We start from the raw sequence: 72,089 nt of genomic DNA, 5'->3' as shown, positions 1-72,089 counted from the left end.
ATTTTAACTCATCTTGGGTAAACAGTATCTTTCAAACTGTGCCATTTTTCTTTGAAACTGCTTTCTTTGTTCATAAGTGAAAAATCTGTAATGGGACTTTAGTCTTCAAACAAAATTTCTCCTTTTTAATGTGACTGAATTTTTATAAAAGTAAATGGTGGATTGTTAGAAACGTATCCTATGTATGGAGTTTACTTACAGAAATGGGACCACTCTTTTCCTATACATAGCAACTTGAAATTAACTTTAGAGACATAAGGGAACTTTCTCTTTTGGTGCCTGACACAGTGACATTAATAACTGTAGGTGATTTTGTTGAGCTATGTGCTAGGCACTGTGTGTCATTTATCACACATTGTCTAATTTAATCTTCATAACTCTGCTACAGATGAGGAAACAATGGAACAGAAGGTTGTATAAATTAATGAGGATTTACAAATGTTGCAAGTGCTCTCCAAGATCCAAACCTGGGCAGTCTATCTTTTGAGTTCATATACTCTGTGCTGTGTAATGGAAAATATTAAATATGTGAATGGACTAATGGTTCAGGTCCTTAATTCCTTAACAGCTACAGATGAGTAAAAGCAGATCAGTGAATATAAACTGGCAATTTTGGTATTTATAGTGGTAACACAGAGCAAGAGGAATGCCCAGGCCTGCCTGAGAGAGGGTTAGGAAAGGTTTCTTATGGGGCACAGTTCTTCCACAGCTTGAGTATGTCATATGGATAAGAGAAAAGGACGTGCCAGGCAGAGGAAACGAGATGCAAGGGTATCAAAGTGCATATTGAAGGTGCAGGTTGAATGAAAGTATGAAGTTACTTGGCATGTTCACAGAACTGCATGAATCTTAATATTACTGGAACATGTGGCTTGTGTGACAGCTGGATAGCACAGAAAACTGCATGCTGCATATAAAATGGCAGAAAATATCACAATTTTAATTATACTCTGGCATTCTACTCTTAACTAAGACCTGGTTTTCTTCCCCTTCTGGGCATACACAAGATTGTACTTTTCAGCCTCTTTGTAATTGGTTGGGGCCACACGACCACTTCTGCCAGTAGGGTTTAGGTAAAAGTGATGTGTCACTTCTGAGCCAAAGTATGCAAGATCTGGCCCCAAACCCTCCCTGATCTTTTCCCTTGCTACAGTGACAAGGCTTCCTGTTGCAGTCAGTGCAGTTACAAGATGACTGGCTCGGTCAGCCTGGTTCTTTGAATGCTGGTTTGAAGCAGGGTTCTGCCAGTCCACATTGGACACACAGAATGAACAAGCTTATGCTTTTTTTTTGTTAAGCCACTGAGATTTTTATTGTTTGTACTATACCCAAACACTTAACCTCTCAGTCTGCTTCTGTATCTCTTCTTTCTTCAGCCTTTAAATCTTTCCTGAGCTTCGACCTGTAAAGCCAACTTCAAACTGTTCATCTCTACACAGATGTCTCAGATACTGTAACTATACATGCCCTAAATGGAACTCTCTGTTCCCTGAAATTCAGACTTCACTTATCCCATAGTTCCACAAAAGGTACCAGCATTCACACACTGGCCTAAGAAACCTGGGCTTCTAAACTTCCCTTGCTCTTAGTCCCCACATCTAATATTTCATCCTGGCAGACATTGCATTACACAAACATGGAACACTCACCCAAGATTAACTGCGTTTGCACAGGATGTCTTACCCACATTGTTTTGGTGTTTTTGAGTTTACTTGTCTGACATAAAATATCTGGTTCAGTTCTGTTTCCCATAGTGCTCAGCAAAATGCCTGGCATAATAGATTCAGTAAGTTATTCACTGAATGAATGATGCTTAGTAATTTTATAATTGTATTTGTGGGTACATATATTACCTAAAGTATTTTAGTGGAGTGTCAGCACTTGTTATATCTAATTGGTTTGCTGTAAATTGTGTATCTGGAAGGAGAAAAGTCTGAAAAGTAATTCTATACAGAGTGTGGGTTATTTAATCATCAGAGCTTAACTCATGCCTTAGGGACTTTATAAACGAAGTTTCTAGACAAAAAGGGTGAAAGACAAAATGTTAGAAAAGGAAAGGAAAGAAACGAAAAGCCCTTGAATTAAAACTGTGTGACAATTATTTACTAGGTGTAAAACATCCGAGCAAATCACAATCACTCTGGGCTTAAGTTTGCTTATTTTTGAATGTTAGGTAAATATCATCTGGGATGACAGATTTGTTGCAAAATAACATGAAAATACTTCCTAAATTGCACACTTTAAAGAGACTAATGTCATTACTATTTCTGCCTGGTGGGCAATGTGAAAGTTCCCTGTGTGCAGATCTTGAATGCAGGATTCCACACCTCCTATGTCCAGCCTCTTAATGTCTGGCCTCTGGAGTTGTTACCACATGCTCCCATGGTCACCCTCAGGCTCCTGATCTTAACTGAAGTAATGGACCATCCCATAGGACTGCTCCAATCAGCTTCCCCTCCTCTTGACTCATCACCAGATCCTCTGCCTCCAACTGTTCCTCTCTGAAAGCAGTCGTACCCCTCCTTTCTAATGCTGACCCCAATCTTATCCCTCCCTTTTCTTCTAGGTCTCTCCTCTGAGAATAATACTTTCATATCTCCCTTTTCATTGCTGCCATCCTCTCAGCCTATACACCTATGTAGCTATTCCTCACCTAAAGAAAAGTCCTTCTCAACCTTCCACCTTTCCTTATACCATTGCTTTCAAAACTGTATAACTTTGTTTACAAGACAAAATGAAAAATAAAATCATTCTCCATTTTCCCCACCTCTCATTGATTCCTTTTTTGAAGGAATTTTGGCTTCTGCCTCCCATCACTATTGAATTAAAACTCCTCTCAACATCCTTGATCAAACCCAGCAGTCTTTTTTTTTTTTTGAGACAGAGTCTCACTCTGTCGCCCAGGCTGGAGTGCAGTGGCACAATCTTGGCTTACTGCAAGCTCCGCCTCCTGGGTTCACGCCATTCTCCTGCCTCAGCCTCCCGAGTAGCTGGGAGTACAGGCACCCGCCACCACGCCTGGATAATTCTTTGTAATTTTTAGTAGAGACCGGGTTTCACCGTGTTACCCAGGATGGTCTCGATCTCCTGACCTCATGATCCGCCCACCTTGGCCTCCCAAAGTGCTGGTATTACAGGCGTGAGCCACCACACCCGGCCCCCCAGCAGCCTTTTCTTAGTCATAGAATTGTATTACATTGTAGCATGGAGAGAATTGTTACAGATCATCTCATCTAAATCGTTTCACTTATGTTGAACTCCAAATAAGAACACACATAAGGATATTGTGTATTGTGAAATGCTGACAAACTGTGACTGGTTTGGCCCTTTTGCTATCTGGGATTTGAGGGAAAAGGTGAAATTTGGAAGGCAAAGAAAGCAAACCTTAAGGACAGCTATGATATTGAGTCTAGACAGGCTATTATATTTCTTAACTGCTCAAGACTGAGCCATAATCTAGGCAAATTCAGAGAGTGCCTCCTTCATGAGCAAGATCTTAAAATGAAAAGGCCTCTACAAGTTGAGACTGCAAAGTGATGGATATATTGAGAATTTGTTATTTGTCAGGAAAGCTTCAAAGACATGGAGCTTTTAAGCTTAACCTTTTCATTTCCACTTAGGCATCTTCGTGAAAACTCCCTTTATCCTACCAAGTGGTGATACCTATTGGTAGTATACTATTCACTAGAGGCCTCCCGGGAAGTAGTTCAGAAGGCTTGATTTTATGTTACGTGCAGAGCTTAAGCATGAGTTATGGCATAGCATGTTGTTAAAGTGATTTCAAATATATTTTCTTATAGTTTCTTTCCTAACATGGGTTTTGCTCTCTAGGAAGAGAATGGAGCAAAGTGTGTAGTTGGAATTTGTTTCACTTTCCTATTGGCCTGTAGGTACCACTCAGACCAAAAGGACTCCCTAAAAACTGATATGCAAGTCACAGAATTCTCCTGCCTGAGCTCTATCAAGGGATGTCTGTAAGGAGAAATCTATCTCTAGAGTACTATGAATTTTGTCACGTTTATAGGATTTTTGCTTGTTTTTAGAGACAGGGTCTCAGCTCTGTTGCCCAGGTTGGAGTGCAGTGGCATAATCATGGCTCCCTGCAGCCTCAACCTCCTGGACTCAAGCAGTCCTTCTGCCTCATCCTCCTGAATAGCTGGGTCTACGGGCATACACCACCATGCCCGGCTTTTTTTTTAAAAGTAGAGACAGGGTCTCATTATGTTACCCAGGTTGGTCTCAAACTCTTGGCCTCAAGCGATCCTCCTGCTTCAGCCTCCCCAAGTGCTGGGATTATAGGCATGAGCCACTGCACCCAGCCGAGTTTATAGATTTTGATGCCTTTTGCCAAAAATCAAAGAAGTGGCTGAAAGTCAATTGATATCAGAAGAATCAATGAAAAGCAAGAGACTAACTCTCAGCAGCTCTCCTTTTCCTCTGGGAAACTGCTTAAGAGCACAGACTTTGGCATCAGATACACCTGGTATCAAATCCCAGCTCTACTTAGGAGCTGTATGACCTTGCAGTCTTCAGGTTCCTCGTCTGCAAAATGGGGTATCTTCCTACCATTTGGGGTTGCTGGTTTATGTGGTTAATGTAAAATGCCTTCTGTTATTTGATAAGCACCTTATCTTTCCTTCCATGTGTCTAACTGCTTTCTTAAGTATAATGATCTCATCTATGTGTTAGAAAAACGTAAGAAACCTCTTTTCAAATAGTATGGACACCTTAATAGTTATTTACTGGAGAAGAGGCACATATTAAGATCCCTCCAATAGCAATATTAATATAGAGAGAAGCAGTTAGTCTTGGACCTCTGGTGCCATCTCCTGGAAATTAGTCGTGGTACAACAGCCAAGCGGTTACCCCACAACTTGAGCTACAGAGAATGTTTGCAATAGCATCTTTATTTTCCAATCTGTCATTGTTTTGAGGATGAACCAATACACTAAGTCCAGAGTCTGGTATAGGCTAATGGATGCTTAGTAAAGTTTGCTGAATAAATGAATCCAGAGGACATTGCCCCATTGGTGTTCTTGTCTCCACAGTTCAGATTAGGAAGTTCCTATTACAGAAATGTTTACAATGACACTCTAAATATTTCTCAAACAGTAGTTCTTGAAATGTTTGCACAGAGTCACTTGAGAATCTTACAATCTAGGGGGTTGGAAATCTAAAAATCTCTCGTATGATGCTTAGGGAATTAGAATTTACGATCTACTGGCATAGAAGCTGAGGATGCAATAATTAACATCTGAATTGCATAAGCACTGCCAGTGAATGACACTATTTATGACGCTCTGAATAAGTATTGTGGGGGATAAACTTTTAAAAAGATAGCCCCTGCTTTTAATGAGCTCATACTTCATTTGGAAAAAAAACTGGCAGTAACACCAAGTGCAAGAGACTCTCCTAGGAGAAAACAGCATCAATGAAATGTTCAAGTGTTAAAGGTATTAAAAGGGCCAAATAGGGTTACTCGAGAACATTTCAGGAAGAGGTGAAACCCTAGCCATGTTTTGAAATAGACTCAGGTCAATGAGAAGGAAGAGCTCAGTGTGACTGGATTACTTTACTGTAGAATTTCCAGTACCACATTGCACAAGGAAGGAACTTGGTAAGAAAAATTCTGCCACTGCAGGTATGCTTCACAGTACAGGAAACACAAACCAGACAGGAGACTTACAAAGCAACCTGAATTAATATTCTATTTTTAATAGTGACCCAAGTTCAAAAATAGCCTAAAATTTAACCTTACTACCTGCCATTAGATCTCTTTTGTATCAGTTTCCCATCTGTAAAATAGGACCAATTTGTTTTTATTTTTAAAAAGGCCAGAGTGTCCCTTTTGTATCAGCTGTTTTTTGTTCTTTGTTTTGTTTGAGATGCAGTCCTGCTCTGTCACCCAGGCTGGAGTGCAGTGGCACAATCTCGGCTCACTGCAACCTCTGCCTCACAGGTTCAAGTAATTCTCCTGCCTCAGCCTCCCAAGAATCTGGGATTACAGGTGTGCACCACTTCACCTGGCTAATTTTTGTATTTTTAGTAGAGATGGAGTTTCATCATGTTGGACAGGCTAGTCTTGAACTCTGGACCTCAAGTGATCCATCTGTCTCAGCCTCCCAAACTGCTGTGCCGGAATTACAGGAATGAGCCACAGTGCCTGGCAAAATAGGCACCAATTATTTTCTGTAATTAAGCAGTGGATTGGGATGACTACTTCAATAAACATAATTTTGATCCTAATTCATACTTGTTCTAAAACAAGGGCAAAGATTTTGTTAGGGTGGCTACGATAAAAAAAGGTGGGCAATAATAAGTATTGGTGAGGATGTGTAGAAATTAAAAACCATATACACTGCTGATGGGAATGTAAAATGGTGCAGCTGCTTTGGAAGTTTGGCATCTCCTCAAAAACTTAAACAGAGAGTTGCCATTCTGATCCAATAATTCTGCAACCCCTATTACTGAAAGAAAGTAGAAAACATATGTTCACACAAAAGCTGGTACACAAATGTTCACAGCAGTTCTACTCATAATAGCCAAAAAATGGAAACAACCCAAATGTCCATCAACTAATGAATGGATAAACAAAAATGTGGCATATCCATACAACTGAATATTATTCAGCCATAAAAAAGAATGAGGTGGTGATACATGCTGTCCCTTGGTTGAACTTTGAAGGTAATAAGTGAAAGAAGCGGGACACAAAAGGCCACATTTTATTATTCCATTTATGTGAAATGTCCGCAATGGACAAACCCATAGAGATAGTAAATTAGTAGTTGCCAGGGACTGAGAGGAAGGGGAAGTGGGAACTGACTACTAATGGATAAAGAGTTCTTTCTGGGGTGATGAAAATGTTCTGGAGTCAGATATTAGTAACAGTTGTACAACCTTGTAAAAACACTGAATTGTACACTTTAAAATGTGAATTTTATAGTATGCAAGCTGTATCTCAATTGTGAAAAATGAACGAAGTGGGGTGGGGAAAAGCAAATCACCCAAAGTAGTGAATAACTTAAGAGGCAAACTCTGCGGTTTTCCAATCAATCCTGATAAGGCCACCTACTTGAGTTTTTCAAGAACTTGCCAGGAGGGATAAAAACTGAGGAAGGCCGAAAGACTACCTCCACCCCATGACTGGAAACAGGGTAAAGATGTCCTCTTACCCTTTCTATTTAACACTGTACTAGAGGTTGAAGCCAGTGCAATAAGGGGTTAACATGTTATAAAAGGCATCCAGATTGGAAAAGAAGTAACCTTTCTTTACTTGCAGACCCAATTATCTATGAAGAAAAGCCTATAGAGGCCCAGCACGGTGGCTCATGCCTGTAATCCCGGCACTTTGGGAGGCCGAGGCAGGCGGATCATCTGGGGTCAGAAATTCAAGATCAGCCTGGCCAACATGGCGAAACTCTGTATTAAAACACACACACACACACTAACTAGGCGTGGTGGTGCACGCCTGTAATCCTAGCTACTCTGGAGGCTGAGGCAGAAGAACTGCTTGAACCCGGGAGGCGGAAGTTGCAGTGATCTGAGATCAAGCCACTGCATTCCAGCCTGGGTGACAAGAGCAAGGCTTCGACTTAAAAAAAAAAAAAGTCCATAGAATCCACAAAAAAACTACTAAAACTAATTTGATTTACAAGGTCATAGGATTCAAGATCAATATACAAAGATTATTTTATTTCTGTATACTAGTAATGAATGTAATCATAAATTGTACACTGAAAACTATAAAGCACTGTTGAGAGAAATTAAAAAACTAAAAGGACAGATATACTGTATTCATGGATAGGAAGACTTGATATTGTTAAGATGCCAGTTTTCCTCATATTGATAAATAGGTATCAATGGTATTTCAGTCAAAATCCCAGCAGACTTTTTGGTAGAAATCTAGAAATGGATTCTAGTGTAAACACGGTATTCAAATTACTGGGAAAAGGAAAGATTACTTTAAAAATAGTGCCATCACAAATGGCTTTCCGTCTGGAAGAAAGTAAAACTGGACCTTTATATTATACTAAATGCTAAGATAAACTGAAGACAGATTTTTAAAAATATGAAAAATTCAAAATCTCACTACAAACTACCCAAAGAGACTACAAGTATAATTTAGAAAGAGAGGAGAGCTTAATCATGACCAGAAGGTCTAAAATATTACAATTAAAGACACACAGCAGGTTTCATATTGCAGAAAAAAAAATGTAAAGAGTATGTGGAAACCCTGAACTATCTGCATCTTTTCTGTAAATCTAAAAATATTCAAAAATTAAAAGTTTATTTAAGGATAAAATAGAATGCACACACAATGCTAATAAATAGTCATATGACGTGGAGAAAAATACAAGAGTCAAACTATTAACAGCTATAGTATATATTTCTTTTCTTTTTTTTTTTTAATTTATTTTTCTGAGATAGAGTCTTGCTCTGTTGCCCAGGCTGGAGTGCAATGGGATGATCTCAGCTCACTGCAACCTCTGCCTCCCGGGTTCAAGCTATTCTCCTGCCTCAGCCTCTCAAGTAGCTGGAATTACAGGTGTGAACCACCGCACCCAGCCCTATTTTCATTTTTATTTATTAACAGAGATGGGGTCTTGCTATGTTGCCCAGGCTAGTCTTGAACTCCTGGCCTCAAGCAATCCTCCTGCCTCAGCCTCCCAAAGTGAGCCACTGCACCTGGCCAAAATACCTTTCAAACTGACAAGAAAACAATAAAAATAAATAAAAATAGGCAAAGGATGTAAGAGCCAATTTAAAGAACAGCAAATTCAAATACTATCTTCTACCTCCTAGGCCCAAAAAAAAAAAAAAAAAAAGAAAACACAAGAAGATGTACACATTTACTAGTCAGGAAAATGTAACATTAGATAATAGATATTACTTTACACCAAACAGTTTAAAAATTTGTAAAGCTCTAATACCTATTGTTAGTAGAATGTAGGGAAAAGGGAACTCCTGTATTGTTAGCAAATTGTAAATTGTGACAGCTTTTTTGGGGAGACAATCTGGTAACCTTTTAAAAATTCAATATACATGGACTTTAACCTAGTCATTTGATTTCCTTGAATCTATCTCCCATACTCAGAAGTACCAGAATATAAGGATTTAAGTATTACAATGTTTTCTGCAGTGTTTTATATTGAAGAAAGAAACAACAAATAACAAAGTGAATGCTCATCAATATGAGAATATCTGAATAACTGCAGCACATCTATACTACAATTGGAGTTATACAGTTGACTTGGACAGATTTCCCAAAGATACTACTGAGAAAAAAATCAAGAAAATTAACGTACATATGCATTATATGTGACTATGAACATGGAAAAAACTGGCATCACACACATTTTGTCATTTGCACTGGTTATGGGGGAAGATAATGAGGGAAAGAGGCAGAGAAGAGAAGGGGAGAACAAAACACAGGCAAGGAAAAAAGGATGGGGAAATAATTTGTTGGTGCACATTTTATTTAAGCTTTCAATAGAAAGTCTCTAAAACATCAGTTTATGATATCTCTAAAGCAACTGTGATTTCCTTATCTAGTTGAAAGTATTACATTTTCTTTAAACAAGCAAAAAAGCAACAAAAAGCCCCCAAAAGCAAAATTAAAATGTCTTGGCTATATTAACCCTGAAAATTAGGTTCCAGTGGCTGTCATACATGATACAGTGTTTGTAAACTAACGTATTTGGTATAAAACCTTGTTAAAAGTTAACTGTCTTTTCAGCCACTGTATTGTTTCAAACAACTTATTTTACTGTACAATATTATGAAGTGACTAGTTATCAACTCTGAGTTGAGCCCACAAACATTCTCATTCCCTTTGCTCAGTTGTTGTTCTGTCCCATCAGAATTTCCAGAATTTCCTATATAAATACCTTTATATATACTATATAAATACTACAAGTATAGAAAAAATAAAAGGAAAGACGAAGTCCCTGCCCTCATGAGACTAGAATTTCTTTAAGATTTGTTCTCCTAATATCTTGAATACAGAATTAAGAATCTGGAGGTATTAATACCTGGAACACACGGTGTTATGAATGTCTACATTTTACCTCCATGCAGGACAAACAGTGGCAGAAATATGTGCTCCAGTGCTATTTAGGCAAAAGGCTAGAAAGAAAAAAAAAAAGCAAAAGCAAGACTATCTTGTCACCAGCCAGCCCACACATTCTAGAATTAGTCAACTCTTACAGAGCAGAGACTGCCTTATCTTACTGCTCATATAGATGGAAATGAGCTGCTTACTAACCCTGAAAACCTGGCTCTCTCTTGTACTAAAAAACAAACAATTCAAATGCAGACAGCCTTAATAGCAATTCCTACCAAACATTCGACGAAGACATCATTCCAGTCTCACATACTCTTGATCACTGAAGTCTGCCCCAGGTTAACATCTGAAGAATCAAATTCACCACATTAACATATTAAAGTAATCACAATTATATAGCAGATGCTCCCCCCACCAAATAAACAGCCAATAAAATTCAACATATTTTCCAAGGTAAAAACTCTTGGCAAACTAGGAGTTAGAAGATAATTTACTAAATTCAATAAACAATATCCTATAAATATATCTGCGACAAATAATAGCTGAAATGATGAAAGGTTTCCCTCTGAGGTTAACAAATCAACAATGCCCCTATAACCACTGCTATTGAGAAGTATACACTAGAAGTCCTGGCCAGTGCAAAAGGCCAGAAAAATAAATAAATGATGCAATGATCTAAGAGAAAAAAACCAAACAATGGGAATCCCACCTCTACCACTTAGCAGCTGTGCAACCCAGGCAAATTACTTAATATCTCTGTGCCTCAGTTACCTCCATCTGCAATGAAGATAATACCTCCTTCAGAGTTGTTCTGAGGAATAAGTATTTTATTTTAAACCAACTCTAATGATAATTAAGACTTTAATATATAATTTGATATACAATTATCTTTTGCATCTTTCTAAATTATATGACCCCTATTCACTGTTCAAGGTCAACCTAATATTATTTTTTAATTTAACTTTTAAGTTAAGTTCAGGGGTACATGTGCAGGTTTGTTATATAAGTAAACTTGATAAGTTGTATTTTTCTTTTATTATTTTTTATGTTTGCTTTTCCGTAAGTTACTATTTTAAAAGTGCTCAGAAAGTATTTGACACTTCAAAGCACTGTAAAAGTGTTTAATACAAATATTCACAAATAACTGTACAGTGATATCCCAAAGAATCTGGGGATAAACCATTGGAATTAAAAGAGTAAGATTCACCGATACAAAATTGTTATACAAAATCAATGGTATTTCTGTATACTATTAGTTATGAAAAGAAAATGAGGATAGGCGTGGTGGCTTATGCCTGTAATCCCAGCACTTTCGGAGGCCAAAGCGGGTGGATCACCGGAGGTCAGGAGTTTGAGACCAGCCTGGCTAACATAATGAAACCCCTTCTCTACTAAAAATACAAGAAATTAGCTGGGCGTGGTGGTGGGAGGCCTGTAATCCCAGCTACTCGGGAGGCTGAGGCAGGAGAAACGCCTGAACCCAGGAGGCAGAGGTTGCAGTGAGCTGAGATCACACCACTGCACTCCAGTCTGCGCAACAAGAGTGAAACTCTGTCTCAAAAAGAAAGAAACGACATTTTAAAAATATATCATTATTATAGGATTAAAAAATATCAAGTACCTGGGAATGTACTTTAACAAAAGATGTAAAAGACTTCTATAGGGATAATTACAGATTCAATGTAATCCCACTCAAAATTGTTGAAACACAACAAGGTTATTCTGTTTATGGAAATGTAAAGTGCCAAGGACAGTCAAGACACCAAGGAAAAATCAGTGGCAGACTTGCCCTATTAGATAGCAAACTCAGATTTCAAGACTGATGTCCGCATTATCCATTAACTCACCTTGGAGATGTTTCTGAGATGTTCATCCACCAGGTATGTTTACATGGTTCCTTCATTTCCTTTAGATCTTGGCACAAATGTCTTCTAACAGAGACTTTTCCCGTTTTGCCCTGTATAAAACAGTACTGCTTCCCCCAAACCCCAGTCACTCTTATTGTGCCCACCTCAAATTTTTCATAGCAACCATCATCTGGTTATTTTACATCTGGTTCCATTATTTTAAGCTACATGTACATGTTTATTATTTTTGTATCCTCCAAATTCTAATATAAGCCTTCTGAAGCCAGGGTGTTTATTTGGTACTATGCTGTATTTCCAGCATCTACTTTGTTGAATGAATAAATTGGTAGAAGTCACAAAAATTCTGACTAGCATATGATGTAAAGTGATTCAATTTGAACTAAATTTTAAAACTGCCAACTTTTTCATATCCATCTATTAAATGATAGCCACCCTAAATAACATAACTCTCCCCAAGTGTAAAATACTATTTTTGGCATTCAAAAATCAACCAGTATGTAAACACTGGCTGTTAGCAATGATATCTCATACTCTAGTGAAGGAAATAAATGAAACAACAAATCCATTAAAAGGAACCATATGAAATGTAGCCTTGAGAAATGAATTTTTTTTCCTCAGATCCAAGTACAGACTAGAATCTGTAAGAAGCGTGCTGACTCTGAATGGAAAGGCAAAACAATCTGTGGAGCAGGAGTTTCTTTTGCTCATGTCATGTAGGAATTAATAGCTCTGATGGTTTTCAACATATACTTTATCCTTTGGTGAATGGTCTATATGTTTACCTAGACAACAGGCTAGGGAAAGCCTTACATGTTTACAAATTAACACAATTTCCAGCAAAATAAGTTAGGAGTGGTGGATTATGTGCATTTAATATAAAAAGATAACTAATTCAGTGCTCTGAAGCTGGGAATTTGTACATTGAGGTGAATCTACCAGTTAAATTGGTGGTCTACATAATCAACAGTAGAATATACTATTATAATCTTTGTATTTCTTTTTTCTCATTACCAGATGATTTTTCCAACAGGCTTTAAGGTACAAAGAGTTTTAACAAGATTTCAGTGAGTTAAGGTTTATTTTGGATACCCTGGAGGTATATCTTGTTCAAGGCTAGCCCAGAGTTGAGCTCCAGGGAAAACTGGCTTGTTCCTAAATTAATCCAACTTTGAAGGATCCAGGAGACAAGGAATTTCTGAAGCTAGTTTTAAGGTGAGACTGAAGTAGTACTGGTTGGGAGTATCACCAGAAGAAGGTGTAGGGTGAATGAATGTACCAACCTCCTATAGGGCACTATTTTTGCTGTGTTCCTCTGAAGATCATTTAGCTTTCCATTTCATCTATACCCTTTTAAAGAAATGTCAAGAAGGCAGTCATCATATTCATAAGATTATTTTGGTCGAGCATGGTGGTTCACGCCAGTAATCCCAGGACTTTGGGAGGCCAAGGTGGGCAGATCACTTGAGCTCAGGAGTTTGTGACCACCCTGGGCAACATGGTGAAACCTGTCTCTACTAAAACACACAAAAAAATTAGCTGGGTGTGGTGATGTTCACCTGTAATCCCAGCTACTTGGGAGGCTGAGGCGTGAGAATTGCTTGAGCCCAGGGGGCAGAGGTTGTAGTGAGCCAAGATCGCACCACTGCACTCCAGGCTTGGGCTACAAAGTGAGACTCCATCTCAAAAAAAAAAAAAAAAGAACAAAAAAAAAAATAGTATTTTCATGAAGTATTAACTATATACCAGAGAAACAGAAAAACCATCTATACATTTTACAGAGGCTACAAGAATAGAAAGCATCTGATTACAATTAGCTTGAATTTAAATGGCTCCAGTTTCATAATCTAATGTTGCTAGAATAGAATCTCTTAAAACAGTCTTTTAAGATCTTTTTACTTTTTTCCCCTTTTCCCAAGTTAGCTGATCTTTCCACTTTTCTAAGATGAGGATTTATAATACTGATTTCTCTTCACAATTTAATGATAGATATATTTACTCAAGTTAAATTCAACCAATTTACTCAAAAAAATTATGTTGATGTATATGGCATCTTTTCTTCTGGTGGAAAGGCAGGAATTAGACAGGAAAAAAGGGTAGTTTCTAACACTGTTGAAAAGTTCAGCAAATGCTTTCCTTTGGGCTGAGACCAAAAGGCAGAATAATAACAAAGGCTTGCAATATTTATGAATACTACCACAGGGCCAATGAATATTCCCATTCTTATAAAACACTTGTGCACACACCAGAAGGCAGCAATACATTAGTATTTACATTTATTTAACGTATGCAGTTTACACACTCATTAAACAAAATTGGAATGCAAACAAATATACAAATACCATAAGCATTATCAAATAAAATAACTGGCACTAGTGTTATAAGCATATTAATGGACCTGGTAGGGAAAAGTGATGGAAGAAGACTGCAGCCCATGGCATTTTTCTTTTTACCAAAAGAAAACGCTCAGTAGCACCATAATGGTAATACTTAAAAGAAATACATAAGATAGAACATTTTAACTGCTATCATTGAGGTTAACCTGCTTTTATTTAAGTGAATTATACAGGAAATTAACAGTACAGGCAGTATTTTGGCCAACTTCTGCTTATGTCAGCTGAACATTGTCCATAAACAAAAGCAAAAGAAAATAATGCTAATCATACATGGACCTTTTGTACTTGGTACAAGCTCTGCACCGTGCTTTGATTTCATGGTTGGAGAAGATACGCATGTGTTAAAAATTGAGGTTATGTAAAGTTATTCACTAAAGCCTGAGTGTGTCTTTGGTAGGCTAACACTTTTTCAGCATTATTATTAATCACATTCATGATTATCTATTTCCTGTATTTTTCTATATAATCCAAGGTGACTAGAGAAGACATGGAAAACAACACAGCAAAATCCTCAAATAACTAGGCCATTAAAACCCAGTCAAACCCAAAGGCACCAAGAATCAATGGGGTACAAATTTCCCCTTTGAGAAAGTTGTTTTTTTTGTAATACTTATAACCTAATGGGACTTTATTTTGTAGTTTTATATATATTATTTGTTGCTGTCATATGCTTACTTACCTTTACATTTTTCCTCTAAGATGGCATCAACAATATACAAGACAGAGTACCAGGTATTTCTATTTCAAAGTTGTGCAAAAACTGCCACAATTTTGCTCAAAGTGTCTAAGTATCCAAATGGTAGCAAATGAGCTGCTTTAAGCTTTATATAACCACATTGCATATGAAGAAAAAAATGAAATTTATACCCAGATATAAATAGAAATGTTACAAAGAGTATCATATACTGAGAGTGACCTATGCAGTTCCTTTAAACTTATCTTAGTGGTTTCAATAAAATATCACTAACCACTTATCCCTAAAGCCTCAAGTTTTCATTTGAATGCTGTAGAATTGCATTAGTATTTTATATTGATTATAAATTAAGACCAATTTCTATCTAAGTATGTGCTTCAAGCAATGTTTTGTGGCAAACACACAAAACATGCTTTGCTCTTCAAATTTATTATCCTTAAAATAATGCACTTTTAAAGCCTTCATTTCATAGTTTGGTAACTAAGATCCACATGACACACAATGCTTTGCCGAACACAGAAAATGTATCTGCATTATGATAATGAAACCTGGCTTTTGCTGGTAACCTGAAATTTAAGAAGTCACATGTAGTTCAACCAGCTCGAAACACAGTTGTACAGTGGTAATTATTTTGCAGCATTTATGGGCCTAAATTTCAGTCTGAATTGCAACTTTTAATTCCATTGTCTGATGTGAGTGGTTGTTATTTGTTTCTTTTAGTGTATCACCAAAATATAAATCAACATTAGGTTTTATTCCATTTTTACTATGTTCTTCAGCAATATGATTCAACTGTGGAACTTCTGAACAGGAAGCAGTTTGGGTAACCACAGAAATGCTACACTGATGTGGGGAATTTTCCAGACGGTCATTTTCTACCTCAGGAAGAATGTTAACAGTAGCAAAGCGGGTGTGATAATCACTGGAACCATGACTACAAGAAGTTTTCATGCTTTCTAGGTCAGAACAACTAAATTCAGAAAAATGACTAGAGTGGGAATCTGCTACAGAAGGCATACTGTCACTGAGGGATGGAGCCTCAAATTCACTTGAGTTCGTGCTTTGTTGTTCTAACAACTGTGCATCCATGTCCTCTCTCGTCTCATTTATCTTCATGTTACCCTTTTTCCTCAATTTACCACTTTTTGATTTTTTCCCTGCTGTTGCTTCTTTGGACCACTTGGTGGCACTAGATTTACCTTCAGGCAAGCCACTGGATGAACCACCAGCATGACTTCGGGTAGCACTGCCATCATCCACACTACTGCTTCCACTGTTGTGCCTGAATTTGGATGGTTTTGACTCAATATCTACTTGCACTTCCATACTGTTGCCTTCTCTGAAATATAATAGGAACAAATACAAACATAATTGCTGACTTCTTTTTGTTCAGATGACTGGGGGCAGGGTTTCTGTGTGGAAAATTCAGACTATACATAAGCTATGAGAACATCTTAACGCAGGACATGTCTACTTAAAAAATGTACTTGATATAAGAGAACTCTTTATAATGCTTCAATTTTTTAAAATAGTAGTAAATACATTTATTGCTTATGTTGTTCTAGACACTATGCTACTTTTTTTTTAAAGAACAGCTTTATTCAGATATAATTCCCCCGTTTAAAGTGTGTAATTCAGTGATTTTTATTTTCATGATCCCAAAAAGAGATCTTGAACCCATTAGCAGTTAGTTCCCATTCTTCCCTCTCCCAGCCCTTGGCAACCACAAATCCACTTTATGATCTATATAGATTTGCCTACTCTGGACAGCTCACTGTTTCCTTTTCTCAGCAAACTTAATAGTTGGTAGTCACTTTTCACTGGTAATCTGTCTAATGATAGGAATCATTCCTTTTAAATTAATTTTAAAAACACTCGATTTTATAACAGTTTTTTCCTTACTTGTCCAATGGGATGTAGGAATTCAGAATGGATCCTGCCATTGCTTTGGTGCTGGCATTATCACTAACTGTTCCCAAGCTGACTGTGCCAGATTCTCCACTTAGACTGTACCGTTCTTTTTGTACATCTGCTTGTACTTCCAACCTTAAAGGGGGGGTATGAAATCACCAAAATTATATTTAATATCAGCACTACTGTAATATGTATCTTTAAATAATTCAGTTAAGAACCCTAGTAACCAGAAGCTATTTTAGGAATCATTTTTTAAAAATTTCCTTTTATTTAATTTAAATTCTACTGCAGCACACTGCATAGTACCAGTTATCCAAATAAAATGGGAAAAATTAGCTGTCTGCCAAGTAAAGTAGTAATAAAATAACACAAAAAAGACACAAAGGATTTTCACTTAAATGTACTCCATTATTCTCACTCAGGATACGGCACTTTGTAATGTTTCAATGCAAAACACAAAGTTAGAATACAGTATTAATCATTAAACATGACAGACCAATGAATCCAAAAATCCTGGGCATCTATATTAAAAAATAGCTCTATAAATAACACCTGCCTTTTAATATTTTATTTATTTATATATATCTTTAGAGACAGGGTCTCGTTATGTTGCCCAGGCTGGTCTCAAACTCCGGGCCCCAAGCTGTCTTCTCATCTTGGCCTCCCAAAGTGCTGGGATTATAGGTGTGAGCCACTGAGCCGAGCCAACATTTGCCTTTTTAAAAAGAGGTAATATGCCACTATAACGTAAGAGTTTGTATTTAAAATGCAAACTACCTAAAAATAAGATAAATATGTCTAATTTATCTTTTAATTCATGTATTCTCCCCTACATTTAAAAAAGGCAAGGCTATTAAGCCTAAGTGAAAAATAGTGAATTAAAGAGAAACAGGGGAAGATAATTTTTCCTACTTATCTACATGGCTATTGATAAAACACTTGGTGAGAATAAAGTAAGTAAGCATTAATACATAAAAGGACCCTAGCTGATGATCCCGGCCCCAGTTCACACATTCCTGGATGTCCTGACTCCACCTGTTCCCCAGGACTCAGCCGAAGTCCCATCTCCTAACATCCGGCTGTTGTCACCCACAGAGGTAAGATCTAGGCTTAAGTATTGCCTTTGCTTCAATGTCTATTGAAGCAGCTGCAGCAATGATTTATAATACAAAATCTGACAAGGACAGTGAAAAAATTGGCAGAATGTTATTGCTTAGACTTAGAAATCTACCACCAAATTTCTTTTTTCTTTTTTTTTTTTTTGAGATAGGGTCTCACTGTCACTTAGGTTGGAGTTCAATGGTGTGATCTTGGCTGACTGCTACCTCCACCTCCCAGACTGAAGTGATCCTCCTACCTCAGCCTCCCGACCAGCTGGGACTACAGGTGCATGCCACCAAGTCCAGCTAATTTTTTATATTTCTTTAGTAGAGACGGAGTTTCGCCATGTTGCCCAGGCTGGTCTCAAACTCCTGAGCTCAGGCAATCCACCTGCCTTGGCTTCCCAATGTGCTGGGATTACAGGCGTGAGACACTGCACCTGGCCCCAAATTTCATTTTTAACAGTACTATTTTGAACCTCGACATAGTAGGGTTATATATAATCATCATGCTTTATGTTCAAAATTCTCACCTAATTAATAATTTGTAGTTACCAGAAGGCAGAACCAAACCAAATCAAAACACACACCTGTTAAAACAGTTTACCATGGCACTTCCTGACAGACTCCCCGTTATGCTGGCTCCAGCTAGTGCCATGGTGCTGGCTGTTTCACTCAGGTTGTCTCGGATGGCTCCTATTCGATCCATGTGGCTTCCACTTGCACTCAAACTGCCAGTCAGCCCACCAACACTTCCCTCCCCTATGCTCGGGTTGTGTCTTGCTTCTGCTACTGATGTTGTGTCTAAATGCAAATATTCCAAAGAAACTAAGTAAGTATGATTATCAATTTTCTCCTTCTTAAATTCCTCCATGATTTCAGAGAGGGCATTTTATAAGGTATAAAATATACACGGACATGGAAAAATATTTTTTTCAGGCTAGTCCACTAGAAGCAGTAGGAAAAGAGCCAACAATTTTAAATGGTCACTAATTCCTTTTTTCAAAAACCCAGATTTAGGAATTCTATAAAGAATCTGTTAAAAAATATAGCTGACTTTAGAGGAAAATTATGTGACAATTTTCATTAAGGGTGTCATTTAAAGAGCTTATTACTAAGTCAATAACAATAGGCTAAAAGTTGATTTCTACATACATTCCACAGTTCTGTCTACAAGCTATTATTAAGATGTGATAACACTATGTTCCAATTTTACAGTACCTCTCACACATTTTGTATTGCAGGAGTCATTTATTTGCACCAATATTTGAGTTCCTATTATATACCCAATAACATGGTGATAAATGCTACGAGGAAAAATACAAGAGAGTAAAGGGGAGGAGAGTGATGAGAAGTGCATGTACGTACATGTCTGTGAGCCATTTTATATGATGACAGAAGGCCTCTTTAATAATGTAATACTTGTAGAGACAAATGAAGTAAAAAAGTGAGTCATGAAATTTTCTAGGGAAAGAATATTCCAGGCAGAGAACTGCAAGTTTAAAAGCCTGTAAGTAGGAGCATGCTTGGCACCCTCAAAAATCAAGCAAGAATGGTATAAAATAGGAGGGTGACAAGAGATGAGCTCAGACACATAGTTGGGGCAGATCATGTGGGACCTTTTGGGCTATGATAAGGACTTTGGATTTTCTTCCCCAGTAGTTAGAAGCCACTGGGGAAGTTTTGAGCGTAAGAAAGTCATAATCTGACAGGGTTTAGACATGTGACTACGGCTGCACTATGGAACAGCGAATAGAAGCTGACAAGTTGATACAACAGTTAAGAGGCTATTACAATAGCCCAGGAAAGAGGACAGTAGCTTGGTCTAAGAGAAGGGTAGTGAAGAGAGTAAGAAGTAGTTGGATTATGGCTAAATATTGAAGGAAGCAGCAGAATGTGCTGACAGATCAATCAGATGTAGGGTAAGAGGGAAAAGAGGGAGGCATTGTAACTGAAGGTTTTTGGTCCAAGCAACAGGAGGAATGGAGAAGCTACTTATTGAGTTAAGGAGGATGGAGGGAAGAAGAGATTTAAGAGCAAGGAATTTGGCTGTAGACAAGTTAAGCTTGAAATTCTTGTCAGACATTCAAGCGCAGATTAAAGAGGAAAGTTAGACATGCAAGTTTGAAGTTCAGGGGAGAGGTCAGTCTATATATTATTTAATAGATGAGATTATCTAGGGCAAAAGTGTAGATACATAAGAGAAGAATTCTGAGAACTGGGCTCCGGGTAACAAACATTTAGAGGTCAGAAGAGGAAAATGAGCCAGCAAAGATCAATGAGACGGAGTGGCCAGAAAATACGGTAAGAAGTGGTTTCCCAGAAGAAAAGTGAAGTATTTCAACAAGGGCAGAGTCTCTACCATGTCAGATATATTGCTATATTAAGATGAGGACCAAGAACTGACCACTGTATTAGGTTACATGGAGGCCACTGGTGACTCTGCTTTAGTGAATAGTAGAAATAAAATTCTGGAGTGGTAGGGACAAAAATCTGATTGAGGTCAGTTCAAGAGAAAATGAGAGGTAAGAAAGTAGGCATTATCTTTACACATCTGCCTAATTATTTCCCTATGACAAATTTCTAAAATAATAATTGCTAGAATACAGAACATGCACTTTTTAAAAAAGGTTTATTGACATACTCCTACGGACAGTCTATGAAGGCTTTTTTATTCTTCTTAATCTTTGCTTGTTACTGTCCTAATTCACATTTCTTTGAATAACATCGAGTTGAAGATATTTTTGACTTATTGGTCACCCATATTTCTTTTATGAACTGTATTCCTCTTCATATCCCTTACTTAGTTATTTGTAATGTTTCAGGCAAAATTTAAGATGAAAAGTTTATGATATCTAAGATATTATATTCCAATTAGAAGTCAGGTACCCAGAATTACCCCCACCTCTTTCATCCATACTCCTCCTTGGCAGTTTATTCACTGATGTACTTCTGAATGAATGCTATTAGGCCTAGTAAAAGGAGGGCAATGGAAATTCTGACCTGCATGTTATATCTGGCCTTCCCAATACTTACACTGTTAATAAGCACATTTTCTTCCTTTGCTTAAAGGACTTACCTACAGCTGTGTTAGTTCCACCAACATTTATATCATTTTCATCATCAAATTCAATCCTGACTCCTTTTCCATTGCCTGCTGAGACTCCACAACCTCCACTTCGACAAAGAGAAATGGGAACAACGCCATAGACATAAGCTAACATAATAGGAACACCAATACCTAAAGAGAAATTAAATCAGTCATTACAAACAACAAAATAACTTACAGAAACATGAGTTTTAGAAAGTCCTTTCAACAGAGGCATACAGAAAAAAGTGCCAGGGTTCTGAAGAATTGGCTGGAACATTTGCCAAAAGTAGAGTTACTCAGTTGTTAGGCAAATTCAAGGTTCCCAGCCTTTCAGGTAATGCACATGAGAAGAAAAAGAGAGAGATGTAAACTTTTCTCTTTTGAAGTGCCAGGCCTCTGAACTGTACTTGGGGTGGAGCTGGAGCGGAAGAGTATCAGCCACTAACAATTTACCAACTACTTTAAGGCTAGGCTCTTGAATCTCTAATACTTTTAACCAAGGAAAGACTTACTGTAGGCTCAATTTAAATTGTCCTCAAATTAAAAAACAAAAAGGTAAGTCTTATCTTCAAACACTTTGCTTTTAAAAAATCTTTCCATAAAACTTTAACTCCATAAAATTTTAGGTAATTAGTACTTTCCAGCATTTTCTTACCTACAGTCACTGCAGCTACTACTGGAGACACGATTACAGACAATGTTACACCACCTGCTATGGCCAAATTCCGTTTGTGCTTTGAAACATCCTTGCCTTCGTAGCGATTGTGAATCTTGAATTAACAAAAACAGGGGTGGGGGATTAAAGAGAAAATACATTACAATTTAACTTAGTTGAAAAAGACCTATACTTGCTAAAGTGATTTTTCATAAAAGTTCGTAGCTGAGTATCTTAGTTCAAGGTAAACCTACTAGTGTCCTTAAACTATTAGTATACTCTCACAAATACTTTGCTCCTTTTTAATAAATTGCTTTAGACAGTGATTTAATGGATTTTACTTTGTGCTTAATTTTAAAAGTCTTGAGTAAAAGTAGTCTTTATAATTTTAATCAAAAGTAGTGTAATTATGTATTAAGCAAAGAGGAAGAAATTAAGATTATTATTTTGAACACAGTTATGAGTTACATGGTTCACTAACAGGATAATTCTAGCATTCTAAAGGTTTCTTTCTAAAGAAGATTCTCTAAATGGTAAAAATTGGCTTCTAGGGAAGGTTTCTTTTTTAAAAATTGACCTTAAAAAGCAGTTCTAATAAACAAGTATGAATAAACAGTATTATTTTTTCTCAGATCCTTTTTATGAAGGCAAATATTGACAAATGACTCAAATTCCAGGGCTCTCATTTATAGCTCAAAGTAAACGGCAGAGAAAGAAAAAAGATGATAAATAATGGCTACCAGAGGACAGGATTGAATTCATTCAGCAATCTCTGTACAGGACAGGTGTTAATAAGTAGAATTTGATATCATTATAGAAGCAGTGATTAAAAAGTGGCTTGTGAAATTACATGAACTTTGAGATCTTTATTTTCATGGTTTGCAAGGGCTAATAAAGTACATTTTCCCCCTGTTTCAAGACAAATTCAAAACAGCCTCAAAAGTATGTGGACCTTCTAAAATAAAATGACTTATAAACAATATTACAGGTGGGACTTATAAAATAATCTATTATTACATGGTATAATACCTTTGGCCTTTGGAAGGCTGTAAAGTATGATGAGTGTTATGGAAAACAGTGGAAAAGTTGGGGTGGGAGGTGGGTGATGCATGTATGGGACAAGAAACCTTTCTATTTCCTAGTCAGAATCCCATTTCCCAGCATTGACTAGAGGTTCCTTGTCAATGAGCCTCCTCATTTCCCTACACAGTCCATGCAGGCAGAGATGGCAGACCTTCCCAAGGTACCTTTCATTATCCTTCAGCACTGCAGCTAATTCCTGCTCCTCCCCACTCCCACTCCTGGGAAACTTAGCACTGAAGAAGAGAAAAGGCACAACGGATGGAGCAGACTTGCAAAGGCAGGCTGCCAAAAGAAAGGAGTCTTCTAGAAAATTTTTCAGCCTCAAGCACCAATGTTCGACTACAGTGATCACATCATTCCACTATTTCTGTTTCAACTTAAATTTTCTGTTTACTATTTTTTGCCACATTCTCTACTTTTCATTAAGTGAAGGCTCAGCTTTTGAGTACTTTATTGACTTAGCAGGTTTTCCTGGGCTGATTGGGATCCCAAAGCACCACAGAACATTATTTCAATGGAAAATTAATTCATTCATTTACAAACCTTTGGATACATGTTTAAAAAAAGGAGACCTGTAACTGTACCCTATGACCTAAACAATGAGGTAAATAATCTCTCCTCTATAAATTATTTGTAGGTACATGTGGTACAACAGTCTCTCTCTCCCTTCTATTTCTAAGTACCTGAATAAATAGTTTTGTTTTCAGCAAAACCTTGATTTGAATAACTACATGAAAAATTATAATCAGCTACTATATTTTGAATTTTTTTATTTTCTCTCTCTTTTTTGGAAATAGGGTCTCTCTCTGTGTCGCTCAGACTAGAGTGCAGTGGCACAATCACAGCTCACTGCAGCCTCAACCATACAGGCTCAATCAATCCTCCCACCCCAACTTACTTAGTAACTGGGGCTACAGGCATGCACCACCACTCCCAGCTGACTATTTAATTTTTTTGTAGAGACAAGGTGTCACACTGTGTTGCCCAGGCTGGTCTCAAACTCCTGGATTAACGCAATCCTCCCTCCTCAACCTCCCCAAGTGTTAGGATTACAGACGAGTGAGCCACCATACACAGCCCAACATTTTTTAAAGTTCAAGTTTACTACTTAAAACCTTCAGAAATAAATATGTGGCTTATAAATATGTTTGTCATCAGTCCCAAAACTAATTTTTAAGAAATAGTATATGTTATTTTTCTGATTATAAAATGTAAGGTGAATATAAAAAATTCAGCTGTTTTACAGCAGAGGATCAACCTTATTCCCAGTGTGGTCCCAGAAGTTAGAAACAGAAATAAATGAAACAAAAGGAAACAGATCTGACTCAACATAAGAATTTTGTAACAATTAGTAGCCATTTTACAACAGAATGGGTTGCTTCATGAGTTGGTGGTTTCCCCATGACTAAAGTTCCCAAACAGCTAATGAAACTTAATCAGGGAACTCATATTAAGAATTCATGCCTCTGAGTTCAAATCTCAGCTCTGCTTCTTTCTGTGTAACTGAAGATATTATCACATAACCTTTCCTAAATCTCAATATTTTAACACACAGAGACCAAAATATCGAGGTTGCTGCAGGGTTAAAATGAGTAAAAGTACATACAACACCTATGACACGGTATGAAAACCTTTAGAGCCTTTTCTTATTTTAGAGATAGGATCTTGCTCTATTGCCCAGGCTGGAGTGAAGTGGCATGATCATAGCTCATTGCAGCCTCCACTTCCCCATCTCAAGCAATCCTCCCACCTCAGCCTTCCAAGTAGCTGGGACTACAGGTGCATACTACCATGCCCAGATAATTTTTAAATTTTTCCGAGAGATGGGGTCTCACTATGTTGTTCAGGCTGGTCTTCAACTCCCAGCCTCAAGTGATCCTTCTGCCTCAGCCTCCCAAAGCGCTATGATGACAGGAGTGAGCCACCATGCCCTGCTTGTTAGTTCCCTTTTTTTTTTTTTTTGAGATGGAGTTTTGCTCTTGTTGCCTAGGCTGGAGTGCAATGGTGCAATCTCAGCTCACTGCAACCTCCACCTCCCGGGTTCAAGTGATACTCCTGCTTCAGCCTCCTGAGTCTGGGATTAGAGGCACCTGCCACTATGCCTGGCTAATCTTTTTTTGTATTTTTCGTAGAGACGGGGTTTCACCATGTTGGCCAGGCTGGTCTTGAACTCCTGACCTCAGGTGATCCTCCAGCCTCAGCCTCCCAAAGTGCTAAGATTACAGGGGTGAGGCACTGCACCCGGCCTGTTAATTCCCTTTTTAAAAACTGCTATTCCTTTGTTCTGCCTGGGTACAAAGTTGGGATTAGATAATTTCTTTTTATTTTTTAAAAAAAGTTTTAATTTTTTTGATTTTCTTGGATACCAAAGAAAATTTCTCTCTTTTTTCTTTTAGCTATCTCCTACTGAAAGTTTCTTCTCAATACAGAGATTCTATTAATTTAGGCAATAACAGACTTCTTAGGACCTCATAAATTATCCCATTAATCATTAACAAAAGAACTATTTGCTTAGTTAATGAAATATAATTCATCAATTAGAGGCCAGTGGTACTCACTAGTGTTTGGACTTTCACAAGATTCTAATAATTTGCAAAACAGCGTATTTATTAATAGCAGTAATCCAAAAAACAAGCTTTGAACTGCAGCAGAAATAATTCAAGAACTGGCTAATTACTTTTTCCCTGAGGGCATGTGTTATTTAGCTATTAACTTTCATTAAAAAGATCTCATAGACCTGACCTTACAAGGATATACCTATAGAAAAATCCCAGGTGTGTATCCTTCAATATTTTATTCTTAAAGTTTTATAATATAAACATACTAAAATTTTCAGATTCAGAACATTTTAAAGCAAGTCTGCTTTATACATATTTATATATGCTTGCCAAACACTAAACATTTATGAAAAAAGAGTAACTGTTTTATACTGAGGAAACTAAAGATACCCTTTGTCTTAAAAAAAAAAAACCCAAAAATCATCAATACTAAAAGAATACATCTAAAGATTTAGAATAACATAATGGACTAACAAGAATTATGCATTTTACCTTGCGGCCCACATACACAGGAATGCCAATAATCATTGCAGGAATAGCAATGCCAGCTATTAAAGCGATTCCGACAGGAGCACCAACCAGTGTTCCCAGCTGCCACAATATTTTCTTCTTTCGGCTCCAGGGTTTCTTCCCCCAAAAAGTACATCCTGATGGACTAATGGAAAAAATTATAATGTAAATAACTGCTGCAAAACACCACAATAACAAATTAGTGCAATATATTAAAGCAATGACTATTTTTAACAACTTCTCATAGTTAGGAGTTTTATTCCCCTTTAAATTCTGAGTTCATTAAACTAAGGTAAGAACCACTATAAATTATATTAACAAGATACTGATATATCTTATTTTATGTTATATTTTATTATGTATTATATATTTATATTATAATTTATATATAATTTAGATATTACATTATAATTTATATATTTTATTAAAAAGATACTGATAACTGAGATTCAGGTTAAAAATTTATCCCTAGTCCTGTTAATGTAAAACATACATATTTTTAGGCATCAATTATCTGATTATATCATAAACTCACTCTGTAGCCTAAATGATAAAATTTATGTATGGGAAAATTCAATGGAAGTATAAGGTAAGAACCACTATAAATTATATTAACAAGATACTGATAACTGAGATTCAGGTTAAAAATTTATCCCTAGTCCTCCATTACCCTCAAACCCTTACGTTAATTTTTTAGCAGTAAATTAATGCAAAACATGCTTATTTTTAGGCATTAATTATCTGATTATATCATAAACTCACTCTGTAGCCTAAATGATAAAATTTATGTACGGGAAAATTAAATTAAAGTATTTATGGTCTAGCATAATCACACAGGGTATTACATACTTACCAGCATTCTAGTTTAACAAAAACAAAAAAAGGAAATATCCATTTCCTATTTTGACTAGTTATTAATTCCAAATGACTAGCATAATAACTTGGTTTCTTTTAAATTTATTTAGCTAGAATAAAACCAATCCCTTTAAGTATCTTATAAAACTCAAATTTAAGACAAGTTATTTTGTCTTACAATATAAAATTACATTTACACATAAATAGCTCCTCCTATAAGCTTACCTTAGATAATGTAAATCTGAGATCTCCTTCATACACAACCAACAAAATTCACAACCACAAACAGCACATGTCATGTGATTGCAGCTCCCATCATTCATCTTTATTATATAAGCAGCACATCGTGGACACGGCTTTATATCATCAGCTATTGGGAACATAGACAAATCTATTAGGCATATAAAACTGGTCTAAAAATAACTTCTGGCAGTTTACCAATTGTAGTACTGCCAAAAAATCTTAAGATGTAGTTTGTTAACTCATAGCCTCAGCCTGCTATTTTTAGCATATAAAGCATTTTTTCTTCCCTTCTAAGAGAACATATTTTACATTAAAATATCAAGTTATAAACATTTTTTAAACATAGTAGTGAAACAATGAGAACAAAGAATAACAAAAGAATAAAAAGAGAAAGGAGAATCAAGGACAGCTCTAGCAAATTGTGAACTATGTAAAGTTTGTCTTTGTCTGGGTCCCACAGAAGTCTTCTGAGTGGTAGTTCCTGGTTCTAGAACTTTTCTAACCATCTTCCCTTAATTCAAATGTACACGTTCTGTATACTATTCCTTTAGTGAATGAACACTAACAGGAGGTGACAATTTGATATTAATCTGAGGTGCTATATCCAAAGGACTATGAATTTATTTATTCTAATTACATCAATTATAAGCACTATAAGAATAGTAAAACAGGTATCTTTAGAAAAGCAGCCTTTTCCTAGTATTTTACTTCACACGAAAGAGAGATGGACCTTGCAAAGAATCAGTACCCAAAATACAAGGAAGGAAGGAAGAGATTAGGGAAGAGTCATATGGCTATAAATGTTATAAACCATGGAAAACAGTTTCAGAATAAAAGCAATCATTGTTAGTTACGCTCATGACTTTTAAATTAGTTGTATTTATCCTTTTTATTCATTTATTCACCTGTTTACTCAACTGTTGTTGGTATATGTTCCTTGTATGATAATATGGTTACAATGCACAATGGTGTCACACAGTTAAAATCAAGTATAACATAACTTTAGGAAAATTATAACTATTTTGCATGTTGGCATCCATTTAAATAGCAACTTGTAGTTACTATTAGCCAGCTATATTTTTCAACTACTCACAGTCTAGTAAAGATATTTATAGTGCTAACCACTGAATCTAAGTATTTGCTCCAATGTCTTACATTATAAAGCATTAAGCTATACTCCATTCTTTCTACAAGTTTTTTTTTTTAACTTAAGATCTGGTCAATGCTCACAATTAGTATTTATTTTAATGATTCAAGCAATTTTAAGCAAACTAATACTCTAAGCAGCCAGACCAGACAATTGATAATTACTAGAATATACAAATTAGAAATATTCATGGCATGATTTAAATGATAAAAGAACATAAAGTCTGCATTTAACAATTTTAAACATTGGGGTATGACTAAAAAAAGCTGGCTTTTATGCCTGATACAACACATAGTATACCAAATTAAAGAAATGCTAATCCTATCCGCATAAGCAGCATGTTAATCGATAAACTTTCTCATACCAGAGTATGCTCAAGTAGTAGGTATCTCAATAAGATGGGGGAGTAAAAAGACTCAAGCTTTGGTACTGATGCATGCAATCTTTGGAACAAACTAAGGTAACATCCCCATTTATTCCTATGGTTCTAAAAACATAAAAAAGCCTTTTAATATGCTAAAATTACACGTTAGAGAATTAATACCACAAGCAATGTATTTTTGATAGGTCTCTATATACTTATATCCACATCTTTCACTCTCTATACTTATTTACCTATGAAAGGCTGTTTAGTTTGCTTTGTGTCTTTCCTCAAAGCAACAAATTAGGAAAAATTTACTGTGCACATTATAGGATGGCATATTTCTCTCCAAATACTCTCATAATGCAAAAATGCTAAATGAAATTGTTTAAGGTCAGTTGATCCCCCATTCCCCAAGAATCAATTAAGCCACAGTTCCCTCATATGAAAAAGCTTCCCATTTCTATTTACAGTGTTTGGCTAAGCTTTTGTCTTCTTTATGTTTTTGTTTACTGCTAAAATATGGGCCACTGTCATATTAAGAAAAAACAACAGGTTACAAAACACCATGTCCTCAAATGTTAACAAAGATTATCTCTTAAGGGTGGTAGTGGTAAGGGGACACAGGCAGGAGTGGGGAGCCAATTAAATAGTTTATTTTTATAAAATGGGAAAACTACAGTAACAAAAATGACATACGTGGTTATATAAATAACATACGTGGTTCACTTAAAATATAACACGTATGTTATAAATAACATACGTGGTTCACTTAAAATTTAACTCCAAGTGCATAAACCTAGTAGCTATAAGAAAGAGCCTCAAGTGGATGCACTACTGTCACAATTTAAAGACAAATGTAAACATTATACTATAAATATTGTATTATTTTATAAACACAAATATTAATGTACCTTATGTAACTAAGCACACATTTATCTTCAGTGACCAATTAGGGAAAAAAAAACAACTAATTATTATACTAATAAATAATAAAAGTACAACTAGTTTTTCAGCATATCATGATACAGAAAACAATACCAAAATATCTGGAATAAGAGTAATAAAACCATTTAGATGGTAGCTTCCTCTTTAACTTTCTACAAGTCTGTGATAAGCCAAGTTCACTACACTTTTTAAATTTTTTTTTAAAGAGGGTCTTGTTCTGTCGCTCAGGCTAGTGTGCAGTGGCACGATCTCAGCTCACTGCAACTCCACCTCCTGGGGTCAAGCAATCCTCCACTTCAACCTCCCAAGTAGCTGGGACTACAGGTGCACACCACCACGCATGGCTAATTTTTGTATTTTTAGTAGAGACGAGACTTCACCATGTTGCCTAGGCTGCTGAAGTTTGAGAACTTCTGAGCTCAAGCAATCTGTCAGCTTCGGCCTCCCAAAGTGCTGGGATTATAGGCACGAGCCACGGCGCCCGGCCCTCACTGCACTTTTAATTCTCCCTCTTGTTTTTGGAAACAGGATCTCACTCTGTCACCCAGGCTGCAGTGCAGTGGCACAATCACATTTCATTGCAGCCTTGACTTCCTAGGCTCAAATGATCCTCCCACCTCAGCCTTCTGGCTTGCTGGGACCAGAGGTGCCCATCACTATGCCTGGCTAATTTTTTAAATTTTTTGTAGAGAAGGAGTCTTGCCACGTTGCCTAGGCTGGTCTTGAACTCCTGGGCTCAAGCAATCCTCCTGCCTTGGCCTCCCAAAGTGTTGGGATTACAGGTGTGAGCCATTGCACCAAGATTTTTAAACAAACATGGAACAAACTCCAAATGAAGTTTTTTTAAAAACAATCACCTTGAGACTATTTATTCCAACAATGTTATTGTTTGGCTCAAAGCATTTGGTAAGGTTTTCTTTCATAATTACCTTCAAATCTCCTTCATATAAAAGAAAAATCACTCATGATCATATAGTCACATCTCACTCTGCATCTATCTGAAACCAATAATCCAACCTGTTATGATACTCTAGCCGTTAGACTTACCTCTAAAGGAACTTCTAGTCATTCTCAGAAATCAAACTGATATTAAACTGACGTAACCTAAAGGTTATGCCAATGAGGCATTCCAGGGAAGTACTGCTGAAATAAACACAAAAACTCCCATGGTGGCTACATTGAGGAAGACCAATATTCATCTGGATAACTAAATCATGATCTTTATTTTAAAAAACAATAAAAGCCATTTCTGTCATTTTTTAATTGAATGATAGCCCAGACATACTTAAATCTCTAGAAAGTGACTGGTTTCTCTAAGGTCCCCTACCTCATATAGCAAAAGCACTTACTATGAGCCAGGAAATATTTCAACTATATGGATATAAGCATTACTAGTATCTTTATTTATTATTATTATTATTTTTTGAGACGGAGTCTCACTCTGCCATCCAGGCTAGAGGGCAGTGGCACAATCTCGGCTCACTGCAACCTCTGCCACCTGGGTTCAAATGATTCTCCTGCCTCAGCCTCCCAAGTAGCTGGGGATTACAGGCACCCGCCACCACGCCCGGCTAATTTTTGTATTTTTTTAGTGGAGTCAGGGTTTCACCAAGCTGCCCAGGCTGGTCTTGAACTCCTGATCTCAAGTGATTTGCCTGCCTCAGACTCCCGGAGTGCTGGGATTACAGGCATGAGCCACCATGACTGACCAGTATCTTTATTTTAAAGATGAGACAAGTAACTTGCTCAAGATTGCACAAGGAATAAGCAGAGGATGTGGGATTTGAATTCAAGCAGTCTGATTCCAGAGTCATTCTCTCTTGCTCTATATGACTGTGTATTCTGTGACCAATAAATACACACCCCCTACTTGGAGGAGAGGAATATCATTTCCAAGTGAACTACCCAGTGGCTACTGCTGACTCTTTAGGGAACAGTTTAGGTACATTCAGGTCCTCTCTGAATTGCTTCTGAACCCATACCTACAAATTAATACTAATACTACTGAGTTCCAGAAATCTTTAGGAAAGAGAAACAAATCAATCAGCAAACAAGTATAAAAATACATTTACTTTACAAAAGTATTAAATGTCGAATATTCTGTGTTAAAGCTTCATGAGACTTTTTTTCTAGTAGCATAAAGTACATGATTATCTCAATACACTGCTGGCAGGAATATAAATTATTTTTAGTAGAGATGGGGTTTCACCACATTGATTAGGCCGTTCTCAAACTCCTGGCCTTAAGTGGTTGGCCCGCCTCAGCCTCCCAAAGTGCTGGGATCACAGGCGTGACTACCACACCTGGACAAATACCTTTATAATCAACAGTTTCAGACCATCTTTGGCTATCAGTTACATAAATTATCATGACACTTCCGTTTTTCCTTTTTTCTTGGACAATAAAATCTTTCTAATTTCAGAACCACCTTCTTCCACAGGAAAGAATGAGTGCTTCTGGGATAGAAATGCACTTAAAAACACTTTTGGCAAGTGAAAGGAAAACAGGAATACTTAACTTTAAAAAGTTAAAATAACTAGTGTTTTGTGTCAAATATTTCATTAGAAAAAATTAGACATAAATACCTGCTGCTCCAGACTCTTGACTATAACTAATGGATGAAGAACGTATAGTTCTCAAACGTAAGCTCTGGGCTCTCTCTTGTCGAGCAGCATCACAGGTCTGGTTGGGGTGCCAAATCTGTTTACAGTGGTAGCAAAACTCTGTTCCACAGCCCTCTCGCCCACAAGTTAATTTTGGACAGCTGGCACATCCAAATGCTATCACAGCATATCTTGAAAGAACAAGAAAAATGATTTAAAATGTGACATAAAACAAGAGATACTCATTTCAAAAGTATCCAACTAACGATTATTCCTGAAAAACATTTTCTATTTATACATTAGCAAACAGTTATAAGCACAATCTCACCAATATAAAAATGGGGGAAAATGAAGTTTACGAATGAAGATATATAAATGGCGTAAAATATTTTAAAAGTTCAATTTTTAACTTTCAGGGGTTTTTTTTAGATTCAGGGGGTACGTGTGCACGTTTGTTACATGGTCTATTGCATGACGCTGAGGTTTGGGCTTCTAATGATTCTGCTGCCCAAATAGTGAACACAGTATCTGACAGGTAGTTTTTCAACTCTTGTCCCTCTCCCTCAACTTTTAACTTTTAAGTAGGACACCAAACTGCAGTCAGCCTAATCCCAATTTTATAAAAAACCATATTAAATTAATACAGTATTGTATGCACACAAAAAAAGACTAGAAGGAAAAACACCAAAAATCTTAATAATGGTTTTCTTGGTATTGGGTTTTAATTTTCTTGTTTATATGTTTATACATTTCTGATTTTCTACAATTACTTATTAAAGTGGAAAAAGTTAAAAGAAAAAAAGAATGCCTGTTTAAAAATGTAATGACTAAAGGTAAGTTTTAACTGTCAGGTAATGGCATACTGTGCCAATTTATAAATTTTGTGATAATCTTGTAGGTATGCAGAAGTCACACATTTTTCTTTGTAAGATACATGGCAAAAGTGGTCTTTGGTGCCAATCTCCTGCCAAAAAAAAAAAAAAAAACAAAACTAATTTCTTTTTTTTTTGCTTCAGATTAAAGACTGAGAACGGTAGATTCATGACTAGCATGAACACCTTTCTCTGACTTAATATTTCTGACACTTTAAAAACTTATGACTTAAATTCTGGGCATTCTTTGGCATTTATCCCGAACAAATTAATATTTGTGCTCACACAAAAACGTGTACACTAATGTTCACAGCAGCCTTATTCATAATAACCAAAACTGGAATGAGCCCAGATGACCTTCAAAAGGTAAATGGTTAAATAAGCTATAGTGCATACACACTACCATCAATAAAGAAAGTACTGACACAAGTAACACCTTAGGCGAATCTTCAGAGAATTACACTGAGTGAAAAAAGTCAATCTCAAAATGTTATACACTGTATGATTCCATTTATATAATATTTTTGAAATTCAAGCAGATTAGTGGTTGCCAAGGATTAGGAATGGGGATTGGGGCAGGGAAAGAGTGGAGGGAAGTACATGTGATTATAAGAGAGCAACACAGGCCAGGCACGGTGGCTCACACCTGTAATCCCAGCACTTTGTGGGGCCGAGGTGGGCAGATCACTTCAGGTCAGGAGTTCAACACCAGCCTGGCCAACATGGTAAAACCCCATCTCTACGAAAAAATATTTAAAAAACTAGCCAGGCATGGTGGCACACACCTGTAATCCCAGCTACCTGGGTGGCTGAGGCAGAACTGCTTGAACTTGGGAGGCAGATAGAGGTTGCAGTGAGCCAAGACTGCGCCACTGTACCGAAAAAAAAAAAGAAAAAGAAAAAAAAGGAGTAAAATGAGGGAGGGATCTTTGTTGTGATGGAACTGGTTCAGTATCTTGACTGTGGTGGTGGATACACAAACTTAAACGTGATAAAATACATCTAACTAAATACACTGCACAGAAATAACTAGAAGTAAATCAGGAAATTTGAGTGAGATTGGTAGACTGTATCTATGCCAATATCCTGGTTCTGATACTGTTCTATAACTTGTGCAAAATGGCACCACTGAGACATACAGTGAGAAAGGTACATAGGATCTCCGAATTATTTCTTACAACTGCATGTGAATCTACCATTACCTATATAAAACTTTCATTTTAAAAATTTCTAGAAGTTTCTAGTTCCCTTTGAAAGCAGCAACAATCAAGTTTTATCAATGCATGTCTTTTATAAATACTAAATATTTCCTTTTGCCTGGAAATTTAGGGGAGTTTTCAGAGCTGGCAATAAAATTTAAGTAATAACTGTAACTGAGATTGCAATTAAGTTTCAAGATACTATATAAAATTGTGCAGGATTTTAAGAGTCAAGGAGTTCCCTCCATTTTTGGACTTGTTGGTCCCTTAGTACCATACTCTTTTTTTTTTTTTTGAGACAGTCTTGCTTTGTTGCCAAGGCTAGAGTGCAGTGGTGTGATCTCGGCTCACTGCAATCTCCACCTCCCAGGTTCAAGCTATTCTCCTGTCTCAGCCTCCAGATTAGCTGGGACTACAGGTGCCCACCACCACACCCGGCTAATTTTTTGCATTTTTTAGTAGAGACAGGATTTCACCATGTTAGCCAGGATGGTCTCGATTTCCTGACCTCATGATCTGCCCGCCTCGGCCTCCCAAGTACCACATACTCTTTAAACACATCTTAAATTCCATCTTATTTCTGAAAGACCAATTATCTAACTACCATTCTCTATCACACACATGTTCAAACAGGACTGAATTAAAGGCAATGTATAATCAGCAATGGGCCATTTAACAAAGCTTCATTTCCCTGAGCTTTTTTATTTTTATTTTTATTTTTTTTGAGACGGAATCTCGCTCTGCCGCCCAGGCTGTAGTGCAGTGGCCAGATCTCAGCTCACTGCAAGCTCCACCTCCCGGGTTTACGCCATTCTCCTGCCTCAGCCTCCGGAGTAGCTGGGACTACATGTCCGCCACCTCGCCCAGCTAGTTTTTTGTTTTGTTTTTTTTTTTTTTTTTTAGTAGAGACGGGGTTTCACCGTGTTAGCCAGGATGGTCTCGATCTCCTGACCTCGTGATCCGCCTGCCTCGGCCTCCCAAAGTGCTGGGATTACAGGCTTGAGCCACCGCGCCCGGCCTCATTTCCCTGAGCTTTAAAATTCCCAAGACAGCTTATTCACTGCAATCCCACATAAAGAAAAAAGACCTCATTTCTTAAAATCAAAGTTATAATCTAAAGTATCTATACACTAAAGTGTAGTCTTTGTTTTAAAACAATAATGTCAGTGAAAAGGAAATGGCATTCTCTTCCAAACTTTTTCTCTACCTACCTTTTATTGAAGGAAGGAAGAAGGAAAGAGGAGGGGCAGAATGGGAAAATCTGTGTATGCAGGAGACAATGCCAAAACTATTTTCTGAAGTTGGTTACAATTTACAAAGGCAGCAAAGAGGTTTTAGCATGGCCAGTTCAAATTCTACTTCCACCACTTATTATTTGTGTAATTTTAAGTAAATTACATAATCTCCCTACAACTAAGTTTTCTCATACATAAAACAAGCATTCACTTTAGTTTGGCTTAGCCTCAGTATTCAGCCAAAATAATCTTCAGCTTTGGCCTTGGCCTTTAGAATGCCAAATAAGCAAATGGCTGCTTTGATGACATTTCTCACAGCCCTGCACTTGTGCTTGACTACTGACCACGTGATCATACAAGTGACTATCATTTCTACATAAATAATATAAATAATGTATGTTATTAGGACTGAATATTAATATCTGAATACTCATCTTAAAATAAATATTGGTTGGCACTTTAGACATAACTTAACAATACAAATACTTTATATGGTGAAATTTTACTGGCTAACTTAAATGTCCAGTATGTTGCAAGAGTAAAATGCTATAATCTTTGTGATGACTGTAAACGCCAAATTTAGGTACATGCTTAACTTTCAAATAATTAAATAGGAGAACAATTTACAGCTAATATGAACACTGAGAGTGCTTTACCTATATAAATTTAGGAAGAATACATCGTTTCTGAGCAAATAATATTTATAAAAATACACAAGGCAGATTAATAGAAATTCAGTTACATATAATTCCAACCTTTGTAGAAGGCTGCTCAATATACTAGTATTCACAGCACCACACAAACTTTTAAGAACTGACCTAATTTTTAATGATTTAAGTAAAAAAAAAAATTAATGTGCTTCTTCTTGACAAGAATTAAAAGCAGAACAATCAATATTGCCCTTTAAAAATTTCATGACAAGTTCCAAAATCTGGTACAATTTCCATAAAAACATGAAGGGGTTTGGCGAGAAAACTGTGAACCTAAAGCATATTTTCTTCTCAATTTTTTCCTTTTATTTCTAACTCTGTTCAGATCTTCTCGATAATTAAACTTCAAAATAGCTTCATGAATTGCTTTCAGATGATAATTCCTTACAGTTCTGAGTCTAGAGACTTAAGCGCATCGAAACTGGCTGCTTATAGAGAACAAGATTTTTGAGATTTATCCAAACTTCATACCAAATACAGTGTTCCTCCTATAAAATACATTACTATAAAACTTTCTCTTGAATTATATGAATAGTGTTGATGTTAAAGTGAACATCTATTTAGAATTTTTAAAATAGACAGTATAAAATATATATATACACACACGGTGTATTTATCAGGAGCAAACTAATAGCTAGTAGTGTAGGGGAAATTACCAATCCTGCATTATCATGTCAAACATTTAATATTTGATTGCCAGTTTTTTTTTTTTTTTCCAAGGCAAGAGTCTTACTCTGCCACCCAGGCTGGAGCATAGTGGCACAATCTTGGCTCGCTGCAACCTCCACCTCCCAGGTTCAAGTGATTCTCATGCCTCAGCCTCCCAAGTAACTGGGATTACAAGCGTCAGCCACCAGATCTGGCCAATTTTTGTATTTTTATTTCATTTTTTATTTACTTTTGAGATGGTCTCGCTGTTGCCCAGGCTGGAGTGCAGTGGCACAATCTCGGCTCACTGCAACGTCTGCCTCCCAGGTTCAAGCTCCCAAGTAGCTGGGATTACAGGTGCGCATCACCACGCTTGGCTTATTTTTTTTGTATCTTTAGTAGACATGCGGTTTTGCCATGTTGGCTAGGCTGATCTCAAACTCCTGACCTCAAGTGATCCGTCCGCCTCAGCCTCCCAAGGTGCTGGAATTACAAGTGTGAGCCACCGCACCCAGCCTCAATTTTTTGTATTTTTAGTAGGGATGGGGTTTTGCCATGTTGGCCAGCTAGTCTCCAACTCCTGGCCTCATCTGCCGGCCTTGGCCTCCCAAAGTGCTGGGATTACAGGTGTGAACCACCACTCCTGGCTTCATTTCTGATTTCATTGTTTAATTTTTCATAACTCCAATCTCTTAAGATAGCTATCTTAGAGCACTTTATCTCTATACTCCCTATGATTACTTATAATTGTAATTCCTCCACTTTGATAATAAAGCTGAAGTTAAAAGAAATAAAGTGAATTGGCCAGTCATTGAGGGGCAGGGCTGGATTTGAATAAATCTCCATTCAGTGCCCCGCCCTTGATTGCTAGTTTTTAAAAATTAAATAAAAATTTCCATTTATTCTTGTATCCCATAAGTTCATCATACTATGATGGAGATATCTGACTTTGGCCACCTGACATTTGGTCAAAATATATCCCAAAACTAGGAAATAATAAATAAGAGTTGTGAGATTAAAATAAGATTATACATATGTAGTGTTTGTGTGTCTGTGAAGAGAGATGGGGAGAGAAGAGAGGAAGACAGGAGAGGTAGGGTTACGGGGTACAGCGAAAAGGAGAGTTGAGTTCACGGCACATTATGTGTACTCAAATGTTAAAGTACCAACATTTTATGCTACTTCTCAGTATTTTTTAAATGGAAAAGCTAAGATGTCCTTCCCCTAGAACTAAACATTCAAGTCAAATTCCAAAGAAAAACAGGATTACTTTAATAATATGACCAAACGTTTTCATAAATGTATAATCTGATGACAAAAGTTAGAGCAGTTTGTTTAGTAGTTTTTTCTTACACTAACACTCATTGAGTGCTTCCTACAGAGGTGTTTCACATTCATATGTATTCAATCCTAACCATAACAGTATTAGGCAAGTTCTGTAATATATCAAGAAATTAAATGTACCTAGCATTCACACATTTTGAAAACAGCTTGTTAGGCCTCTTGAAGATGACTTTCCTTTTGTGGGAGTTGAATTTATTTTCCATTGAAAAATAACTCTTAAATTATAATGGAAGCAAATGGTAAAACTAAATTAAGTACAAAACCCTTGCTTTACAGAAAATTCCTGGAGTCTCTCTGCTCTGGTATAATAAGTGGTATTTGGAAAAACAACAGGCTCAATAGAAGGTCTCAGAAATAACTGAACACCTCTGGCTCAAACAGCACCCAAACCTTAGTTTGGTGGTTAGCTCCATTTCTTTCTATAGTCCATTATTTAATTCAAGCCTCACTTTCCTTCTCTATCCTTCAGCTGAAGGTCTCTAGCTACTGTACTTGAAATGCTTAACCTAGGAGTGGATGGACAGGAAGAAAGTGGGGAAGACAGGAAGAGGCTGAAACAGCAGTCTCTCCAGAAGTATTTTCTGTTCACTGCATTGTTAACAGGTGATCCACACTAAGAACTCAGTGGTCAAGTTAGGAAAATGCCAAGTAAAATTAAAGAAGTTTTTGTTTTCTATTATAGGATTTGCTAAAAGAATTTTTAACATACCAATGTTCAGTACATAGTATGCAGTATTTTCTTAATTTATTTAAATTAAATCATTTATAATATCTCCTGGGAGAATTTCATAGTACTAACGTTTTACAAATTATACTATTGATAACATCAAGCAAGTAGGGGTACCAGCTGGGGTGATATATTCTACCTGGAGCAAATTCCTTGTAAGGAACAAGTAAGAAGAAAAAAAACATACCTAACACGAAATGTAATCCTAAGAAAGACATGACAGTCTCAATAAATATTTTGATTAAAAAATGACACTGTCTCTCATGTCACTTCTGTAGATTAAAAGAGAATGAAGAAGTATCTGTAAGTCCAAAATAATTTTTTAAAGCATAAAGCTTTTAACATATCTTTAAATAACTTTCTTTTATCTTTAAAGTAAGAACAGAAAGAAAATATAATCAGAAATACCAAAATTATTTGATCCAGTTAAGGGGAACAGTCAAGTTTTATATCAGAATCAAGAGGCTCATGATTCTATTTTTAACGTTTTGATTATTCCAGTGAAAAAGGAATAACTTACTTAAGATACTTGAAAGAAGGTCTAGACAAAGTGAGGCTCATCTCCTGGTTCCCTTTTCTAGGATTTGCATCCTGCAGACAGGATGCGTTCTGTTCTGTTTTCCACTACATGCTGCAGGAGAGGCCTTCAGTTGTTCTCAGGCCTGCATGCCTGAGACTAATTGGGGAAGTCTGTCCAACTTAGGGATGAAGTGCTAGCAAGCCATTTTGGCTGCATATCCAAAGCCACATTCTTTAGTCAACTAATTAGAGAAAGCTGACATGTCTCCTGGGTCATATGTTAACATGGTCTTGAATGAGGGTGGAGGGGAAGCATGTTATTTTTATTGACTCATTAAAACACCACCAAAAATCTTAGTATCAATTAACAATGTTTGATACAGGAGTAATATACAGGTTGAGCATCCCTAGTCAAAAAACTCAAAATCTGAAATGCTTAAAGTTTATTACATTGTCAGAAGACACAGAAAATGTGATTTTTAAACTTCAAAGAACTACCCCCATAGTATACTGAATTATTTAGTGTTAAAATATACCTGGATTAATTTTATGGTTAGGAAGAATAAATTAAAAATAGCACTCTCAGTTCAAGCTATTAACTCTTAGAATATGCTTATGTATGTGTGTTCTAACATATATAATTTATCACTAGTCATGAATTACAACTTCCCCTGAAATGTAGTTTATTCATTATGGCTCTTTATACCCCAAATCTGTTTTCTAAGTCCCATGTACTTATTTTCTCTGGATAAAATCTAAGTAGGATCTGTGGTCTCTGCAAAATTTGTAAAAGGCCAGTCTACAAAAGCATTTCCAGCATGTCAAAAGATGGTCAAGGTATAGTTAAAACACATCTTTGTAGGATGAGAATGAGAGTTACACAGACATTAATTAGAATTCTAAAAATACATGTTATTTAGTCCCTAAGCCTATAGCCCTATTTTTTTAATCCATTAAGAACAATATTCTCCACCAGAGTAAGTTATCATTGAAAGCCATTTAAATGTCATAGCAAACCAGCTTGAAGCTTGCAAAGCCAATTACAGTTGATTACATTACCCAAAAGTATATGAGTTATGCTAGTGGCATACAGTCAGGCTGGTTCATTGAACAATTTTTTTACTGAGCATGAGGTTAGCCTGTGGTTCCGAAAGCAAAAAGGAACTTTTCTGGAGGATCACTGGGAGGCCCACAGACAATAAATCATTAATTACGTCCCAGTATAATAAATGTTCTTGTATATTCAAAGCTCCCCAGCAAAGTCAGAAGCACTCACATGGGATGACAGGGATAATGTGTGCTGGTAGCAGGGTGGCCTCAGCCAACTGAAACAGGTGATAGAAACCAAAACAACAACTTTTTGCTGTCTGCCTAGACAATATACAAACTAGGACTCCAAGGCAGAAGGTAATCAGATATTTTTATTCAAGGCAGCTTCTATGCTTCTCCTCCTTGCACAATGGGATCCCTCCCCCAATTTTTCTCCTTAACTATGGCTGTATTTTTCTCTGAACCTGTGAGGACTGGCATGTTCTAGAAGCTGTCTAGCGAGACTCACTCTGGTTAAATCACAGCACTCAAATTTGGCCCTCTGGGCCCCTCCTCAAGTGGGATTTTTAGAAACACCGTCCTTTAAACAAGTGTGATCAGTCCTAGCCCTCAAGAGTGGAAAGAATATTAGGTCAGAAACCCCAAGAGATCTTAAATGGAAATCAGGTCAGGTAGAACTCTTTTCTACTCTGTGGTAAGTACAGTATTTCTCAAGGTGTGTTAAACTGTATGTTTCAGTAAAATTAATGTCAGATAGAGAAAATGGCCATGTTTACAAATAACAAATGCAAAAGAAAAAATTCATTAATTTCACATCTAGCATTTCTGGAAAAGAACATTTCAAGTGTGTTATATAATAAAAGAGGCTAAATACTACATATATGCCTATGGTCCTGGCACCGTGGCTAAACATTTCTTTTTTTTTAATAAAAACCAAATATTCAGAAATTTACCAATATTCCCTATGCCAGATTTAAATAAAAAATGGGGTTTTAATTTTTTAAAAAAAGGGGGGTCCTCTGTGTGTTTCAAAGGCTTCAGTAAGCTCCAGTAGGTCAGGGATTTTTGTCTTGTGTTCATTAATAAATCTCCAGTACCTGGCACATAGGTGCATTAAATATTTGAATGATTATCTGATTTTTTAAAAAAGCAAAACTTTGGAAATAGAGATGAAGAATAGTAAGAGCAATGACAAGTTTACTGTGTACTAGGAATTTTGCTAGTAATAGCATTAAAGATCTCATTTAATCCTTGTAACATGATAGAATAGGGACTCAAAATCAGGTATTTACAGCTCATAATAAGTAAAGCTAACTTTTAATGAGGGTTTGTATAGTATCCTATGTTTTCAAAGTATACACACGAATTTTATATTATTGGGTGACATTTTCTTCAAAACACAACCACAAAACCTACATCATCAAGTACGTGAAATACGACCATAACAACTTACAGAGCAGTACATGCCAAGTATAAAACAAAATACACAAAAGTAATCTCTGTGATGTTTTTTCCTCTCTCCTTTGTGGGTAAGACTACTGACAACCAATAACACCAAAAATTAATGTATAGCCAAATTAATCAAGGACAATTATTTGTTAAACTTACATAACAATCATGTGGTTGCTTTCATAGTAAGAGTCTAGTAAAGCAAATGTTTCTATTATTTTATGATATTTTATACTTGAGTTAACATTTGAATTATCGTCTCTAAAATATTAATACTGAGCCATTTTACTTTTTAACAATGAAGTCTCAATGAGAAGAAAATGTGCCAAAATATCCCAAAGTATGAGTTTCTGAAAAAAATTTTTATTAAGAAATATATATAAAAGGGTTTATAAAGAATAGTAAAATAAATACTCCTGTATGTACCACACAAGTTAAGAACATTATCAGTAGGATGATTATTAACTCACAATCTAAATTGGAACACTTAAGAAATGTAGTGCTATTAAAAATTATGCCAGTATACTAAGCATGAACTGGAAATCAGAACCTTTATTATCAGTGGCTTTAGAAGTAACCTGGTTCCCCGCTGAAGTTCGCATCCCCTCTTACTACTCTCAAGGGGTAACCAATAAACTAAATATATTTATTCTACTGTTAATGAACTTTTTTTTTTTTGTTTTGCTTTGTTATTGTGCAACATCCTTATACAAATCTCCTGGTACACAAGTAAATATTTTCTCTACAGTACTGATCTAGGAGTTGAAATTCTCAGTTATATAATAAATGTGCGTTCAATTTTAATACACAATGTGGCAGTAGGTTAGCTAATCATTCACCTATATTTTCTTTTGATTTTTTCCTTTTATTTATATAACCTACACATCTGTCATCTGTTTTGATTTTAACATATGTGGTGACAATCTAATGTTTTCCCCCTCAAATAACTAATTCTATATGTTGAATAATCAATCCTTTTCCAGTTGGTTTGGCATGCTTCCCCTAAAATCAATTCTTATACAAATTATAATTTGCTTTAGCCCTACCTACTATGTTCAATTAGGTTGCTAATGTTAACTATATATTATGATGACATTATCAACCAACCCAGGACAAGATAATATACAGCAATTAAGTGACCAGAAGGTTTGTGCCCCTGGATTTATTGTCTTAATATTTCCTGGCCAAAGGCTGTGACAACTTAAGTCTCCTTTTCCTTTGTTTTATCACTATCAGATTTTTTTTTTTTTTAAGACAGGGCTTTGCTCTGTTGCCCAGGCATATAGTGGCCCAGGCATATAGTATAGTGGCGCAATCACGGCTCACTGCAGCCTCAACCTCCTGGGTTCAAGTTATCTTCCCACCCTGGCCTCCCAAAGTGCTGGATTACAGGCATGAGCCACCACGCCCAGTCGCAGATTTTTTTTAAGCTATTAAAAATTTAGAGGAAAGTATGAAGCACCTCTTGCACCCTGGGGTTCTATGAAGGATACACAGAAAAACCACACACTTTCTGTAGATGAAACATAAGAGACATATTCCTCAGTATTTGAACTCTTGCTATGGGAGTATTTGTTTTAACAACTCACAAGAAGTTTTTTTAAAACTAAAATTTGCTATCCTACTTGAAATCTACTCTAATTTCAAGAGTATAACTTGCACTTGCGCACCAGCGGAAACGCACACTTGCACCTGTGAAAACGTTATGTGGGGGTCGGTTCACAGGATCAAGAGCGATTCAATCACATTCAAGCTGTTTTTCTGTCAGAATACTGTCTTCTGCTCAAGTTATTTAAAGCTACTGTTCATTATTTCTATTTTCTTCCCACCTTTTTCTTGAAAATTTAGCCCTGCATACATCCCAGAGTTTGCTTCTGCCATTACACCTGGAAACACAGCTAACCTTGGCCCAGTTTAGAGAGCATTCATAACATATTTTGTTGTTTATCTATATTACAGTATAAGTTCCCTGTAGTATAGGCCAGCATAATTCAAATCTGATAATGAATAACATCTGAACCCTACATACAATTAATTAATTCATAAAATATTAATAGGGTAATTTAAAAATGTTGTATACTACACAGAAATCCTTGGTGGATGGTAAAGTGCTAGTGATACCTGGGAAAACTGGGATTTGCACAGGCAGGAAACACTACTTTTCTCATTTAAAATTATGGAATGTAGGTTAGATGCGATCTGAAAATTCAGTACTCAAGAAATTTTTAAATAGTGGATTTGATTCAGGTAACGAGTCTTGAAATTGTAATCTGATAAATGAAACTCACATCCCAGTCTTGCCTCTGAGATTATACCCAGATAATCTCCGAAGTTCTGGATTGCCCCAAACGTTACTTATAATCTCTGGTTTACTAATAGTATGCTACATATCACATTAATTGTTTGTGGCTTTTACTATTCTTGAATAGTATATGACTACTGTTTCCCTAATTCTGACAACTGTACACAATAAATGCTCTATAAACAGGAGCTGCTCATCAACATAATAATCAAATATATACACAAAATTATTTTGTTTTAAATGTTGAGAATACGGTATGTGTTAATTCAAAAACTTGAGGCAAATCAAATATTACATAACCCCTAGAACTTGAAACTAGCAAATGCTTATGTATATCAACATGAACACATCATACTGTGGCACATGCTGAGGTAGGTACCTTTCAAAAGGGCCATTTATCTCTCATAAGAAACATGTCAACAAAGAGAAAAAATAAGGAAGAGGGTCATTTGAGTTTATGACCACAAATAACCTCCTCTTCACAAACAATGCTCATCATTTCGTCTGTTATTCCAAAATGAAAATTCTCCAAATGGATGAGAAAACCAATTTTGTATACAACTAGATCCTGAACTCTACCACCTTACCCTTTTCTTCTAAAACTGCTCAGTGAATATGTAATGCAGAGACAATATAGAAATGAGTAAGGCAGGATCACTGCCTTTAACACCTAGCATAGTGCCTGATACATGGTGTGCACTCAACATGCCTGTTGAATGAATTCTCCAGCATGTAAAAATTTTTCTTTTGAGTAACAGCAAATTATTTTATCCACAGAGAAAAAAATTAACTCAAGAAAAATCAAACAATATCTTCTTACCCACAATCTGGAGCTGGACACCACCTGCAATCAGGATCTGCAACAAGCCACCGTCTAAGCATAAATTCTTCGTATTTTTCCATCAAGACATCATCACTTAATATCAAGCGAATATCATGGGGATTAAACCGTTCAGTACATTCTGGGCAACTAATATTAACTCTACTTTCAGAGATTTCTATCCTTAAATATTGTCGTAAGCAATCCACACAAGATCTATGATGACAAGTCATTATATCAGGAAATCTGTCTTTAGAATGCCGCAAAAGGCACAAAGGGCACTCTATGAAGTCTCCAATTTGTTTGCTGATGGAAGTTAATCCATTGTCAGAAGAGGTATTTGTAGAGAAAATGGAGTTCTTATCAGTACACATTTCAGAATGTATACTTTCAATACTTGCAATTCCATCCACCCCGCCATTTAGCTCCCTTGATTTACGTTTGCTATCTTTCTTCCTCCGAAACAGGGAGCCTATTGAAATTCTTCTTTTCTTGGGTGCCTTTTTGACTGAAGGCAAGCTCACAGATGAAGCAGAGGACTGAAGATCTCGATCTGAACCCATTTGCCGATGTAAACTCATGTCTAAAATGCTTGTTAGAATTGAGTCAGGGTCAGTGTTTACACACAGCCCTTCATTATATTTAGAGATAAACCTATTTCTTGTTCTTGCATTCAGAGTAAGTCATGATGTAAGAATATTCTACTTGGTTCTTTCAGAGAATTCTTCGAAAGTTCGATTTACAGAAGACTGTTATCACAGATGTTCTGAAAAATAAAAAATAAAAAAATCAAGATCATTTAATTATGTTCTTAGTTTGTATATTTTCATAAATATCAAATTTCAAACAAGTATGTACCTTAACCATTAGTAGCTGTTTTTTTTTTTTAATAAGGCCAATTTATTAAATAGTCTATAAGAAACTACAAGACTAATACTGAAATAACAAAAAGGGCATACTTTAATCTTAAAAGATTCTAGATTTGAGCTGACCTAATTATTCTTAAAATCTTAGAAAAAAACTTTTGGTCATTATCACTCTGACTTCAGTGATTTCTCACTGCCTTTAGCAGGTCTTTCTGTTGTTGTTTATAACTGACAATCAAGTATACATGCAAATACAAAGGGCTAAGAATAGCTTACACAATCTTGCAGAACAAAGTGGGGAAAGGGCTCTAACGCCGCTAGATATAATGACTTATTATAAAGTTACAGTAATCAGATAGTGTGCTATGCCACAAGGATGAATACAAAGACCAGTGGAACAGAAAGCAGTCCAGAAAAAGTCCCATATAGGCCGGGCGCGGTGGCTCACGCCTGTAATTCCAGCACTTTGGGAGGCCAAGACGGGCGGATCACGAGGTCAGGAGATTGAGATCATCCTGGCTAACACGGTGAAACTCCATCTCTATTAAAAATACAAAAAATTAGCTGGGCATGGTGGCGGGTCCCTGTAGTCCCAGCTACTCGGGAGTATTCTCCTGAGGCAGGAGAATGGCATGAACCTGGGAGGCGGAGCTTGCAGTGAGCCGCGATTGTGTCACTGCACTCTAGCCTGGGCAACAGCTTGAGACTCCATCTAAAAAATAAATAAATAAATAAAATGAAAGTCCTACATACACACATACACACGAGACTTGATTTATGACAAACGTAATGTTGCTAAGGACTAAGAATAAATGGCCTTTAAAAAAAGAAAAGTACTATGTCTACCGGTTATCCACCTGAGAAAAGAAAGGAAACTTGATGGATGGATGGCTCGCCCATATGTGAAAATCAATTACAAATGGTTTACAGATCTAAATGTAAAGCTTCTAGGAGATAAGAGACTATTTCAATGGAAAAATTCTTAAACAGAACATACAAGAATACCAACCATAAAATAAAAGACTGATAAATTGGACTAGAATAAAATCAACAGACAGTATTAAGAGTATGGGAGAAGACTTTTGCCACATATAACTAATAAAGGCACAGTGCCGAGACTATGTAAAGAATGCTTACAAATCAATAAGAAAACATACACAATCCAATAGAAAAATAGGCAGGGGCATTTCACAAAAGCATATGAAAAGTGCTCAACATCATCAGTCATCAGGAAAAAACACATTAATGCCCCATTCAGAGACTACAACACACCTAATAGGATGGCTAAAATTAAAAGACTGTCATTTCCAAGTGTTAGCAAGGATGTGGAGGAATAGGAACTCTCTTACACTACTGGTGGGAGTGTAAAATGGCACAACTACTTTGGAAAACTGTTTAACAATATCTATAAAATTGGCACACAGAGATAACCTATTACCCAACAATTTTATTCCCAGAAAGGAACGAATAAGAAAAATGACATACTTAACAATGCTCACAAAAGCATTACTAATAATATTCAGAATATTGGAAACAACCATATTTTTATCAGCAGTAGAATGAATACATAAATTGTGGTATATTCACACTCTAAAGCAACGAAACAATGAAAAGGAACAAAATACTGCTACACACAAGACAGGACTCTCATACAAAAGTGTATGTGGTATAATTCTATTTATATAAAGTTCCAAACAGAGAGAATTAATGTACACTGTTAGGAGTCAGGATTGTGGCTACATTTTGTGGTGAGGCACAAAGGGAACTTTTTTTTTTTCTTTTTGAGACCGAGTCTGGCTCTGTTGCCCAGGCTGGAGTGCAATGGCCCAATCCCGGCTCACTGCAACCTCCACCTTCCGGATTCAAGCAATTCTCCTGCCTCAGCTGGGATTACAGGCATGTGCCACCATGCCTGGCTAATTTTTGTATTTTTAGTAGAGACAAGGTTTCACCATGTTGGTCAGGCTGGCCTCGACCTCCTGACCTCAAGTGATCCGCCCTCCTTGGCCTCCCAAAGTGCTGGGATTACAGACGTCAGACACAATGCCCAGCCAAACTTTCTTAATATGTGCAGTATGCATAGTGTTTACAAAGGTATGTTCACTTTGTGATACATATATGACCCAGAAACTCATGATTAATGTGCCTTTTTCTATGTGTTTTTTTCCTCCTATGGCTTACCTCATAATTAACATGTTTTCTGGAAAAACATTTCACTCAAACAAACTTCACTCATGTTCCTCAGTTTATATTTTCCCTCACACAGGATAAGGAACAGAGAGCTCAATCTATACAAATATAGTTATGCATCACTTAATGATGGCGATACATTCTGAGAAATGTGTCATTAGGTGATTTTGTTGTGTGATCAGAGTGCAATTACACAAACGTAGATGTTATGGCCTATTACACACCTAGGGTATACTGTATAGATTATTGTTCCTAGGCTACAAACCTGTACAGTATGTTACTGTAGTGAATACTGGAGGCATTTGCAACACAATGGTATCTGTGTACCTAAACATAGAAAAGGAATGTTTCATTCCTTTGGCTCTCCAATATCCTGCCAGTGCCTCACATTGAGTAAATCCAACCAGAAGCCAACTGCCTCTAAGGCAGTCCTTCTAGTCAACCTCCTGAGGGGGGCACAGAGCAGGGTAGAGAAGGGTGAATGAGAGTAGATCTGGACATGCAAACAAAAAACATCCAGTGTTGTATGTATAAAGAAGAGAACTTGGGAGTCAAAAGACCTGGCTCAGCTATTTTTTGTTATCTTATCCTAGATAAGATACATTCCTGAATCAGTGATCAGGACCACAAAATATGGATACCACTCACCTCAAATAGACGTTCTAAGAATAATGTGAAATTGACACGTGTTAAACATGCCTAACAAACCTGGCACCGTACTAAATGTTAGCTGAAATGGAATGTAACGTAACTTAGTGCTTTACAAAATGTGTACCTTACAGCAAGTGCTTAATACGAAATGAATGAATGATGCTTTTCAGTTGCTATTACTTTGTGATCCTTAAGCCATACAGCCTTACTACATCCAGTTTTTTAACTGTGGAAAGACAAGAACCTTTTACCTTCAGAAGTGCTTCAGGATTCGTAAAACATGTTAAGTATCCTGACACTACAACTTCAAGAATTATACATTTACAATATCCCACCAATAAACATCTTCTAACCACAAACACTTCAGCAGGATCGAACAGCCACCTATGTGCCTAAATGATTTACACATCATTAGACAGGTATTCTGGAAATGAAGGTAGGGCAAAAAGTTTGCATACATAGAAAACACTTACTTTCCAAGAGGAAAATCAACAGTTTTTGCTTCTGTTATTCAGCTAAAATTATGTTTCTTCTGTCACTTCTCAAACAGCTTAAAATATGGAGAAAATCCAGTAATTTTGTGCTGATGGTCAAAATATTAAATCTAAGAGCAGTGTACCTATGTCTTCTAATTTTAATTTGTTTTTTAGATGTCTGACATCCAGATGTATGGTACTTCTAAAATAAGCATGCAATAAAAGCAGCATGTGACAATATTTACTAGCAGTGTTGAAGAGAACCGAGGACTCTTTTTTTTTTTTTTTTTTTTTTAAGTGAAGACGGAATAGGTACACAGAATTCCCAGCAGAGTTTCTACTGATCACTAACTTGGTGACTACAGAAGCTTGAAGCTATTCTACACTCAAGTGAAAGTGTCAATAAAGACGACAAATAAAAAAGACTATTTTAAATGCTGCGTTCTGTATTACAAAATAATAACAGGCTATTAAACTTCAGCATATGCTTATGCTGAGAAGACGAAAGAAGATAAAGAATAAAGAAAACAAATTTAAATTTAATGGCTATGTATTTGTATGTGAGATTGGAAATCCACGAGGAACATTTGCTTTGATGGGAAATATATTTTTAGTATTTTCTCACTACAACCCATTTACATTTCACTTTCTGTGAACTAAGCACATGTTCATATCCTGCTGCAGCACTTTTCCTTACTGATGTGTAAGACATAGTTCTATTTAATAAAGAGCCTTGCTATCATGTGGGTGTGTGTGTGTGTGTGTATGTACAAATTGTATTTGACTATATGGCAGTTTTCCAATGCAGATATTTCAAAAGTTTTTAATGTGCTCAGATTCACATATCTTTATGACTTTTGACTTCTACATCAGCCTTAGAAAAGCCTTGCCCACTCTAAGATTGTATTTTTAAAATTCCTTCACATGTTTTCTATTGGTAATTTGATAGTTTATGAATAAGTCGAGATCAAAATTTGTTTTCTAAATGGCAAGCCAGTTACCTCAACACTAGTTACTGAATAATGATCTTTCCTCCATGCCCCATCTCCTACATACACACTGATTTAATTTTCTAATTTCTTATTTTTTATTTTTGAGACAGGGTCTCACTCTGCTGCCCAGGCTGGAGTGTAGGGGCACGAGATCACTACAACCTTCACCTACCAGGTTCAAGTGATTTTTGTGCCTCAGCCTCGAGAGTAGCTGGGACTACAGGCATGCGCCACCATCCCCGGCTAATTTTTGTATTTTTTAAGTAACAATGCAGTTTTGCCATACTGGCCAGGCTGGTCTCTAACTCCTGTCCTCAAGTAATCTGTCCAGCTCAGCCTCCCAAAGTGCTGGAATCATAGATGTGAGCCACCGCGCCCGGCCAACACACTGATTCAACAAGTCACTTCCTGGTGTAAGAATCTACTATCTAGGTGGTATGGACTTCTAAAATAATCCCTTGAAATGGAATACCAAAATGTTTTGTTCCAATTTGTACTGCAACTCGCCAGAAAGGTTATTTCCCTGAATTCTCACCAGCATCCTTTATAAGAGTTTTTTTTTTTTTGAGTAGCAAAAAATACATAATTTCCATTTCTTTGATTGCCAAACAATTTAAACATTTGTTCACATGCACTGTCCTCTTCCCTACTTCTATGTTTTATTTGTTAACATTTTATGCCCATTTTTACACTGGAATATTAATGCTCCTCTTTGATTTTAAACAATATTTACTTTCTCTAAACAGTTGTCCTTCAATTTTGTGATGTTTTGAAGTACAGTTATCTAAGTTTTTAATTTAGTAACATCTAACATGGTCTTTTATAAATTTTTCCATTGCTCTATAGGCTTACAAAGTCTTCTTTTGGAGGATGAAACCTAATTGTTACATATTTACTTTCTGGTATTTTTCATTCTTCCTTGTGCAACGGTGCCCAGACTTTTTGGCACCAGGACCAATTTCACAGAAGACAATTTTTCCACAGATGGAGGTGGGGAGTGGGAGCGGGGATGGTTTCATCAGGCATTATATTTTCATAAGGAGTGTGTGACCTAGATCCCTCGAGTGCAGTTCACAATACTCCTATGAGAAATGAATGCTGCCACTGATCTGACAGGAAGCAGAGCTCAGACAATAATGCTCATGGCTGCTTGCCTCCTGCTGCGTGGCCCAGTTCCTAACAGGCCACACACCGTGGCCCAAGGGTTGGGGAGCCCTGTTCTTGTGGATCCACTTTTCACCTGGTGTCATGTATCTTCAGCCTCAAGAACTTCCATTAGCATTTTTTGCTATGCAGGTCTCCTAGCAATGAATTCCTTCAACTTTCATCTGGAAAAAAAAAAAAAAGTTATTTCACCTTCACTTTTTATGGATATTTTTGCTGAATACATAACTCCAGGTTGATATCTTTATCCTTTCAGGACTTTAAATAGGTTATTACATTGTCTTCTGGCCTCCATTGTTTCTGACAAGTCATCTTTCCTGATATTTTAATTCCCCTGTATAGAATGTGCCTTTTTTTCCTTTGCTTGCATTCAACATTGTTTTCTTAGATGTTCAGCAGTTTGATAAAGATGTGCCTAGATGTGGTTTTCCTTACATCTATCGTGCTTGGGGTTCAACTGAACTTGTTGAATCAATCTCTCTCTCTCTCTCTCTTTCTTCCCCCCGCCCCCCACTCCTGGAATTCTAATTATTTGTATGTTAGTTTGATTTCTGTCCCTGGAGCAAGTGAGGCACTATTCTTTTTTGTAATCTTTTTTTCTTCGTTTGGTAGACTGGCAAATTTTCATTGATTTATCTTCAACTTCATCAACTTTTTCTTCTGTCGTCTCCAATCTGCTGTTAAATCCATCCAGTGAAATTTTCATTTTAGATACTGTACTTTCGGGTTCTATAGTATCTCATTGTTCTTTTTTTATAGTTTCCATTTCTCTAATGAGATTACCCAGTCACTATGATATTTCCCCCTTTAAGTCCTTAAAATATTGCAGTTGCTATAGTCTGACTGCTAATTGTAGGGTCTGCTACCTATTTTTGAGGGAGTCTTGACATGGAATGAACCATATTTTCCTCCTTATTTACATGTCTAGTAATTGCTTATTATAAACTGAATATTGTCGATATGTTATAGAGGCTCTGTAGTCTCTTATCTTCTCCTGAAGTGTGAGGACTTTTATTATACTGGGCAGTTAAGTCACTGGCTAGTCAACATGAACTTCTGAAAGCTTGGTTTTATGCTCTTTTAGAGTAGATCTGTGGAAAGCACTCATGTTTACCAATCCCTTCTATCTCGGTGGGAATCAAACAAATTCCGTCACCCCTGCAAAAGCCATCAGCTAAAATCTCTACTTAGTTTTTTCTGCCTGCCAGCTGTTCTTTTCCACTGAACTCCTTGGAATCTCCCAAGCACAGTTCTAGGGGACATCTAGGCATCTGAAGGGAGTTTACCCACAGATTTTTGGGCTACTTACCATAACTCCCTCCTTTCTGGGATTTATCCTATTTTTGGCCACTTAACTCCTTTCCCTGATACTTCAAGCCAGTAAGACTCCGACTTTCTGCTTAACTTTCGGCTGCCCTACACTACATAGACTATTCTTTAGGGGGAAAGATGTACAATTTTTTAAGGAAAACATCTGGCAGTTTTCCAAAGGATATCTTCATCTAGGCTTTGAGATACAGTATTCTTGAATCTGTACAGGATGCTGTCACAGGGAATTTTAGCCTACTTATGCATCCATGATCTCCACAATATAACTGCTTACCTGACTGCTTTTTAAAAATGATCCTTTAAAAGATTTTCTTGCATTATCCAATACCTGGAACTGTAAGGTCTTCTACGAATGACTAAATCTGTTAAACTTTTTGCCTTATTTGCTCCAAGTAACCTGCGTAAATATTAATTCATTTATTCTTTCAACAAATATATTCAGTGCCTATCATGTGCCAGATACTCTTGTAAGTGCTGGATAGTGAACAAAATAGACAAGGTCCCTGTTCTGTGGAACTTTCATTCTAGTACATTTAAGCATTGAACAGATACTTCAGATGATATCTTCTCCAAAGAGTAACATGCATAACTTTGCAAGGATCTAAATTTTAATGAAGTAACTCCTTCTTTTCTAAGCATAATTTTAAAGAAAAAAAATTGATTTTTATTTGGGCATATAGGGTAGTCCCATAATTGAAACCAGTATTTATTAAAATCTACTTTAAAGCGTTCTTCCTAATAGAGTTTAGATACTTTTGACAGCACTCTATTTTTCATAGTTACAATGGTTTTCTAATACCCGAACATTCTGGTAGACAATTTAAGTTGCACAAAAGAAATCACTATTTATCTAACCAAATGATCTAGTATAGAGAATATTCATTTTGCTCACTGGGCATAACTTTAGGAACCAGTATTAGCAGATAAAAGGTGGGGAAATCCTCAACCCTAGACTCACTATTTCGGATCTGCTCAGCCTCTGGTGCTACATAAGGTTCCTAAGGCAATGAACAAAAGAAGTATCTGTCTTTGTGTAGCATTTACTATATGTAGTGTTGCAAACACCACCTCAAATTTAAATAGCTGTATTCAAATTTAAATACAGCTATGTACAATTTAACGTAGTAGCTGACCACCAAAAAATAGATAATTATCATAAGCCATCCTTTGATCAGACCACAACTTTAAGTGATCTACTAGAAATGATGTATTTCTACCCAAGCAATTTTGGCCCAAAGTAAGGAGAGTTTTTTTTTTTTGAGGCGGAGTCTCGCTCTGTCACCCGGACTGGAGTGCAGTGGCCGGATCTCAGCTCACTGCAAGCTCCGCCTCCTGGGTTTACGCCATTCTCCTGCCTCAGCCTCCCGAGTAGCTGGGACTACAGGCGCCCGCCACCTCGCCCGGCTAGTTTTTGTATTTTTAGTAGAGATGGGGTTTCACCGTGATAGTCAGGATGGTCTCGATCTCCTGACCTCGTGATCCGCCCGTCTCGGCCTCCCAAAGGGCTGGGATTACAGGCTTGAGCCACCGCGCCCGGCAAGAGAGTTTTTATAAATCTGAATCATATCATTAAGAGAAGTGTGAGACATTAAACTAGATTCTCATATATCGCTTTCTCTTAACAGAGATAAATCACTGAAGTTCATTATAATAAAGTTTGCTATTACTCAAATATCTCATTTAAATGTTATTTTTAAGTTATGTCATTCATCATCTATGCTTACTTATGAGTCTTGCTTAAGAACCTCAAATTTAGAAATGTCATTATTTTCCTCTAATAAATTGATTCCCCAATCTAACTACCAAATTCAGATACCAAGCAGCAATGCATTCTCTGGGCATTATTCTTTTTTTTTTTTCTTTTCTTTTTTGAGACAAAGTCTCACTCTGTCACCCGGGCTAGAGTGCAGTGGTGCGATCTCAGCTCACTGCAACCTCCCCCTCCCGATTTCAAGCGATTCTCGTGCCTTAGTCTCCCTAGTAGCTGGGACTACAGGCACGTGCCACCATGCCTGGCTAATTCTTGTATTTTTAGTAGAGACGGGGTTTCACCATGTTGGCCAGGCTGTTCTCCAACTCCTGGCCTTAAGTGATTTTCCCACCTCAGCCTCCCTAAGTGCTGGAATTACAGGCGTAAGCCACTGCACCCAGCCTCTGGGCATTATTCTTACTGCCCAGGTAATAGTATTTATTAAACATCTCTTTCTACAGCCTATTAAACTAAAAATATAACAAGCACAATACATTTTTAGAAAAAAATTAAAATGCTTAAAAATAACAGTTAATGCATGGACTGGCTTCAGAGAAATCCATGAAATCTCAAAGTGTATGTTAAACTGTGAATATATGTATATTCTAGTCACAGGATACATCCACAGCTTTCAACACATTCTCCAAGGAATCTAAAGTACAATGAAAGGTTAACTGTTAACACTAAGATGTCAGATTTAACTTGCCAGTAAAAGTTAACAGTTTCTGTAAATCCTTCCTATTCTTGCTAATTTATATTACTAGTACAACATTCACAGCTGTACCAATTATAAGCTCAGTTAGAAAATACTTATATTCAATTAGAAGCATTCCAGTTGAAGTTGCAACTCTTTCCACAAGAGTTAAGTTTTTGGGAAGGTCCCTAAACAAAGTCTCCGATTCATCACACAAGAACAAACATTATGTGGATAGATGGCCTAGAGTAACCCATCACATGTATTGAAAACAAAAATCATATAAAGGTTAATCAATATTGTATATTCAAAGGACAGGTGACCATAAATATGTCCATAAAGATATTATAATGCTATTGTGTCATCTTTACTTAAAATGGCAATTACCACCAAAAAAATTTTCAAGCTGATTATTCCTTATGAGGTAAGTCAATTAATAATCTATTTAAAATGTATTAATAACAGGCACGAAGAGGTTAAGACATTTAATGCCCAATGCGAAAGAAAGCAATGGTACTAGACATACAATCTAAATATCTTTCAATTATTTCAATGTGTCCTTAGAAGCGTGAGCACATAATATACAGATCTAAGGAAACCTAGGTTCTATGATCCCTACCAAGTGGTTTTATGCCTTTTGTTCAGAAAGGCCCTCTATCATCTGTAAAATGGGGAAAATACTATTGTGAAGAGATGCTGTTATATGCTTATCTGCTTCATTTTCCTCCTGAGCACAAAGCAGAGCTACATTTTCCCATTCCACTTATGGCTAGGTGTGGCCATGTTATTAGTCCTGGCCAATGCAATCTGAGTATAATAATGTATGCCCTTTCAAGGACCGACCTCTAAATCATCCCTGAAAACAACCTTCAAGCTCTCTTTCTCTTCACACAATGGCTGGCTGAATGGAGTTAATTCTAGTGGGTGACTATAAGCAGAACTTAGAGGACAGAGAAGTCACAAGATGGAAAGAATCTGGATACCTGAGCACTCCACATGGTTTTTTGTGTGAGAAATAAATTGTTATTGTGTTCCACCATGAGATTTTGGGTTTTCTGTTACAGACAAAATCACCTATCTTACCCACCTTAAAGTTGGAAAATATAATGAGGTAACAAAATTCAGATTAGCTTGGGGGGAAAGTTTTTTTAAATGCTATACAAATGTGGGGTAGTGATAGAGTACATTTTATTGAGTGAGTAAAGCATGCACTTTGGAGTCAGTATATCCTGAGTTCAAGTTCAGCCTCTGAAACTTATATTAACTATGTGACATTGAGTTAGATTACTAAGACTCAGTTTCTTCAATTGTAAAATGGGAATTACAGTACCTATAGTCCATAAAGATTAAATAAAATAACACATCAAGAATTCAGTAAAGGGTATGGTACATATAAATCACTTAAATATTATCTGTAAGTATACTCATCTGAGAAGATAGCACAAATATATCTAAATTTACCATGTATTGGGTAAAAAAAAAAACTTATCACACATTAGGTTACAAATAAAACCAAATGCTTGCCTCTGAAATGGCTTCCCTAATGTAATCAGAATAGCCACTTGGAAGTTTGGAATACATTATTAAAGTACACGAATTTCTCAAAGGTAAATATAAATGTACAGCTAGTACAAACTTACCTCAAGTGGTCTAATATTAAAAATGGAATAAATATTTATAATTCAACTACTTATAAATGAGGAGATGGGGGTAATACAACTTATAATCAGTGTAGGCAAGTATCAGTTTCCAACAAGTTATTTAGAAAGTAAACACTTATCAAGACCCAGATATACTCTCTTGGGTTCTAGCCTTAAGATAGTTTCTATAATCTCTCAGAAACAGAAACTCAAAGTTCAGAATAAGCTATTCCCATAAGCCACAAAGCCTCCCAAAAGAGGTATTTTTTAAACAGCTTCATAATCACGCACCTGCCACATTTACCTGTTTAAGCCTATATCTGATTGGGAGAAGAACAAAATGGTGCTTTGTGGTTTTAATAATACTCATTACAAGTAATATTCATTACTCAAGTCATTACAAAAAGTAAGCTGCTGCAGAAAGGAATAAAGCATTACTCATTCAATTTCCCTGGTAAAACATTTTGGTTAGCTTATTCCAGGCCCTCTTTGACAAGAAGAGCAAACAATACAGCATTAGGGAAACCACAGGAAAAGCAGAGTGCAAAATGCCAGGTATGATCAAGTGTCCAGAGACATGCAAGTTTTTAAATAGGTTTTAAAAAGATGCCTAGCTGTCAAAAATTTCCTTCAATTGGTTAAAACAGACATTGCTGAAGAGAGACTAATTTGAATGCTGCATATCCAAAGGAAAACAGACACATTTTGCTTACTGTGTCTCTTGGTTCTCAACAGAAGGGAAACACTGACCTAGTATTAGATCTTAACCAAGTTTGTCTATGTTTTTGAATTTTAACTTCCATATTCAAAAACTAAGGTGATTAAGACCAGATAATGTCTAGGGTCCCTTAGTTTCAAAAGACTATGATAATAATATACAAATATATAGGCAGTTTTAATACACAGAATACTCTAGGTTAAGTAGATGATTACAATCGTCTAGGATAAACAAATAATTGTTGTTTCTGTTTTTTACAAAATGTCTCCAAATTCTCCCAAGTATTAGTACACTCTTCTTAGTAAATTCAATGTCAAAGTGAATTTTACCAAGTCTCATGATTAATCTGATTCTACTATTCGGACAATTAGAAGTATTAAGTGTTTGGACCAGGTGCAGTGGCTGGCTCACGCCTGGAATCCCAGCAGTTTGGGAGACCAAGGTGGGCAGATCACCTGAGGTAAGTAGTTCAACACCAGCCTGGCCAACATGGTGAAACACTGTCTCTATTAGAAATACAAAATTAGCTGGGTGTGGTGGTACATGCCTGTAATCCCAGCTACTTGCGAGGCTGAGGCAGAAGAATTGCTTGAACCCGGGAGGCGGAGGTGAAGTAAGCCAAGACTGTGCCATTGCACTCCAGCCTGGGTGACAAGAGCAAAACTGTCTCAAAAAGAAAAAAAAAAGTATTAAGTGTTTGGACTAATCTTATCCTAACCACTTTCTCTGGATATCCCTCAACTCCACACAAAATATTGATTAACAGTAGCATCCCATCTCTCCAATTCTGGAAGCTCATTTGTCTCTTTCTCCTAAAGGACACCATGAGTAAGGGGGAGGGAAGACCTCTGGTTAGCTAAATCACTGTGTGTGCATGTAATTGTATGATATATGTACAAAAGAGATAGAGTGTAATCTGTAAGGTGTTTGGGAGAGATCTATTTTCTTCAAACTAAAAGTAATTCTCAGATGGAATACTATCTCTTGGGAACCAAGAGGCACAATAAGCAAAATGTGTCTGTTTCCCTTTGGGTATATAGTATTCAAATTAGCTTCTCTTTACACAAGTCTCCTCAAAATGAGATTAAAAACTCATGTACAAAGGAAATATTATTAACTGTATAAGGAAAGAAAAGGGAGTATTTTCTAAAGACAGAAAAATCTAGGTAATAATTACACAGCAGGTAAACAATTATAAAGGTTTATCTCTGTTATGGCTTTCTTATTGAGAATTCAAAAGCAACAAAATCAGTTGGGCATGGTGGCTCATGCTTGTAATCCCAGCCCTTTGGGAGGACAAGGCAGGCAGATTACTTGAGCTTAGGAGTTCAAGAGCAGCCTGGGCATCACGGTGAAACCCCTTTCTACAAAAACTACACAAATTAGCTGGGTGTGGCGGTGCACACCTGTAGTCCCAGCTACTTGGGAGGTTGAGGTGGCACGGTTGCTTGAGCCCAGGAATTCCAGGCTGCAGTGAGCTATGATCACACCACGGCATTCCACCCTGGGTGACACAGTGAGACCCTGTCTCTGAAAAAAATGAAATAGAAAAGAATTAAAAAATAAAATACAAAAGCAACATAATTAGTTTAACTACAATTCTAAAACAGACTATTAAATTAGATGTATCAGATATTTAACTAGTCAACTCCTGGGAGACAGTAATCCAAAGACTAATTTGAAAAAGTAGCCATCAAAAGACAGAGTGGGTCTTTAAGTAAGTCAAGAAGATACAAAGAGTGAAAAGGCTACAAATTCTGGACCTATTTCACACACGCGAAAAAACTAGCCATGTAAAAGTCCATGTGCTCATATACTTACTTGCTCTTCTCAAGAGGCTGCACCAATTTTATGTGTCTGTGAAACCTATCTTTCTAGTGACACTAGCATTCTAATCTAACCTATTTTGTAAGTGAGAAAACTGAAGTTTAGAGCTACTAGGTTTGATGTACCACCACTAGTCACACGAGGCTATTTAAATTAAAATTAAATTTTAGTTCCTCAGTTGTGCTAGTCACATTTCAAATGCTCTACAACCATAGGCTATTGGCTACCATACTGGACTGAACAGGTCTAGAACATTTCCTTCACCACACAGCTCTGTTCTACCACACAGCTCTGGTCTAGAGATGTGACTTACCCATCTGCCAGCTAAAGTGGCAGAGCTAAAGGCTCAGTGTTCCTACTATCTTACTGCCTAGACTAGGCCTTCATTAATCACCTGGTATTCAAATTACCACATCACCCTCTTTGTTAAAGTCTGCTTACAAATTTCCACTGGTTTCCCCGAGATGAAGAATAAATTTCAAGCTTCCTGTGGCATTAAAAGCCCTCCACAGTCCAACCTCAGTTTCTCACTGTTCTACATAAAAACCCCACACTTTAGCCAACTGACCTATTTGTTAAATATCTTAACAAAACATACATAGTTTCACCTCTATGAATTTTCCTAAGCCTTTGTCTCTGCCTAGAGTATTATTTTCCATCTTCTGTGCTAGTCCTACTCCTCTTTCAAGGCCCAACTCCTATCTTATCTCCACAATCATTCTAGGTCAGTAACTATAAATAAGCATTACTAAAAGTTACTCCATGCTCTTATATACAAGTTTACAAATTTCTAAATATCGTCTAAATATTTTAATATTCTTCTCTACTAAAAGGTGGGGGAAAAGTTTGGCAGAGGAAAGGTGATCAGTGTCGGTGTGGTGTTGATTACTATTTTAAACAGGATGATCGGAGTCTCATTGAAAGGGTGGCATTTAGCACAGACCTAAAGGAGGTAAAGGAGGTGTTAGCTATGTGGAAATCTGGGGAAAGAGCATCCAAGGCACAGAACAGCCACTGCAAAGGCCCTAAGGGAGGAATGGGTCTGGTATGCTCAAGGAACAGCCAGGAGGCCCTAATATCACTGAAAATAAATGAGCAAGGCAAAGACTATCTGAGATGCATGAGAATGCCAGGTTGTGTGGGGTTAAGGCCACTGTAAGGACTTTGGCTTTTATTTTAAGTGAGACAGGGAAACTTAAGGGGTTTCTAAAGTGACAGAGATAGTTTACAATCTAAGAGTTTAAAAGGATCATTCTGGTATTGTGAACAGATAGAGGTATCAAGGATGGAGCATGGAGAACAGTTTAAAGACTATGGAAGTAATCTATGAGAAAGATGACGACAGCACATCAGTGAAGGTGTTGAGGACATGTTTTGATACATGTTTTGAAGGTAGAACTGTAAGGACTTCTTGATGGATTACAAGAGGATTTGGCCTGATTAACCAGAAGGCTGAAACTGCTATCAACTGAAATGGGGAAGGCTATGAAACACAAGTTTCAAGAGGGAGTCAAGACCAGAAGTTCATTTTTAGACATTTATATTTGAGATATCTCTTATACCTAGGCAGAGATGTATATCCAAACACCCGTTTGATAAGCCTAGAGTTTAGGAAAATAGTAAAGCCTAGAGCTGTAAATTTTGGAGTTGCTGTTATTTGGATGGTATGTAAAATCACAAACACAGACGAAATCACCAAAAAGTAAATACTAAAGAGTAGGGAATGAGGCCTGTCGCATTTTAACATTAAGATGTAGGGGAGAAGAGGCAAATCCAGTAAAGGAGACAGAAAAGGTGGAAGGGGGATCATGGAGGAATTACACCTTAAAGAAGACAAAACCTGTTGGTCTATCCTACTAGTGTTTTACTCATTTCCCCTCCTCCACATCAACTACATCTTAAAAAGCATTCAAAGAGCAAAGAAGGAGCAAGTTAGGAGAGAGAAGAAAGAAATGATACAAGCAAAAATAACAAAATGCATCTTACAAGATATAATCGATTCCTGTTGAGACTGGAGGGTATTAAAACACTTCCTCTGATATTTCTCAGAATTAGAATTCTAACGAAAGTCTAGTCTCTGACCATCACAGCACATGATATAAAACAACAATAATTAGAGATTTTTGGTTTACTGAAGACTTTGACTGTATATTAGTTTCCTGTGGCTGCTGTAACAAACTACCACAAACTGGTTGGCTTAAGACAATGGACATTCCTCTTACAGTTCTGGAGGCCAGAAGTCCAAAACCCAGCAGTGCCGTGCTCCTACTGGGGCTCGAGGGGAGAATATGTTCTCTGACTCTTCCAGCTTCTGGTGACTATAAGCATTCCTTGGTTTGCAGTTACATCACTCCAATCTCTGCCTCCATGAGCACATTGCTTCCTCCTTTTCTGTGTGTCTTCTCTGCAATTTGTCTACTTTTCCCTTACAAAGACACTTGTCACTTGATTTTGAGGCTACCTGGATAATCCAGGATGATCTTATCTCAAGATTCTTAATTACATCTGCAAAACCCCTTCTTCCAAATAACATTTGTAGATTCTGGGGATTAGGATGTGAACATATCTTTTGGGGGGCTACCATGCAACGCACTACAATATGGTTCTGGAAATTTTTGCTAAGGACATCACTAAGGTATGCTGTATTTATGCAAAAATCTAAAGGATAATAACTTATGTGCATAATTTAAACAATGGGCCAGGTGCAGCGGCTCATTCCTGTAATCCCAGCACTTTGGAAGGCTGACATGGGCAGATCACTTGAGTCTAGGAGTTCGAAATCAGCCTTGCCAACATGGCAAACCTTGTCTCTTGTAAAAAAAAAAAAATACAAAACGATTAGCTGGGTGTGGTGGCAGGTGCCTGTCATCCCAGCTACTGGCAGGCTGAGGAATGCGAATCGCTTCAACCTGGGAGGCGGAGGGTGCAGTAAGCCAAGATTGTGTCACTGCACTCCAGCCTGGGTGACAGAGCGAAACTCTGTCTCCAAAAGAAAAGTTTTTATTTACTTATTTATTTTTAAGACAGAGTTTTGCTCATCAACCTGCCTGGAGTCCAATGTCGCGATCTTGGCTCACTATAACCTCCACCTCTCAGGTTCAAGCGATTCTCCTGCCTCAGCCTCCCAAGTAGCTGGAATTGCAGGTGCCCACCACCACACCCAGGTAAATTTTTTTTTGTTTTAGTAGAGACAGAGTTTCACCATGTTGGCCAGGCTGGTCTCCAGCTCCTAACCTCAGGTGATCCACCCACCTTGGCCTCCCAAAGTGCTGGGATTACAAGCATGAGTCACCATGCCTGGCAAAAGTTGGTTTTATATTAAAGGGTATGGCTATAAGGAGAAATCTATTTGATATGGTTATATATACAACCAGAAGTCTCAACTGCTTACCAGGTAACCACTGCCACCCTTGGTTTGGATAAAAGAATTACAGTCATTGTGCTATATACATCATATACCCTGAGATAATAGGCTTTTCTAAATGGTTATTTTATTTTCCCCACTTACCTACTCACACTACTTACCAGTTCCCATCCCCACTTTCCAAAGGACCTTATTTCATGATTCTGATTTAAGGATGCCTATATAAAAAGTCCCATTTATTCCATACAAAAACTGAAAAACAGATTTGTTCAGGCAATATTAAATAGATGAGAGATTTAAAATCTGGTGCTCAAACCAACCTAGTCGTCTCTCCTGATTCTATTTAAGAGCATCTTGTATTGATTTGTTGTTACTGATTCCAGTGTGGGAGGTAACAGTACATTCTACATGCACTAGTCTCATGGGAACTTCTATCCTGTGTTTCACACTGAGCCTTGCTCTGATTAGTTACTAATAATCAGAGGATCTCTTTTATAACAGTATTGTCTGAGTAGCCCAGAGTGTTTCAAAGGCATAATTAACTTATACAATCCAATGAAATAGATGATGAACATCCTTCCTTATTTTATCTTATTTTAGAGATGGTGTCTCGCTCTGTCACCCAGGCTGGAGTACAGTGGCACAATCTCAGCTCACTGCAACTTCTGCCTCCCAAGTTCAAGTGATTCTCCTGCCTCAGCCTCCCTAGTAGCTGGGATGACAGGTGCCTGCCACCAAGCCCGGCTAATTTTTGTATTTTTTAGTAGAGGCAGAGTTTCACCACATTGGTCAGGCTAGTCTTGCCTGCCCTCAGATGATCTGCCTGCCTCAGCTTCCCAAACTGCTGGGATTACAGGATTATATATGGGGAAAGACAGTAACGCACAAAGTCATTTTTGGGGGAGATGTAAAACTGAGAGAAGACAGGTAGCCTGACTTTCAATCCAACTCAGTAACTCCAATTTGAAGGTGTATGCAACTCTGTATTTGGCCTCAAAAGACACATCAGTTAGAAAAAGACTACAAAAAGACAAAGAAGTTCTGCAGAAAGAAACATGTCATACAAAATGCCCCTAGAGCTACGCTGTCCAATACAAATAAAAGTATGTAAAGTCACTCATGATAATCTTTTGGATCTATTGGCTTAAATGCATTATGAAAACTAATTTTGCCTGTTTCCTTTTACTTCTTTAATGTGGCACTAGAAAATTTTAAATTATATTTGTGACTCACATTGTATTTCTATTGGACAACACTGCTGAAGAGATAGTTATAAAATAAATACCTTAGATTGTAGATACTTTAATTCTATTAGCAAATACTTACGCTACCTCTTTTACTGTCAGGCTTATGCTAAGTGCTGAGATTTGAAGAGTGAACAAAGAAAATGGTCCCTGTCATCACAGAGCTTGCATTATCTCCTATACTTCTGCACATTTCACATAGTCCCATTTGTGATTATGCATTAGAATAACTTAATTTAGGATATCTTACCATTTTCAGGGGCAAATGCCATACTTGACTTAGAAATCACAAAATATAAGTCAATAGATTCATGCTAATGAGCTTATTTTTCTGATATAATATTTATATTAATATGCTATATAATATTTATCTGGAAGCCTAATATCATCACATTCCCAAAAGCTTCTTCTGGTTTCTTGCTCCTTCCCTTTAACAACTCTGGCTCCCTCCTTATGGCTCACTTCTACCAGAGTCTCTTCAACTGGCAATCTGCCTGCTATTCAAATCATAAGGACTATTTTTACCCTCAGGGGTCTCCCCAACAGGACAGAAGTTAAAAATGCTAAGTATACATAATTTTATGGGGCCAACTCCAGTTTTTTGGACCAAAGACTCAGTTTCGAAGTTTCTTTTGGGCATAAACAAGCTAACGTGATTTCTGAGCAGGATTTTGCTTCAGAATTCACTGCACAAACTTATTTGAGACTTAAAACAACGGATCACTTCTGTCATATTGAGAGTTTCATGTAACAACACCTTCTCAAATAGGACTTCTAAAAGAAATTAACACTAATTTTTTAGTAAATGATTTATAAAATAAAATACTAGATAACATCAATAGGATAAGACTATATAATGGTTTTAAGGCTAATGGCATAACTTTCAAAAAAATATTACCAATAAAAACAATTCTTCAGGTGTTAATGACAATGATAAAGAGAGCAACACAAACAAAACCTACTTTATCAAAAAGTGTTACTTTTTTCCACTTTGATACATAAAGTACCACTGACATATGATAGCTTTTGAGAAACAAATGAAATACACAAGTTTTAAACACCCAAAGTGATTTCAACCCAAAGTGATTTCAACCTATTTGGTTGAAGCCTACCACCATCTGAAATACAGGTATGTTTAGCAAGGAAATATTATCCCTTAGTCTTAAGATGTGCAGGTATGGTTAAGTAAATGAATTGTTTCAACGTTAGGCATCTTCTGTCTGCTAACAAAGAACTGGCATGACTTAGAAAATTCATAATTACTCCTAGTTGGAGAAAAAAATTTCGGAAGAAAAATTTAGCTATTCTCTGAAAATAGTAAGATGAACATTTTGATTAATAGCTTTTAAGCTGAAGTACTACTCCATATACAATCATAGGTCCTTTCAGACAATGTAAATTAAACTACCATTTTGCTATGATATGCTAGTTTGCCAAATACAATGCAATATGCAATCAAATATAAATTTAGAAATTCAACTTTACTTTGGGCTTTTGCCCAAGGTGGCCTAATTTTTATCTTGGCGAAGAATGTTAAAAGAGCATGAGCTTATTAGTTCAGTACAAAACCAGCCTGCATTTGACGGTCAGTTTTCACTTGTTAATGACATTAGAGAAACGAATAACAATTCCCTAAGATTTCCTATATAACCTGAGTACAGATGATATAAGTGAGCAATTCAGATGTAAATATTAATATAACAAAATTTATCTCCAGCTTACTCTGTGCCTAGCACTTGACTAGGAACTTTTACATGTTATCACAAATATTTTGCCTTCTTTTCCCTACTTGGAAATTCCAGAAAACTATGTATCTCAACCATCTGTGCCCTGTAGATTAAAAACGACAACAACAACAAACTATGTGTGTTGGAGAAGGAGGAGAAATAATTTGAAACCAAAAAACTTCTATATAAATCTAAATAAGTGTTCAAGATATAAACTGCTGCAACAGGAACAACAACAACAAAAAAACCGTGGGGGGCAGGGGGTGTCAGAACCTTGCATAATATACAAGTGATTATTTCAAATAGTTAAAACAAAAAGTTTGCTTTTAATTACCCATATTTAATACTAAACAACCCCATAACAAATAGTATCCTTCAATCCAACCCCATTAAAATAGAAGTGATCCAAGTGTCTTACATCCTCAACTGCAAACATACCGCTTTACGACTTCACTTACATTCCAATTTGGGAAGTGCATTTACTTTCCACCAAGATGTTAAATATTTTATTTATTCATCCATGTTCTTGAATGAAGTATCTTTAAAAATACGAATCTTAGCGCCTCTCATATATTAAGTAGAAAATAATAGTTTTAGTCAAGCAAAATACATCAAAAACTCAAATCACCAATTTTTTAAAAAAATCCCAACACTGGTTGACAGTATGGACAGTTTTTTACGTTAAGTCTACTGATCAACTGAGGGATCTCTTAAATGAGAAAACAAAATTTCCAGTGGCCACTATTTGGATACTAAGAATTGAGTTGTGCTTCAACTCCTAAAATAATGTTGCAGTTTTAAACATTAATCTTACTGGAATCTCCTGGAAGCTGAGATAGTGAAAAAAGTACACTAACGTTAGTTGCCAACTGTAATTTTTTCCTCAAAAAGACACCTTGCGATGACATTAAAATATTTTTCCATGGACACGTAAAATTTAAACTTCAGTTAAATTCCATACAGTAATTTTAAAAAAGAGAACATTAACCAGGGCATTAAACTAACAAATTTTAAAAGTGTTTTTTAGCACAATTTGGTTTATTAAGTCCCAAGGCTTAATTCTAAATCTTTACCATGGAACTGTAGCAAGGAAAGAACATTTGAAAATACGATCATCGCCATTTTCTAAATAGAGAAGTATTTACATTTTAACTCAATTCAGATAGTTCAGTCAGTGTTAAATAAGCATAAACAGGTAAATACGGTAATGGCTTGCATTATAAACAGAAGTGGTAAAATGTGTATGAAGACGGGTAATGGCAAAACTGAAAATAAAACTTAGGTAAACCGTCAGACTTCAACCAACCAAAAGTGTCAATGAATCTATGTTAAAATAAGAAAAGATATGAAAAACAATAAAAAGATAGCCATGTTCTTAAAAAAAAAAAAGTGGAATGTAAAGATCATAATTTAAGGCAACCGATCAAAGGAAAGGACTGCTTTAAGCCTCCACTGTTTACTAACACTTAAAATTAGCATTTCCAGCCAACACCTAGGTTTGAAAATTGCAGCGGCACTTAAACGCTGTCTTTTCTAACGTCACCCCAACAGAACATTCTGCAACACTGTGGACAGTAAACATTAAGCAGAGTAAAGCATCGTTCGTGTATTTATCTCTCCAAGGGCCAATGGGAAAAAATTAAACCTTTCTCTCTCCCATATATAGCCTTAACCACTCTCTTCCCTCTTTTTATTTACTGCCCTTGTCGCGGGGTTAATGAACCCTAAACTTCTTTTTCTTCTTCCCATTAATGGAAATGGGGAAAAAAGAGCAACTGCAGAGTGGAACTCAGATAGGAAAAACTGAAAATTCAAAGTAGTAGCATTACTTGCTGGGCGAGGGCTGGGAACACCCTAAAGGCTTAGCATGAGGAGACAATCCCGGAAGACCCCCGTTAACATATACTTCACCCCAAGGCTACACCGTTTTGGTGTGTTGTGTAATTTTTGGTTTTGAAGGAGGTGATAGCAGTCCCGGACGAACCTTCCCCGGGACACAGCTCCCCTCCCTAGGGCCCCTGGCAGCACAGCTTGCGGGGCGACGTCCCGACTCCGAATTTGCAGCGAGGCCCGGAAATCGGTCCCGTTAGAGCCGATTTCACCCGTCAGGAATGCGTTCCGCCTCCGCCGCCTCCCCGCGGCAGTCGCCCTTGGGTCTCCCCTGCTTCAGGGGTAGCAGACAGCTCGAGCGGAGCGCCGCCTCGGCCCGTCACAATATCGCCGGGCCGGCCGCCGGCCGCCGGCCGCACAGGCACTCGGGCCAGGAGGACAGGGCTTGGGGCGGATCCCACGCTCCGCCTCGGCCCCCGCGGCCCAGGAGGCGCCCGCGCCTGGGCCGGGTAGGGGACCCGGAGCTGCCCGAGGCCTGACCCCCTAAGCCGGCCACAGCCCCGGACCCACGCTGGACACTGGAGGGGGGCGCTTTTCCCACGGGACTTCCGAATCCATTTCTGTCCCGGGGAGGGGCGCGAGGGCTGCGGCCCGGCCAGAGCTCCCTGGGTCGTAAGCGAGAGCCGCCCCTGCTCTCCCGCTCCGGGGCGCAAGCTCCTCCGGGTGCCCGCCCGTACCTTTAACTCCTCAGAGAGGGTGCAGCGCAGAGCGGCGGGCGAGTAGGCCCATCTCCCAGCAGCGGCGACAGCAGCCTGAGGAAGCGCGGGGGAGGGTCCCTCCGATGCGCCGAGGCGCCTCTCAACCGGGGCGGAGACGACTGAGGGGAGGGGTCCCGACTGCCGCTTTCCCGAACTCCTCCTCCGCAGTTGCGGCTCGACGGCTGCTCCCGGGAACCTGCGCCGCAACTACCTCCCGCAGCCCCCGCTTTCCCTGCCTCCTCCTCCCACTTCTTCCTCCCGCCCGCGGCAGCCCCGCCCCGCCCCGCCCCGCCCCCGGCGCGCCGCCCGCGTGCTGTGCGTCATGGCGTCACGCCCACCGCGCCCGCCGCAGGCGGGTCTGGACGCGGTAGTTCTCTTGCGCACGTTCGTTCCGCGCCCGCGCAGAAGGCGCGCCGTTGCACCCGGGTGGCACCGACTGCGGCCCCCACGCCTGTCAAGGCCTGTCAGTGGCGGAGGCGACTTCGCCTCGAGCGCGCCGGGCGTTGGTACCGGTGTCTCCCTGCCCGGTTCTCCGTGGCCCCGAGAGCGTCTCCTGCAAGGACAGGTCGGGGTGACTGGAGCTGCACCCGGTTGAAGGGAGTTGCCAGACTTGGCGACCCTGGCTCTTGGCAGTTTGATGGGCAATATTCATTCCTTTGTGTTCTCAGGGTTCACCTGCTAGATCGGCCGGCCCAGGGAGAGAAGTGCCGGAATGTTGCAGCTCTCGGCGAGGAAATGTCCTTTCCCAGAGGGCGGCAGCACCCCGTGAGTCTGCGGCCGCCCTCTTAGTCTTAGTGGACCTGTCTGCAGAGGCTGTTAGGAGCAGTACTTAGCCACAATAGCAAGCCTTCGTGAGGGTTTGGAGAGTATCTTCCACTCATCTCTTTTATTTCTTTTTTTTGCTATTTTGCAGTCACGTAATCAGAATTCCTAGTTCATCTCTAATACATTCCTAATTAATCCAGCTTTATTTGTTCCTTCGTCTCATATCTTTTCAGCCGGTTATATCCCCTTTGAATGTTTCAATCTACACTAGTCTTGGTATTCTTAATTGAATAAACAAATTCAGTCTGGGCCTGGTGCATTTCCTCCTGGTTTATTTCTCTTCAAGATTTAGATCACTCTTCCGTGGAATACTGAGAAACGAATGTTACAGAGGCTGGACAGAATGTCCATTTGCCATCTGTTACTTAACTAAATATATCACTCTCTCAGTCCTTGTTTAGTGTGTCTGTGTAATTTAAATTAGGAACAAACCAAGGAGCCATGGTCTTTCCGAATGTACTTGGTATCTTTGGTAACCCAGTAAATGTTTACCAATTAGAAAATTGAACAAGCTAGGCAGTTTAGGTTTAAGTGTCTTTGACCTCGAATCCTAAAGGAATTAATTATGGGTATGTTTATTTTCATTTATGGAAAGTTTTAAAGCTGTTATACCTTTAAATGCTAGTTGAAGGCTGCCAGCGACTTTACATATGGGATACTTCAAGCCTACAGATAGCACAAGAATAGTAAGTTAAGTACCCATACATAATATCCTTCTTGAAAAAACGTCAATATGTTGGCCAGGCGCGGTGGCTCACGCCTGTAATCCCAGCACTTTGAGAGGCCAAGGCGGGCGGATCACGAGGTCAGGAGATAGAGACCATCCTGGCTAATACGGTGAAACCCCGTCTCTACTAAAAATGCAAAAATATTATCTGGGCTTGGTAGCAGGCGCCTGTAGTCCCAGCTACTAGGGAGGAAAATGGCGTGAACACGGGCGGCGCAGCTTGCAGTGAGCCAAGATTGTGCCACTGCACTCCAGCCTGGGTCCGAAAGCGAGTCTCTGTCGAAAGAAAGAAAGAAAGAGAGAGAGAGAGAGAGAGAGAGAGGGAGGGAGGGGAAAATATATCAACATGTTAAACAACATTTCAGTACAGATGCTGCTTCTGGCTTTCTTGTCTTCCTAAAAATTAGAAGGACTTTCTATTCTTCACTAGGCCAAATAAATCTATTAAAAAACACTTATTGAACATCCCCAACTTGAATTCCTAGAGGCACCTTAGACTCAGGCCGTCCAAGATGTAGTTTGTCCTTTCCTCAAAGCGTGCTTCTTTCATTCACCCAGACACAAGCCAGAAACCTAGGATTCTTCACAGGCCCCATTCTTTTTGTTGCTTCCAATTAATAACTAACCACCAAGTCCTGTTTATTATACCCCAGAAATATCCCTGTGCTCTCTCTTCTATATCTCCCTCTGCTTTTAGAGCAGTGTTTTCAACTTTGGCTGCATATTCTTATGTCCACGTTGCACCCACCAATTAAATCAGAATCACTGAGAGTGGTGCTCAGGCATTAGTAGTTTTTAAAACTCCCCAAGTGTGCTGGGCACAGTGGCTCACACCTGTAGTCCTAGCACTTTGAGAAGCAGAAGTGGTTGGATCACTTGAGTCCAGGAGTTCAAGACCAGCCTGAGCAAGATGGTGAAAATACAAAAATTAGCCTGGCATGGTGACCCACGTCTGTAGTCCCAGCTACTCCAGGGGGCTGAGGCAGGAGGATCATCTCCATAGCATTAGGAAGTCAAGGCAGCAGTGAGCCCTGGTCACACCACTGCCCTCCAGCCTGGGCGACAGAGTGAGACCCTGTCTCAAGAAAGAATGAAAGAAGGGAAGGAGGGAGGGAGAGAAAGAAACCAGGCACAGTGGCTCATGCCTGTAATCCCAGCACTTTGGGAGGCTTAGGTGAATGGATCACTTAAGGCCAGGAGTTTGATACCAGCCTCGACAACATGATGAAACCTCATCTCTACAAAAAAATGTAAAAATTGGCGGGTCATGGTGGCACACTCATGTAATCCCAGCTCCTTGGGAGGCTGAGGCATGAGTCGCTTGAACCTGGGAGGCAGAGATTGTAGCAAGCCAAGATTGTGCTACTGCATTCCAGCCTGGGCAATAGAGCGAGACTCCATCTTAAACAAAACAAAACAACAACAACAAAAATAATAAATAAATAAATAACCTCTTCCCAGGTAATTCCAATGCATAACCAAGGTTGGAAACCACTGCTGGGGCCTCATTATTTCTCACTGGAATACTGCAAAAGCCTAATTGGCCCCAGGTGCCTTATTTTTTGGCTATATTCTCTTTTATTTCCCTCCTCTTTTCTAATTCATTTAACATCAATTCGATAAACATTTGAATGCTTACTATGTTGGGGATGTGGTGTTTGCCGTTATAGGCACTGAGACTATAGCAATGAAAAAGCCTACATATCTGTTTGCATGGTGCTCACATTGGGGGATGAGGATTAAAGAAGGAAAAATAATGAAAAAGAAATACACCTACCAGAGTAACAGAAACCAGAGAGGCTGTAACTTAGTTTGGTCTCTCAAACTAACATCAATTCTTCTGACATTTGAGCTGGATTCTATAAGACGAGAAGAAGGCAAACTAGTTAGGAGGTGGGGAAGACAGAGGAACAGCAGATGCAAAGGTCTTAGCCAGAAACACTTGTCAAATCCAAGGCAGCTAGAGGCTGAACATAGTAAAAGGGAGGGGAGTACGACATGGGCGGGGGGCAGGTGGGTAGTCAGAAAAGTAGGAGGCAGCCAGATTGTTTAATACCTTTTTAGGTATGGTAAGGAGAATTCTAAATGATCGGTATGAAGTGTGATGAGACAATAGATGTTTAAGCAGCGTAACATCTGATCTGTCTTTGAAAAAGATCACTCAGGCTGTTCTGTGAATCAGATTAAGGCAGAGCAAGAGTGGAAGTAGGGAGACCAGTTAAGAGGCTATTCCAGGAATCTAATAAAGATGCCATAGTTCTTTGAACCAAGGTGGAGACTGTGGAGACAGAAGTGGATGGTTTTAGTTTTGGTTTTAGAGGTATAATCAGTCAAACTTGTATGGAATGGAATAAAA

The 72,089-nt window shown here is 37.7% G+C and overlaps 1 protein-coding gene and 1 long non-coding RNA gene across 2 annotated transcripts; both read right to left on the bottom strand.

Moving 5' to 3' along the window:
- Window positions 1-14,182: 14,182 nt before the first annotated feature.
- Window positions 14,183-45,649, bottom strand: LOC113224952 (E3 ubiquitin-protein ligase RNF19A-like). Its single transcript, XM_026454957.1, is given in 10 exon segments — window positions 14,183-16,357; window positions 16,921-17,064; window positions 18,623-18,836; window positions 21,112-21,273; window positions 21,779-21,893; window positions 25,912-26,074; window positions 27,010-27,154; window positions 32,069-32,277; window positions 44,962-45,616; window positions 45,619-45,649. Coding segments are annotated over 10 exon segments (2,514 nt in total). The 5' UTR covers window positions 45,635-45,649; the 3' UTR covers window positions 14,183-15,666.
- Window positions 45,650-50,748: 5,099 nt separating this feature from the next.
- LOC113224953 lies at window positions 50,749-68,434 on the bottom strand. The gene is made up of 2 exons (XR_003309580.1): window positions 68,161-68,434; window positions 50,749-51,464 (listed from the first exon to the last, which is right to left on the bottom strand). It is a non-coding gene; the product is annotated as an uncharacterized LOC113224953 (long non-coding RNA).
- Window positions 68,435-72,089: the final 3,655 nt, after the last annotated feature.

The sequence above is a fragment of the Piliocolobus tephrosceles genome, chromosome 7, assembly GCF_002776525.5.
Source record: "Piliocolobus tephrosceles isolate RC106 chromosome 7, ASM277652v3, whole genome shotgun sequence".
In the NCBI taxonomy this organism is placed as follows: Eukaryota; Metazoa; Chordata; class Mammalia; order Primates; family Cercopithecidae; genus Piliocolobus; species Piliocolobus tephrosceles.
The sequence above is the reverse complement of the archived record's forward strand: the minus strand, read 5'-3'. Positions and strand labels throughout refer to the sequence as shown.